The following is a 72,089-nucleotide window of genomic DNA, read 5'->3' as shown; positions in this document are numbered from 1 at the left end:
TGAAAATTCCTGGGACTGCGGTGACCGATATCTCTCATGTACATGACAGATTTTTGCAAACGACGAACGATATTGCATGACCTCTTTCAGGGAGTAGGTTTTTTTTATTGTTTCTATGAATTTTCATTAAAAATATCGTTCGTCGTTTACCGCTTATAAACTGCCAGATATTTCTAATATCTGGCAGCGATAAGCGATAATTGACCAACATGTTGGAAAGACGAAAGACCCAATTTATCATCGTTCAGGGCCTGTCCATTAGCAGATAAATTGAACAATATATCGTTCAGTCGTTCAATTTATCTGCTATTGGATAGGCCCCTTTAGAAGAGTTGCTGATTATGCTAAACATACCATATTCTATTGATTTTTCTCTTGGATTGAGAAGGGGGCATCTAATTTTTTTTTTTTTCTATCGGCTGCAAATTGGAATAGGTGGCATAGACAATATGTTGCATTAATATGTCTGTTTCGGGTATTCGACGGCAGGTCCTAGAGGAAGAAGAAAGTACTTTGGGTCTTCAGGGACAGGGATTTGGAGAGCAGTAGAGAATAAATCAATAATATCTCTGCATAGATTCAAGAGTTTAGGACAGTTCCACCAAATCTAGAGAAAAGTGCCCCCAGAAGCACAGCCTATCCAGTAACTACTGGATGAACTTTTGTAGGCAAGATGGCATATAGAACCCACCTACAATTCAAATTGTATACATTCTCCTTTACCTTTACACAATTGGAGCTGTAAGGTGGTATTCTCTCGAATTTCCCCGGGCAGCTTCCCATGCCCAGCTCATGAGAATCACAAGGGGTTGTGGGAGTAGAAATCAGCTCAGAATATAAAGATGGCATTTAATCCTTTTCAAAGTGGAGTGTCTAAAGGGGCTTATCCATTAGCAGATAAATTGAACGATATATCGTTCAATTTATCTGCTATGGACATGCCCTGAACGATGACAGATGTGCACTCCCGCGGCCGATAAATTGAATCTTTCATCTCTCCAACATGTTGCTCAATTATCACATATCGCTGTATGATATTAGAAATATCTGGCAGTTTATATGCGGTAAATGACGAACGATGAAAGAGCGCTGCAGAGAAAAAAATATCCACTCCCTGAATTATGTCATGCGATATAGTTTGTCTTTTGCCAAAATCTGTCATGTACATGACGGATATCTTTCAGCGCAGCCACTGGAATTTTCAATAGATATCTTTTTGTCTTTCATCTTTCAGAAAAACATCTGCTAATGGATAGGCCCCTTAAGACAGAGCATTTGTGTAGTTGTTAGGGGTCTACTAAAGATGCATCGTTTTACCATGACTTAAAAACGTCTAAGCTCGAGGAACTGAAATTTTTATTATGGATGTCAAACTTGGCTTGAATGTCAGAAAATATGGAAAGTAGTACCACGGGCAAGATCATTCAAACATCTTCTGCAACATGCTCTCCAAGGAATGAAATAGTCTGTAGACATACCTCGGAGGAAGTAAAGCTGGTTTAATATTGGGACAAGAGGAGAAGGTGGGGAGAGAACAAGTTATTTCGGGTAGGGTCGTACTCGGTTCTCAAAGAATGATTTACAGTCAGATGGCAAGAGACAAGACGAAACCGTATAACCCCAATCAACGTCCAAATTCTTCCAACACCAGGGCTACACCCTAATACATATTGAGCGAGCCGCATGGCAACATAATACCATTTGAAATCCAGGATGCCCAATCCCCCACACTGTAAGGACCTCCAACATACTTTTAATCCTCACACTCGGTCGTCTGCCTGTCCAGATAAAGCATGATGTGTGAAATTGTAGAAATTTAAATACATGGGGGGGACATGAGTTGGAAGAGTTTGGAAAACGTACAGGAGCCATTCCAGGAAATAAAATAAATGGACCAGGTGTCAAGGTCCATTTTGATTTGAGTGACAGTGCAGCGTATTCCCTTGATGGTGATGAGAATGGTTGATGTAGACACCAAGATATTTAATATTCTGAAGATTTCATTTGCAGGGTAACATTACTTCTTGTGAGGTATTGACTGTGCTGGAAGTGTAGAAGTCCAGGACCTCTGTTTTTGAGTATTAATGTTGTAGCCCGAGAATTGAACATAACAATCAATCTTGACTAATTATTGGTGGCAGGGAATGACAAGGGTCCACTATAGAGGATATCATCCACCTATAATGCTATTTTGACACCTGAAATAGCTCTATTAGCTTGTATCCTCGCTGCCAAGAGTTCTATGACCAGGGAAGACAGGGCAGCCTTGTTGTGTACCATTGGCGATCATGAAAGGGACAGAAGATGGTTCACCGGGACTGTTGGAGAAGTGGAGTAGTATAGAGCTGGTATGCCCTCTAGAACATTATCAGAAAAGCTTATCGCGCTGAGCACTGCAAATATGAATGACTAAAATATGCAGTCTAACACTTTGTCTGCGACAAGCACTAACATAAGTGAGGAGAGATTGTGGGCATGGATAGACTGGATCAAGTCAATGATTCATCAAACCTCTCTCCCATGGGATGAAACCTACATTGCTATGGTTGTATAAGGTGGGAAGGAGAGGGCTCAATCTGTTTGCTGGGATTTTGGCATACATTTTCAAAGTTGTATATCTATAATTAAAACAATGGACAGGATCTCTACCGGGTTTCGGTATCACCAAGATGTTTGCCAAGTTAGAGACCAAATCAAACGTGGCACCTCTAAGGTTCTGCTAAACAGGATTGTAATGTGAGAGCCAAATTCTTTTGTAATATTGAGCTGAGAAACCATCAGGACCAGCGACAGAAGAGGATTTTGTGCAATATAATGGCTGCTATTGTTTCTTCCTGAAATATGGCCTCTCTCCACTGACCGTTGGGACATATACAGGTTGAGTCTCCCATATCCAAATATTCCGAAATATGGTTTATTCCATAATACGGAATCATACGGGCATGACTGAGATAATGAAACGTTTTATTGTTGATGGTTCAATGTACACAAACTTTGTCTAAGGCACAAATTATTGAAAATATTGTATAAAATAACCCTCAGGCTGTGTGTATAAGGTGTATATAATGACCTGCTGGCTGTGTATAAGGTGTATATAATGACCTGCTGGCTGTGTATAAGGTGTATATAATGACCTGCTGGCTGTGTATAAGGTGTATATAACACATAGATGCATTCTGTGTGTATATTGGGGTCCCATTCCCAAGATATTTCATTATGAAATGCAAATATTCCAAAATACGGAATATTCCGTTATCCAAAATACCCCTGGTCCCAAGCATTTTGGATATGGGAGACTCAACCTGTACTGACATAACGTGCAATAGAATATGTTTCTGCTATATAAATATTAAACAATAAAATATCACTAGTGGACACTGCACCTCCTCTAAGTTCTGCAAACGTGCCATGAAATCATCTGTGCTGCTTTGAGCATCCTGATTGGCTGTGGGCAGGGCTGCAATTAGGGGCATCGGATTTGAGGGGGCACTGAGAGCACAGCCATAATTAGGGTGGCACGGCCGGCGGAACCAGCTGCCTCCACCTGTGTATGCACTGCTGGCCACCGTAATGTATAATAGTAGTGGTACGCCCGGCTCCTCTGCTGGATGCACCACTGCTGATACACATTACAGTGGGCAGTGCTGCGGCTGCCTCCCCCGTGCCCAGAGTCCCCCCCCCCCCCATTTCCTGCAGGGACTGGACTTTCTGCGGGCACAGGAGCCGTCCCGGGGCTGCTGCTGAGCTCAGCCGCACAACAACAAAGGTTACCAGTATATGTAATGTGTATAAGGGGCTGTACCATGGTATAATGTGTATAAGGGGCTGTACCATGGTATAATGTGTATAAGGGGCTGTACCATGGTATATGTGTATAAGGGGCTGTACCATGGTATATGTGTATAAGGGGCTGTACCATGGTATATGTGTATAAGGGGATGTACCATGGCATAATGTGTATAAGGGGCTGTACCATGGTATAATGTGTATAAGGGGCTGTACCATGGTATATGTGTATAAGGGGCTGTACCATGGTATAATGTGTATAAGGGGCTGTACCATGGCATAATGTGTATAAGGGGCTGTACCATGGCATAATGTGTATAAGAGGCTGTACCATGGTATAATGTGTATAAGGGGCTGTACCATAGCATAATGTGTATAAGGGGCTGTACCATGGTATATGTGTATAAGGGGCTGTACCATGGTATATGTGTATAAGGGGCTGTACCATGGTATAAGGGGCTGTACCATGGTATAATGTGTATAAGGGGCTGTACCATGGCATAATGTGTATAAGGGGCTGTACCATGGTATATGTGTATAAGGGGCTGTACCATGGTATAATGTGTATAAGGGGCTGTACCATGGCATAATGTGTATAAGGGGCTGTACCATGGCATAATGTGTATAAGAGGCTGTACCATGGTATAATGTGTATAAGGGGCTGTACCATAGCATAATGTGTATAAGGGGCTGTACCATGGTATATGTGTATAAGGGGCTGTACCATGGTATATGTGTATAAGGGGCTGTACACCATGGTATAAGGGGCTGTACCATGGTATAATGTGTATAAGGGGCTGTACCATGGCATAATGTGTATAAGGGGCTGTACCATGGTATATGTGTATAAGGGGCTGTACCATGGTATAATGTGTATAAGGGGCTGTACCATGGCATAATGTGTATAAGGGGCTGTACCATGGCATAATGTGTATAAGGGGCTGTACCATGGTATATGTGTATAAGGGGCTGTACCATGGCATAATGTGTATGAGGGGCTGTATCATGGCATAATGTGCATGAGGGGCTGTACCATGGTATATGTGCATGAGGGGCTGTACCATGGCATAATGTGTATAAGGGGCTGTACCATGGTATATGTGTATGAGGGGCTGTACCATGGTATAATGTGCATGAGGGGCTGTACCATGGTATATGTGCATGAGGGGCTGTACCATGGTATAATGTGTATAAGGGGCTCTACCATGGCATAATGTGCATGAGGGGCTGTATCATGGCATAATGTGCATGAGGGGCTGTACCATGGTATATGTGCATGAGGGGCTGTACCATGGCATAATGTGTATAAGGGGCTGTACCATGGTATAATGTGTATAAGGGGCTGTACCATTGTATATGTGCATAAGGGGCTGTACCATAGTATAATGTGCATAAGGGGCTGTACCATGGTATAATGTGCATAAGGGGCTGTACCATGGTATAATGTGTGTAAGGGGCTGTACCATGGTATAATGTGTATAAGGGGCTCTACCATGGCATAATGTGTATAAGGGGCTGTACCATGGTATATGTGTATAAGGGGCTGTACCATGGCATAATGTGTATAAGGGGCTCTACCATGATATAATGTGTAAATGTGGCTCAATTGTGGTGTAACATGTATAAGGGGCTGTACTGCGGTGTAACGTGTATAAGGGGTTGTACTGCGGTGTAACGTGTATAAGGGGCTGTACTGCGGTGTAACGTGTATAAGGGGCAGTACTGCGGTGTAACGTGTATAAGCGGCTGTACTGCGGTGTAACATGTATAAGGGGCTGTACTGCGGTGTAACGTGTATAAGGGGCAGTACTGCGGTGTAACATGTATAAGCGGCTGTACTGTGGTGTAACATGTATAAGCGGCTGTACTGTGGTGTAACATGTATAAGGGGCTGTACTGTGGTTTAACATGTATAAGGGGTATTACTGTGTGGTATAATTTGTTATAAGGGGCATTACTTAGTGTGGCATAATATGTAAGGAGCATTACTGTGTCATGAATCCACACACCCTTTTCAGAATAATTGCATTGTTTTGGGGCGGAGAGGGACGCCAAATTATTGCCTTGCCGTGGATGACATAATTCTAGTTTTGGTCCTGCTGTAGGTTGTTCTTTCCCTTCCAACTTGAAACTGGCTGTAACACTGTAAAATTAATACTTATAATTAGTTTTCTTTGTAAAAATAGTCATACATTACTAATTTGAGGTCAAGAAAAACTAAAATTATTTCAGAATGTTTTTACTAGCTCTATTTTTTTAGCTACACTACTGGCACTATACTGTATGTACATTAGTAATATAGTCATAGTGAAAAGCTATTTTAAAATAATCTGATATTTTCTTGATAGAAAATAAATAACAGTTGTTTTAATTCAATCAATCACAAATAACAACACAAAACGAAACAAACATACAGCATACGAAACAAACATACAGCATAGGAAACAAACATACAGCATAGGAAACAAACACACAGCATAGGAAATAAACATACAGCATAGGAAATAAACATACAGCATAGGAAACAAACATACAGCCTAGGAAACATACATACAGCCTAGGAAACACACATACAGCATAGGAAACATACATACAGCATAGGAAACATACATACAGCATAGGAAACAAACACACAGCATAGGAAACATACAGCATAGGAACATACAGCATAGGAAACACACATACAGCATAGGAAACAAACATACAGCATAGGAAACAATCATATAGCATAGGAAACAATCATACAGCCTAGGAAACACACATACAGCCTAGAAAACACACATACAGCATAGGAAACAAACATACAGCATAGGAAACAATCATACAGCCTAGGAAACACACAGCATAGGAAACACACATACAGCATAGGAAACAATCATATAGCATAGGAAACAATCATACAGCCTAGGAAAAAAACATACAGCCTAGGAAACAAACATACAGCCTAGGAAACACACACACAGCCTAGGAAACACACACACAGCCTAGGAAACACACACACAGCATAGGAAACACACACACAGCATAGGAAACACACACACAGCATAGGAAACACACACACAGCATAGGAAACAATCATACAGCATAGGAAACAATCATACAGCATAGGAAACAATCATACAGCATAGGAAACAATCATACAGCATAGGAAACAAACATACAGCATAGGAAACAAACATACAGCATAGGAAACACACATACAGCATAGGAAACAAACATACAGCATAGGAAACACACACACAGCATAGGAAACAAACATACAGCATAGGAAACAAACATACAGCATAGGAAACAATCATACAGCATAGGAAACAAACATACAGCATAGGAAACACACACACAGCATAGGAAACATACACACAGCATAGGAAACATACACACAGCATAGGAAACAAACACACAGCATAGGAAACACACATACAGCATAGGAAACACACATACAGCATAGGAAACATACAGCATAGGAAACATACATACAGCATAGGAAACACACACAGCATAGGAAACACACATACAGCATAGGAAACACACATACAGCATAGGAAACACACATACAGCATAGGAAACACACAGAGCATAGGAAACACACATACAGCATAGGAAACAAACACACAGCATAGGAAACACACACACAGCATAGGAAACACACACACAGCATAGGAAACACACACAGCATAGGAAACACACACACAGCATAGGAAACAAACATACAGCATAGGAAACAAACATACAGCATAGGAAACACACATACAGCATAGGAAACACACATACAGCATATGAAACAAACATACAGCATAGGAAACACACAGCATAGGAAACACACATACAGCATAGGAAACGCAAACACAGCATAGGAAACAAACATACAGCATAGGAAACACACATACAGCATAGGAAACATACATACTGCATAGGAAACATACACACAGCATAGGAAACAGACACACAACATAGGAAACACACATACAGCTTAGGAAACACACATACAGCATAGGAAACACACATACAGCATAGGAAACACACATACAGCATAGGAAACACACACACAGCATAGGAAACACACACACAGCATAGGAAACACACACACAGCATAGGAAACACACACACAGCATAGGAAACATACACACAGGATAGGAAACATATATACATACAGCATAGGAAACATACAGGATAGGAAACACACATACAGCATAGGAAACACACATACAGCATAGGAAACATACATACAGCATAGGAAACATACAGCATAGGAAACAAACATACAGCATAGGAAACATACATACAGCATAGGAAACACACACACACAACATAGGAAACGCACACACAGCATAGGAAGCGCACATACAGCATAGGAAACGCACAAACAGCTTAGGAAACGCACAAACAGCTTAGGAAACGCACAAACAGCTTAGGAAACGCACAAACAGCTTAGGAAACGCACATACAGCTTAGGAAACGCACACACAGCATAGGAAACGCACACACAGCATAGGAAACACAAACACAGCATAGGAAACAAACATACAGAATAGGAAACACACATACAGCATATGAAACATACAGCATAGGAAACATACATACAGCATAGGAAACACACATACAGCATAGGAAACAAACATACAGCATAGGAAACATACACACAACATAGGAAACATACATACAGCTTAGGAAACACACATACAGCATAGGAAACACACATACAGCATACGAAACATACAGCATAGGAAACACACATACAGCATAGGAAACACACATACATCATAGGAAACATACATACAGCATAGGAAACACACACACAGCATAGGAAACACACACACAGCATAGGAAACACACATACAGCATAGGAAACACACATACAGCATAGGAAACACACATACAGCATAGGAAACACACATACAGCATAGGAAACACACATACAGCATACGAAACATACAGCATAGGAAACACACATACAGCATAGGAAACACACATACATCATAGGAAACATACATACAGCATAGGAAACACACACACAGCATAGGAAACACACACACAGCATAGGAAACACACATAGAATAGGAAACACACATACAGCATTGGAAACACACACACAGCATAGGAAACAAACATACAGCATAGGAAACATACACACAGGATAGGAAACATATATACATACAGCATAGGAAACATACAGGATAGGAAACACACATACAGCATAGGAAACACACATACAGCATAGGAAACATACATACAGCATAGGAAACATACATACAGCATAGGAAACATACATACAGCATAGGAAACAAACATACAGCATAGGAAACATACATACAGCATAGGAAACATACAGCATAGGAAACACACATACAGCATAGGAAACACACATACAGCATAGGAAACACACATACAGCATAGGAAACACACATACAGTATAGGAAACATACATACAGCATAGGAAACAAACATACAGCATAGGAAACATACATACAGCTTAGGAAACACACATACAGCATAGGAAACAAACAGCATAGGAAACACACATACAGCATAGGAAACCCACATACAGCATAGGAAACATACAGCATAGGAAACACACATACAGCATAGGAAACACACATACAGCATAGGAAACATACATCCAGCATAGGAAACACACATACAGCATAGGAAACACACACACAGCATAGGAAACATACACACAGCATAGGAAACATACACACAGGATAGGAAACATATATACATACAGCATAAGAAACATACAGGATAGGAAACACACATACAGCATAGGAAACACACATACAGCATAGGAAACATACATACAGCATAGGAAACAAACATACAGCATAGAAAACATACATACAGCATAGGAAACACACACACAGCATAGGAAACATACAGCATAGGAAACATACAGCATAGGAAACACACACACAGCATAGGAAACACACATACAGCATAGGAAACATACATACAGCATAGGAAACATACATACTGCATAGGAAACATACATCCAGCATAGGAAACAAACATACAGCATAGGAAACAAACATACAGCATAGGAAACACACATACAGCATAGGAAACAAACATACAGCATAGGAAACACACATACAGCATAGGAAACACACATACAGCATAGGAAACACGCACACAGCATAGGAAACACACATACAGCATAGGAAACACACATACAGCATAGGAAACAAGCACACAGCATAGGAAACACACATACAGCATAGGAAACACACATACAGCATAGGAAACACACATACAGCATAGGAAACACACATACAGCATAGGAAACACACATACAGCATAGGAAACACACATACAGCATAGGAAACGCACAAACAGCATAGGAAACACACATACAGCATAGGAAACATACATACAGCATAGGAAACATACAGCATAGGAAACAAACATACAGCATACGATACAGACATACAGCATAGGAAAGTACTATGTAATATAGTGGCCTATACATGGGGGTGCTTTCTCTTTGCTTGTCGCTCGTCCTCCTCCTCTGGGGCATCTCTTGTCACTGTCACCTCCCCTGATATCTTTGTCCCATTGCTGAGTTGTCTTGGTGGAATCGCTCCCTATGCTGTCACTCAGTGCACCACAGTTATCATGTGTGGTTAATCCCGTGAATCGCATAGATTTGAATAGGGGAGGGGACAAATAACTGATGCATATAATTAGGTCATTAGACCCCGCCCCCTCTGCACGGAACGCAGATTGCTGGTAAGATTCTCTCCATTCTGCCCACTTCACTAGGAATACCCCAACATCGTCATAAATGGGCTATATCTCAGAACTCAGAGCTAACTGAGAGTGTTACATGTCACATTCATTCTTTGCATTCTGAAATCAATTAGAAGTTACTATTTTCACTTCGGAAACATTTTCATTGTTGTGCAGTGTTATCATACAAGCAGGAAATTAAAATGATAATGACTCTAAGCAAATGTATCCAACAACTTTTAGCTATTATTAAAAGTTATTCTTATAGCACCAACATGTTATGAATTTCTATACAGAGAAAGTTTAATCCTTCACATCAATCCCTGCCACAGTGGAATTACCATCTGTATTACCTATCAAGTGGATACACACATACACACATGGGTTAATTTCTTTTTAAGAAGCCAGTTAACCCACTAGTATGTTTTTGGATGGTTGGAGGAAACCAGAGTACCCGGCAGAACACATACAGATTTAACACAGTAGAGTCTCCTTGGAATTGAATCTCTGACCACAGCACTGGGAGTCAGCAATGCTAACCACTGTGCTTCCCAGACTTCCTGAATATCGTACTTACAGGAACTGTCCACTAAAACTCACAAAGACTTGTCCTATCGATGTTCAATGATTAATCCACAGTAATGTCAAATATTGTAACATTAACAAGTGAGCATGATAAAAAGGAAAGGACATTAATGGACAGTTAAGGCACGGCCTGCAGACACGATTCTCTATGCCTAGAAGCTAAGACAAGAACCCGTCTGCTTTTATTATTATCAGACTCGCAGCAAAATCCAAATCAAAACACTTTGTGACTTGTAACTTTATCAAAACCCACTAACCCACGCCGGTATGCCAACTAATAAAATAATATAAACATAAGAAATGCAGCAAACACATTAACCTTACATTGCGCAGAAAAACATAATATTCATAATATATTATTTTTATTCAAGTGTTCAATAACAATACGAGTATTTCCCGTTTTACTTTCTAAAGTACCTGTCCTTTTGAAATATAAATGAATATACCACCGCTGTGAGGGAATTTAGTCAGGCGTGGTGTGTATCCTGCAGCTAATTAATTACGCTGCCCAATTCAGTTAGCTGTGGGACCCCGCACACTATACCCCAGAGGGTGGATTTCTCCGGCTGAAAGGAAATGTAGACTCCTGCATTTAAAGCACAGGGAAACAGGGAAAACCTTACATTCCAGGGAAAATGCTGAATAATTGAAACACTCTGGGCGTGAAAGCCAGAGCTTATCCCACACCACAAATCCCGCACCTAATTTAATTTCCCCTATATATGTATCCAAGATATTGAGTTTTCACTCATTGTCTCTTCAAACCAGTCTCTCATTGCTGCTTTTAATTTGATACAGTATATATTTCTGTTATACAATAAAGTATTAGTTCACATTTCATCATCTGCATCCATCAATATAAATGTCCCTGCTATACTGATCACCATTGAATCTGTATTCCCATTTCTCTGTATTACACTCACTTACCCAGGTGTAACTAGAACCTAATTTGAAGGGACCAGCAATGTTTATAGAGACCTCTTTCCACAGCAGTTCTTCATTATCTCTCCATAATAGTGGCTTAGTTAATTTTATGGCTTGTGGTCATCACCTAGTTTACATTATGTCACAGTGCCAACCAGTGCATATCATGTTACACAGTTCACATTATCCTGCTGTGCCTCATTTCATATTATGCCATACTGTAGTGGCCCCAGTTCAGGTTATGCCACACAGTGCTCCAACATCTAATGATGCCATACAGTTCCCCCAATTCACAACAATGAAGTGCCTCCAGTTCACATCAGGCTACAGTGCCTCCAGTTCACATCAGGCTACAGTGCCTCCAGTTCACATCAGGCTACAGTGCCTCCAGTTCACATCAGGCTACAGTGCCTCCAGTTCACATCAGGCTACAGTGCCTCCAGTTCACATCAATCTACAGTGCCTCCAGTTCACATCAGGCTACAGTGCCTCCAGTTCACATCAGGCTACAGTGCCTCCAGTTCACATCAGGCTACAGTGCCTCCAGTTCACATCAGGCTACAGTGCCTCCAGTTCACATCAATCTACAGTGCCTCCAGTTCACATCAGGCTACAGTGCCTCCAGTTCACATCAGGCTACAGTGCCTCCAGTTCACATCAGGCTACAGTGCCTCCAGTTCACATCAGGCTACAGTGCCTCCAGTTCACATCAGGCTGCAGTGCCTCCAGTTCACATCAGGCTACAGTGCCTCCAGTTCACATTATATTACTGTGTCCCCACTTCTGATTGTTGGGCTCCTGCTTACCCATGCTCCTTCACCTCTGCCACGTTTTCTCCTTATGTTCTGCACGCACTTGATCCCCTGTGAGGTAGTGAGATGGCAGAAAGGGACAGTCTACAATCTACTCACCACAATATAGAGTATTCAATACAGTGTACTGAATTACTAGTATTGTGACAAGTCAATTACTGTATTCAAAACACTGTCATGTGTTCTTTAATCACTGTTCTATATTGATACAGATGTGATCATCAGAGGCAGGTCCCCTAACAACAACACCCACAATAGTTATGCCCCTGCTCACTTACCTTCTATAAAGTTCAGGCACAGCGACCATGCATACATATAGCTAACGTTACAGGAGAGAATAAAATCACCTCGATGCCGTCTTCCTTTGTGGCATGTTTATGAGAAGGGGCAGGGACCAAGAATGTTGCACCTTGTACATGATTATCAGGAGCCATGTTTTTAATCATTTACTTTAAAACAAAAAAACAGAAAGGTGACACAGAAGTCTTACATTTAGTAAATGATTAATACAGTGTAGAGTAGACTATTGTATAATTTCATTCAATATTTTCTTGGCGAATACTTTGCTGTATTTGATACAGTAGCCACAGCTGGGCTTCTGTGCTGTGAGCTACTAATACTATGTAACTTTCTTCTTCTAATGTTGCATATGTTGTTCCTGCCAGCCAGGTGGTTCCTGAACACATTTGAAGGAACTTTATCCAGTATCTGGATATTTGGTGTCTGCTATATAATAACATAGAGTCCAATTTTAGGTGGCTTATATTCAATGCAAAATCCGATGTCTTGTAGTTGATATGCAATGTAGAGCCTAATATCTGATGTATTGTAGTTAATATGCAATGTAGAGCCTAATATCTGATGTATTGTAGTTAATATGCAATGTAGAGCCTAATATCTGATGTCTTGTAGTTGATATGCAATGTAGAGCCTAATATCTGATGTCTTGTAGCTAATATGCAATGTAGAGCCTAATATCCGATGTCTTGTAGTTAATATGCAATGTAGAGCCTAATATCCGATGTCTTGTAGTTAATATGCAATGTAGAGCCTAATATCTGATGTCTTGTAGTTGATATGCAATGTAGAGCCTAATATCTGATGTCTTGTAGTTGATATGCAATGTAGAGCCTAATATCTGATGTCTTGTAGTTGATATGCAATGTAGAGCCTAATATCTGATGTCTTGTAGTTGATATGCAATGTAGAGCCTAATATCTGATGTCTTGTAGCTAATATGCAATGTAGAGCCTAATATCTGATGTCTTGTAGTTGATATGCAATGTAGAGCCTAATATCTGATGTCTTGTAGTTGATATGCAATGTAGAGCCTAATATCTGATGTCTTGTAGTTGATATGCAATGTAGAGCCTAATATCTGATGTCTTGTAGTTGATATGCAATGTAGAGCCTAATATCTGATGTCTTGTAGCTAATATGCAATGTAGAGCCTAATATCTGATGTCTTGTAGTTGATATGCAATGTAGAGCCTAATATCTGATGTCTTGTAGTTGATATGCAATGTAGAGCCTAATATCTGATGTCTTGTAGTTGATATGCAATGTAGAGCCTAATATCTGATGTCTTGTAGTTGATATGCAATGTAGAGCCTAATATCTGATGTCTTGTAGTTGATATGCAATGTAGAGCCTAATATCTGATGTCTTGTAGTTGATATGTAATGTAGAGCCTAATATCTGATGTCTTGTAGTTGATATGCAATGTAGAGCCTAATATCTGATGTCTTGTAGTTGATATGTAATGTAGAGCCTAATATCTGATGTCTTGTAGTTGATATGCAATGTAGAGCCTAATATCTGATGTCTTGTAGTTGATATGCAATGTAGAACCTAATATCTGATGTCTTGTAGTTGATATGCAATGTAGAGCCTAATATCTGATGTCTTGTAGTTGATATGCAATGCAGAGCCTAATATCTGATGACTACTATATAATAAAACTCTTTGGTTGGCAGCTGGTAAATAATATAGGGCGCAATTCAATTGTTTCTGCCGGCAGCTGACCCCTCCCCCCCCCTCATGTCCGATGAAGCTATTCAATTGTTGCTCCTGCCAGGCACGATCAGCTCCCGGCGCTGGCATGTCAGCTCGCACCCCCAGGGGTGGCAAGCTGAAATGCGCGAAAAGTGACCAGTTTAGGTGCCCAAATGGCACTTTTCATGATTGTGCCCAGCACTTTGGTCGGGTTTAGCTGTTTTACAGCGTTAAACCTGACCTCTATGGGCGCGATAATTGCCATCAATGGAATAGCGCCCTGCGATCTCCCGTCACTTTAGATGAATTGAATTCCGCCCATGGATTCCAATGTCTGATGAAGTCTAGTAGCTGATATACAATATAAAGCTCAATTTCTGGTAACTAATATACACTACAAAACTTAATGTCTTGTATATGGCATGCAATATAAAGCCAAAATGTCTAATGACTGTTATATAATGCAAAACCTGATGCTTTGTTGCGTGTATACAGTATAAAGCTTAATATATCTGGTGGCTAATATACAATACAAAACATGATGCCTTGTAGCTGGTATACAAAATAAAGTCAAAATGTCTAGTACTACTATATACAAAATATGATGCCTTGTAGCTGGTATACAGTATAGAGCCCAATATCTAGTGACTACGATACAAGATAAGCCCAATGTCTTGTAGCTTGAATAAAATACACAACTTAGGGCCTGATTCAGCATGGATCGATATTGCAATAGCATACGTAGAGCGTCGATGTTGCGTTTTGTGCATGTGTATATATCTCAGTGCGTGAGCCAGCAGTGCGATCGCTGTGCAATCATCTACACAGATAGCTAGACATTGCAGAGAGAGTGACGTCTGTGGGTGGTGACAGGGGTGGTCTGAGAAACGCAGGCGTACCAGGCCGTTTGAACGCCGTTTTATGGGCGTGCATAAATTAGATTATGCAATTGCCTACGCAACCTGAGCACTCACTGCGTGATACTAGGTGAGCAATTGCTGAGTGAGGTCAGGGCTGCTGTAAATGTGTGTGAGGGTCCGATGTTACTCAATGGTACCGATGCGAACGCAGAGCTACAAAAGCACTGGGGTGGACAGAGCATGAGAGGGGAACGATAGCAGGTGCTACCTATTACAGTGATTGTAAGCAGCGTGGACGACAGGTGCACAGATTACTGCCGAAAAAGCCGGTATACAGGTATGATCGTCTGCATTGCATACTTTTGCATATTTGTTAGAAATGAACGGTCTTGTGTAGTTTTCTTACTACACTTTTGTATTTTAGTGCAGTTGTTAGCACACGTCCTTTATCTTACATTTATATATTTCTCATTTTGCTGTTTTTTTTATTTTATTTTTTACTTTAGACATATTCCTTCATTTTAAATGTGTCATAGTATAATTACTTGGATTGCAGGCCTATTTTTTGGTTATATAATGCACTCTGTTATAATGTAGTGTGCCAGACATGTACTGCACATCAAAACCTTGATAAAAACATTGGAAAATGTGGGGGTCATTCAGACCCGGTCGTTAGCGCCGATGCGCTTGGACCGGGTCGATGGCCCCCCACAGAGCATGCGCACGACGGCACCGGCGCCGTCGCGCGCATGCGTGAGACCCGCTACGACCGACAGCGCCGGTCGTAGCAGGTCTCGATCCAAAGGGGGCGAGCTGTCGATATTGATGGGGGGGTGGAGCCCAAACGGGGGCGTTCCCATGGGAATGCCTACCGTTTGGGGGAGGCCCCACTGACATTACTAGTGATGTCAGTGGATAGGTTCCGGCTCAGACAGAGCCGAAAGCTCTCCGGGGCTTACGGCAAGGTAGACCCTACCCTAGGGTCTCGTCGTAAGCCCCGATGGTCGCGATGGTCTTGACCATCGCGACCATCACCTTAGGCGGTCGTAAGGCTGTGGGTGTTAACCCACAGCCTTACCACCGCAAAGGAGGACGTCTTGAAAATTCAAGACGTCCTCCCCTCATTCAGACTGACTGCACGCTCTGTGCGACCGGCTCTGAATGAGGTCCTGTGTCACTATTAAATGTCATGCATATATAATAGTACAAACAAGGTTGAATTTTTTTTTTTTAAATAAAAAGCAGAGACATATCTGAGTGTGTGCACCAAATTATTTTTTTATTTATGTTTTTACATTGTCACTTCAAAAAATAAGCTAATTTAAAAAAAAGAGAATAGAATAAAAAAATAACATAAACATGAACATAGTGCATTCTGCCATACAATAATATCTGTACTTTGCAGATGTGATTCTGCTGCTGCACCAAATGTTCCTACTCCACTTCCTCCAACACAACTTATCACCTCCAAATGTGTCTGCCAGTACTTCACCAGACCCAACATATGATGGCAACATGCCAGTGCCAGCTATTAGTAGGAGGGAGGCACATCTAACGGGCATTGTCCAGATTTCATAATAGGCCAAAGTTCAAATAGATCATGGAATGATCTGGATTGAAATTGCCCAAAAAGTTAATTCTGTGCAATAACGCTTCGCAGCAGACTTCAGACGTGACTTATCCCGGATCCAGGTGGATAGACGTGTACCCTACTCTACTCCGAGCTGGTTCCTGGGTGGGCAGGGCACAGGTCCACCTCTTGGGAGCCTGCACTTGGGCCAAGTAGTTTTTCTTTCATCTCCCTCAGATCTTGGTGAATTTCCCTTAGAACAGAGGTTCTCTCCCGCATGCTGGTCCGGATTGAGTCATGCATTGCCTCAATGGCTGCAGTCTGTCTCTCCACTGCCACCCTAAGCCCACTGATTGCTTCATCATGGGTGGTAGTGGTGAATGGAGGTGACACTGAGGTTGTGCCTCCCCCCCCACCATGCGTCTGCAGCCTTTGAGGGTGATCGTCTCCTAAGAAAGGAAGAAACATGTTTACAATTTTTTTGGTATAGATAGAATTTAAATCTACATAAGTACCAGACACGGCATGTGGGGCATCAGTGGCAGGCACCACTGGATGTTGTAAGTAGGCATCTGCCAACAACCCCCGTTCTAAGGTCCCCACAATTTTCAAATCTTGGGTCAATTCTAAGATCTGAGAGAGGGGACCACCTGGCCTTTATTGTGCTCCATCCGGGACTTCTGAGTCTGCTGTGAAGGTCGCTCCATCTAAAGAAAATATATTAGAAAAAAAATAATGGGTTGTCAATTTTTTATGATTTCTATGTCACTTTAAAACATTTTACACACATCTACTGTTTACACCAAAAGCAATATGCTTATTACACAATTATAAAGTACATACATCCTAAAATTATCAGCTCACACTGTTTAATTATTATTTTTTTAATTTTGGAGTATTTTGGTTATTCTTACCGTTTTTGAAAATATTTGGGGTATGATAACTGGAGTCCACAGAATTCACTTTTTTTTGGCAATCTCAATCCACATCCTTCCATGATCTTTAGTCCGAACTTTGGTCCCACTATGAAATCTGGCTATCGCCTCTTCTATAAGGACCTTGTTTTCCCTCTTACTAATACGTGGCGCTTGTATCTTGCCATCTGTTGAGTTTCCTTGAGTTCTGACAGACCCATGTGGAGGTGATGTGTGAGAAGAAGCAGGAGGAGGAACATTTTGGGAGGCAACAGCAACATAATCACCATCCACATCTGTAAGTGTGTCAAAGGACAGATCTTCATTTGATCTGGACCACATATAGGGAGCCTTGGAGGTGAGTCATGTACAGTTACTTACTTGGCATAATGGTTGGGAGAATCGCTGCTTGTCTTTAATGGCCCAGAGATGATGGGACCGAGGTGGACAGACTGTATTCTGGAGCTTGGAGTGATCTAAATTAGCCTGGTGGTCGCTGAAATGTGGATTTGCACAGTGATGAAATTTCAATGCCATAAATAATACCAATTGCTAAAAGATTGAAACTGTCTTTTTTTCTGGGTGCTGATGAAGATCGTTTTATGTGCTCTTTTGGAATATTTAAGGATTAAAAAAAAAAATGTTTTTAATGTTTGAAGAAAGAGTGCCCTCTTTTTGTGGACTTATTAAATTGCAGTGTAGAGATATGCTAGCTTTTTGAGTGAGCACCTTTAGTGTTGAGAAGATAATGGAGGAGTTCATATGTTTTATATATATATATATATATATATATATATAATGGTAACGCTAGCACTCCACCATAAAGGCTGTACTCGCCCGGGTGCCCTCAAATGGTTAATGAACCAAGTATATGCAGAGAAAAACAGCGGCACTCACAGGACTTGAAATAAATAAGACTCACGACTCCAAAGGATCTGCGTTCAAAATTTAAATCGGTGTGACTTTTATCAAGAACAACGTTGTTCTTGATAAAAGTCACACCGACTGAAACGTTGAACGCAGATCCTTTGGAGTCGTGAGTCTTATTTATTTCAAGTCCTGTGAGTGCCACTGTTTTTCTCTGTGTGTGTGTGTGTATATATATATATATATTCTCTGTGTGTGTGTATATAATATATATATATATATATATAATCAAGATGTCCTGAAAACAATGGGTTAAATGTGCGCTGGTGCCCTCCTTTGGTAAAAAACCCTATGTAGACCAAGCAATCAATGGCGGCACTCAGCGTCTAGATAAAGATAGAAACGTGTCCTTTATTCCTCCTCCTACATTTCGGGCTTGGAACCCTGATGACGGGTTCCAAGCCCGAAACGGAGGAGAAATAAAGGACACATTTCTACATTTATCTAGATGCTGAGTGCCGCCATTGATTGTTTGGTCTATATATATATATATATATATATATATATATATATATATAGACAGAAGAAACTGGCACACGGAGTTGACAAATAATGTCAAAAACGATGTAATGAATCTAACGTTTTCGGGGTCACAGCCCCACCCTCAGGACAATTACATACAGTTTGTATGTAATTGTCCTGAGGACAGGGCTGTGACCCCGAAAACGTTAGATTCATTACATCGTTTTAGACATTATTTGTCGACTCCATGTGCCAGTTTCTTCTGTCTATTGGTTTATTTCTCTGTGCACCGGAGCAGGTTGTTTATTTGAATTGAGTGCCGGCAAATTGGAGGAGAACTGTGTGTATATATGTGTATGTATATAAATATATATATATATATATATATATATATATATATATATAGTACAAAACTGGCCGGCACTCCACAAAAACTTCAATAATTGCCCGGGTGCCATCCAATGGAAAAAATACCAAACATGTATACAAAATAACAGCGGCACTCACAGGACTTTGATAAAGAAGACTCACGACACAGCAGGTCAAAGTTCAACGTTTCAGTCTGGCGACTTTTATCAAGAACTGAGAACAAAAGATACAGTGCATACCTTTATACCAAGTGACATCCCATAGTGATCCTGTGTAGCGCTGACCACGCCGATGATGACGTCATCAGGGCGGGACAAAGCGCTGACACACTGACGTAGCCGCACTGAGCGTGGTTGCCATGGTGAGTAACCAGGGCAACCCACTGAAACAATACAAACATAGATATACAGCCGCGGCATGCTGCACTCCCCACCGCTTAAACGCTGGTTGGAGAGAGAGCATGCGGCTCATGCTGACATGTTGCAGCGATGTTACACAGCCCAATAAAAACAGGCAGTAAAACAGTGCAATGGGCGGCATACATGTGAGAAACCAACAATAAACAATAAACAGAGTGGCAAAGTGATACATGTGTATAACTAGACCAAAAATACCCCACAGCATAGCAAGGTACAATAAATACATGAACTAAATACATATGACATTGTGTGACAAGATATATAGTAATCATACATATGGGCGCGATCATGGACAACATCTCAAGGTACTAAACCTTCGGCCCTCAATCAAGATGTATACATATATGTAGACAGTGAGCTCCTAAAGTGCGACAGATATATTAACCACTGCATGGCCATAACAATTCTAAATATCCACGACACAAAGTAAAAAAGGGGGTACTAGCTATATTCATGAATAATGAATCATGTAAGCAAGTAGAGACAATGAACCAATCAGATGAATTGAATAAATTGATGAAACACTGTATAACTATTACTGGTCATGGCAAACCAAAATGCATGGTGAAGAGTGGTTCTAGCTATAGCGAACAAGTTGTGACACATGACAATGAGATACGGAGTGACAGTAATCACAGCAGAATAGCCAATTAGACCTTTAACGGATCTATAGCTAGGTTGTAATCAGAGGTGAAATTGATCAAAAATCCCTCCATGATGCTCAAATAGACATGTCCAACAAACTGTTGAGATCCATCAACCGTGTAGATACATAGAAACTGTGGACAAGAAAAGCCGACAAACACGAAGGAACAAGACTCAGTTAGGATAATTCCATGATACAGCACCAGGTCTTCCTAGGTGGTCTCCCACTCAAGTACTGGACTGGCCTACACTGCTTAGCTTCAAAGATCAGACGGTATAAGGCGTATCCAGTGTAGTATGGCAGTAGCAAAGGAGAAAACGTATCCAAGTATGATAGGCCTGCGTATGCCGACAACCGAGACAACAATGTAACAATACACAGTAGATGGATCCAAAACAAATGTGGATCACAACATAGTAATGAGGACAACAATACCAGGATGATACAGCAATGCATACTGTTCAAGAACCCTAGTGAAAAAAAAGGGATGTGGGTAAACAGTACCCTGTAAGTATATTGCTGCGCTGTGTGGCAACAGCACGCGATCTAACATGTCCCTTAAAGGAAGCAAGAAAAAGAAAGTTGTTCATTGAGACCAAGTGGTGATATAGTATTCATTTTATGTATCCAGAAAGTTTCAAGTTGTAACAATTTCTTCTCCCTATCGCCACCCCGCTTGTTGATGGGGACATGATCAATTAATTTATACACTAAGGTGGATAGTGAATGTCGAAGATTCTTGAAATGGCGTGCTACGGGTTGGTCAATTTCTTTTCCCTCCAATGCTTGACGAATTGCAGTGCGGTGTTGAGCCATGCGAATCCTGGCAGTACAAGTGGTTTTCCCAATGTACATTAGTCCACAGGGACATCGGATCATGTATACCACATATTTAGATGTACATGTTAATATATGCTTAATTGGGAAACGTTTCCCCGAATGTGGATGTACAATGTCAGGGCCAGTTTCCATAAAACTGCATGTCGTACAACCAGTACAGCGGTAACAACCCGGTCTCTTGGATAAAAAGTGCTGTTCAGTGTTGATGGAACCAAAATTGATGTCATTGTGTACCAGCCAATCCTTTAGATTTTTACCACGTTTGTAGCCCAGCATGATCTTTGAGTTTTTTAATGACTTAATGGAATTGTCTGTGTTGATTATGGGCCAGAGGCGTTTGGCTGTAGAATTGATAAATTTGCTGGCTGCATTGTGTTGGTTAACAAATAACATTGTGTCCCTTTTATTGCTTCTTGTCTTGTCGGTTTCACTTGTAACTCCATGTGCTGTTATTGCTCTGGCTTTAGCCATGGCCAGATCCTTGTGTCTGTATCCACGTTGTGCAAATTTAGATATCATGCAATCGATTTCTTGTTCGGCTTGTGAGGGATCACTGGTGATCCTAAGTGCGCGTAAAAATTGGGAGTATGGTAGACTCTTTTTGAGTGACGTTGGATGATGGCTCTGTGCATGCAGTAAAGTGTTGCTGTCAGTAGGTTTATGATAAATGGAAGTGTCAAAATCCGCTCCAGTCCACCGGATGTTTAGATCCAAGAAATGCACGTTACTGTGACTTTGCTCATAAGTGAAGGTGATGTATTGATGCATGGTATTAATCTTGGACATGACATTGATGAACTCCACTTCGGTGCCCGACCACAATACCAATATATCGTCGATATATCGAACAAAAAAAATTAAAGACTTGTTGAAATCCAGGTTGTTCAAAAACAGTTCTTTTTCTACAAAAAACATGTATATGTTGGCAAAGGAAGGGGCTACATGAGACCCCATGGCACAGCCTTTTTTCTGAAGAAAAAACTTATTATCAAAAAGAAAATAATTATTATTCAAAGTCTGTTTCAAAAGACACAAGAAAAAATCAATGTTGGGGCCCTGGTACTCTGGGTGTGACCTCAAAAAAGTTCCCATATAATCGCAACCCTCCAGCTGTGGTATGCTGGTGTAGAGTGAATTAACATCAATGGTACACAAAAGTAAATCATGTGGAAGGTTATTCAAGCTGTGTAATTTGTCCAAAAGGGTGTTTGAATCTTTCAAAAATGTTGGTTCAAGTGAGATGAGGGGTTGTAAGTAATGATCTAAATATTTGGATGTATTACTGTAAAGACTGTCTCTGGCTGAGATTATGGGACGACCTGGAGGTGTGGAAATTGATTTATGGATCTTGGGCAGTGTATACAGTAATGGGACCACCGGTTTGTCTATGGTCAGATAATCTTTGATGTCTTTGGTTATATAATTCTGTTCGTAAGCCTGTATTAACACACCATCCAGTTGTTTTTTGAAGGAAACAGTGGGGTCATGACTGAACAGACAATATGTGTTGACATCATTAAGCTGTCGATAAATTTCATCACAATACTGGGTTCTATCCTGGATAACGATGGCACCCCCTTTGTCCGCTGATCGAATCACTATAGAGTTATCTTTGCTCAGAGAGATCAACGCATGATATTCTTCCTTAGATAGATTGTGTCGCATCGGGGTCATGCCCTTAAACTGTGTGCATACCTCCTGGTCCAACATTCTAACAAAACTCTTGATAGAAGCATTGTTTGAAGAGGGATCAAAAGAAGAGGTTTTTTTGAAATGTGAAATGAGTGTCGTTGTGGGAATGGCCTCTGAATTGCTAAAGAACTCTTTGAGTTTAAGACTCCTGTGTAATCTCCATAAATCCTTCTTCCAATGGAAGCTGTTAAATGTGCATGTGGGAATAAATGTTAGACCCTTTTGCAATAATGAGGATTCTGCCATGGTAAGTATTGTGGAGGATAGATTCAAAATTACGTTTTCTTTTTGTACACCCTTCTGCCTCGACCCCTGTCTGCCACGTCTAGAGCGGGATCGTTTCCTTTTTGTGCTCGTGTGGCTACCCCTAAAGGGGGACGTTGTGTGATTGGAAATGGAATGGAGGGGAGATCTTGGTCACTTTGTGACGAATTAGCCCCACTGGATCCTTCTGTGTCAAAAGGTCGTCGAGGGTTCCTAAAGCGGTTTCTTTGTCCTGTATTTTCCGTGACATTTGTCACTAAGAAAGTGATGTCTCAAAGCAACTTGGGTGCTACTAATATACCAACAGATGGGAGTGGGTTTCTCAATATACAGCTACCGCTGGGTGACATTCTTAGCTTCAGCGAATCAGAAGCCGAAAACTTATACTTCAAAGAAACACTTTTAGACACTGCAGCGACAACATCAGCCGAGGAATTGTATATTCAGATTCTCAAATTAAAGAAAAAAGAAATCGATTATCATTTGCACGGGGTCACATTATCGGACTACCACAAGGAAAGAAAAATTCCTAGAGGTTTTAGGATTAAGAATGTTCCGACCATTGGTCGGAATAATGTCGACTTTTGTAGGAGATGGGTGGCGGTTTTAAACAAGTGCTCACTTGATCTCATTCTTTTAGTTATAGAGGAATCTAGCAGAGAACTTAGCATTATCCGCGATAAGATCAAATCCTTTGATACCACACATAAGTCCTACCTTGTCAATGATAGCTCTAACAATTGGCTCGAGAAGCTGAGTACCCAAATAGATGAATATAAAAGGGACCTAATTAAATATAAAAAGGATAAACTAGCCAAAGTCAACACTGACTATCAGGAACAACGTGTTTATTCTTGGGCAACAGGGAGAACTCTCAATCCCAAATTCCAAAGAAACCGCTTTAGGAACCCTCGACGACCTTTTGACACAGAAGGATCCAGTGGGGCTAATTCGTCACAAAGTGACCAAGATCTCCCCTCCATTCCATTTCCAATCACACAACGTCCCCCTTTAGGGGTAGCCACACGAGCACAAAAAGGAAACGATCCCGCTCTAGACGTGGCAGACAGGGGTCGAGGCAGAAGGGTGTACAAAAAGAAAACGTAATTTTGAATCTATCCTCCACAATACTTACCATGGCAGAATCCTCATTATTGCAAAAGGGTCTAACATTTATTCCCACATGCACATTTAACAGCTTCCATTGGAAGAAGGATTTATGGAGATTACACAGGAGTCTTAAACTCAAAGAGTTCTTTAGCAATTCAGAGGCCATTCCCACAACGACACCCATTTCACATTTCAAAAAAAACTCTTCTTTTGATCCCTCTTCAAACAATGCTTCTATCAAGAGTTTTGTTAGAATGTTGGACCAGGAGGTATGCACACAGTTTAAGGGCATGACCCCGATGCGACACAATCTATCTAAGGAAGAATATCATGCGTTGATCTCTCTGAGCAAAGATAACTCTATAGTGATTCGATCAGCGGACAAAGGGGGTGCCATCGTTATCCAGGATAGAACCCAGTATTGTGATGAAATTTATCGACAGCTTAATGATGTCAACACATATTGTCTGTTCAGTCATGACCCCACTGTTTCCTTCAAAAAACAACTGGATGGTGTGTTAATACAGGCTTACGAACAGAATTATATAACCAAAGACATCAAAGATTATCTGACCATAGACAAACCGGTGGTCCCATTACTGTATACACTGCCCAAGATCCATAAATCAATTTCCACACCTCCAGGTCGTCCCATAATCTCAGCCAGAGACAGTCTTTACAGTAATACATCCAAATATTTAGATCATTACTTACAACCCCTCATCTCACTTGAACCAACATTTTTGAAAGATTCAAACACCCTTTTGGACAAATTACACAGCTTGAATAACCTTCCACATGATTTACTTTTGTGTACCATTGATGTTAATTCACTCTACACCAGCATACCACAGCTGGAGGGTTGCGATTATATGGGAACTTTTTTGAGGTCACACCCAGAGTACCAGGGCCCCAACATTGATTTTTTCTTGTGTCTTTTGAAACAGACTTTGAATAATAATTATTTTCTTTTTGATAATAAGTTTTTTCTTCAGAAAAAAGGCTGTGCCATGGGGTCTCATGTAGCCCCTTCCTTTGCCAACATATACATGTTTTTTGTAGAAAAAGAACTGTTTTTGAACAACCTGGATTTCAACAAGTCTTTAATTTTTTTTGTTCGATATATCGACGATATATTGGTATTGTGGTCGGGCACCGAAGTGGAGTTCATCAATGTCATGTCCAAGATTAATACCATGCATCAATACATCACCTTCACTTATGAGCAAAGTCACAGTAACGTGCATTTCTTGGATCTAAACATCCGGTGGACTGGAGCGGATTTTGACACTTCCATTTATCATAAACCTACTGACAGCAACACTTTACTGCATGCACAGAGCCATCATCCAACGTCACTCAAAAAGAGTCTACCATACTCCCAATTTTTACGTGCACTTAGGATCACCAGTGATCCCTCACAAGCCGAACAAGAAATCGATTGCATGATATCTAAATTTGCACAACGTGGATACAGACACAAGGATCTGGCCATGGCTAAAGCCAGAGCAATAACAGCACATGGAGTTACAAGTGAAACCGACAAGACAAGAAGCAATAAAAGGGACACAATGTTATTTGTTAACCAACACAATGCAGCCAGCAAATTTATCAATTCTACAGCCAAACGCCTCTGGCCCATAATCAACACAGACAATTCCATTAAGTCATTAAAAAACTCAAAGATCATGCTGGGCTACAAACGTGGTAAAAATCTAAAGGATTGGCTGGTACACAATGACATCAATTTTGGTTCCATCAACACTGAACAGCACTTTTTATCCAAGAGACCGGGTTGTTACCGCTGTACTGGTTGTACGACATGCAGTTTTATGGAAACTGGCCCTGACATTGTACATCCACATTCGGGAAAACGTTTCCCAATTAAGCATATATTAACATGTACATCTAAATATGTGGTATACATGATCCGATGTCCCTGTGGACTAATGTACATTGGGAAAACCACTTGTACTGCCAGGATTCGCATGGCTCAACACCGCACTGCAATTCGTCAAGCATTGGAGGGAAAAGAAATTGACCAACCCGTAGCACGCCATTTCAAGAATCTTCGACATTCACTATCCACCTTAGTGTATAAATTAATTGATCATGTCCCCATCAACAAGCGGGGTGGCGATAGGGAGAAGAAATTGTTACAACTTGAAACTTTCTGGATACATAAAATGAATACTATATCACCACTTGGTCTCAATGAACAACTTTCTTTTTCTTGCTTCCTTTAAGGGACATGTTAGATCGCGTGCTGTTGCCACACAGCGCAGCAATATACTTACAGGGTACTGTTTACCCACATCCCTTTTTTTTCACTAGGGTTCTTGAACAGTATGCATTGCTGTATCATCCTGGTATTGTTGTCCTCATTACTATGTTGTGATCCACATTTGTTTTGGATCCATCTACTGTGTATTGTTACATTGTTGTCTCGGTTGTCGGCATACGCAGGCCTATCATACTTGGATACGTTTTCTCCTTTGCTACTGCCATACTACACTGGATACGCCTTATACCGTCTGATCTTTGAAGCTAAGCAGTGTAGGCCAGTCCAGTACTTGAGTGGGAGACCACCTAGGAAGACCTGGTGCTGTATCATGGAATTATCCTAACTGAGTCTTGTTCCTTCGTGTTTGTCGGCTTTTCTTGTCCACAGTTTCTATGTATCTACACGGTTGATGGATCTCAACAGTTTGTTGGACATGTCTATTTGAGCATCATGGAGGGATTTTTGATCAATTTCACCTCTGATTACAACCTAGCTATAGATCCGTTAAAGGTCTAATTGGCTATTCTGCTGTGATTACTGTCACTCCGTATCTCATTGTCATGTGTCACAACTTGTTCGCTATAGCTAGAACCACTCTTCACCATGCATTTTGGTTTGCCATGACCAGTAATAGTTATACAGTGTTTCATCAATTTATTCAATTCATCTGATTGGTTCATTGTCTCTACTTGCTTACATGATTCATTATTCATGAATATAGCTAGTACCCCCTTTTTTACTTTGTGTCGTGGACATTTAGAATTGTTATGGCCATGCAGTGGTTAATATATCTGTCGCACTTTAGGAGCTCACTGTCTACATATATGTATACATCTTGATTGAGGGCCGAAGGTTTAGTACCTTGAGATGTTGTCCATGATCGCGCCCATATGTATGATTACTATATATCTTGTCACACAATGTCATATGTATTTAGTTCATGTATTTATTGTACCTTGCTATGCTGTGGGGTATTTTTGGTCTAGTTATACACATGTATCACTTTGCCACTCTGTTTATTGTTTATTGTTGGTTTCTCACATGTATGCCGCCCATTGCACTGTTTTACTGCCTGTTTTTATTGGGCTGTGTAACATCGCTGCAACATGTCAGCATGAGCCGCATGCTCTCTCTCCAACCAGCGTTTAAGCGGTGGGGAGTGCAGCATGCCGCGGCTGTATATCTATGTTTGTATTGTTTCAGTGGGTTGCCCTGGTTACTCACCATGGCAACCACGCTCAGTGCGGCTACGTCAGTGTGTCAGCGCTTTGTCCCGCCCTGATGACGTCATCATCGGCGTGGTCAGCGCTACACAGGATCACTATGGGATGTCACTTGGTATAAAGGTATGCACTGTATCTTTTGTTCTCAGTTCTTGATAAAAGTCGCCAGACTGAAACGTTGAACTTTGACCTGCTGTGTCGTGAGTCTTCTTTATCAAAGTCCTGTGAGTGCCGCTGTTATTTTGTATATATATATATATATATATATACACAAACAGACCGGCGGCACTCGTCCAAAAAAACACACAAACGGCAGGTCAAATGCGTATCAACGTTTCGATGTTAATACATCGTCATCAGGATAACAAGAAGACAAACAAATACACCTACTTATACCCACACCATTCCCACGTGTACGGCTGCTGCTTCCGGGTCCGACCCAGCGGCGTCCACCAATGACGTCACCCGCGCGACCCGTTGCCGCAGCAACCAAATGCAGAAGTGAAATAAACAAATAAACAAATAAGTGGCATTTGACTAAACTATCTATAATATCACATTACAAAAACGTACATACATACATTTAAGATCAATATCATGCATTAAATCAGGGCATGTATATTATCACACTAATGTTCAATAAATACATATATGAACCACGTAATAAGAGCTAATGCTGGTATAAAAATACAAAGACATAAGGAATAAGTCCAAATACCTGATCAAACACTTTCCAATCGCTTATAGAAGATTGATGATATTAATAATATTAATTGCTCACCCAATATTTTAGCCATTGATCCTATGTAGAGCTAATGTCATAATGCACATTAATGCTGCATAAATACAGTGCAGTTAATACTCAATCACTTCACACATACAAAATGTATTGGAATCAACTATTTCTATTCCAACGATAGCAATGTACATTGCCACTACAAGAAGCAATGTAGACCCAAGTTCTCATTAAGTCCCCTGGGAGATAAGGTGCCCAAACAAAATATCCAATAGGACTCTCGTTGTAATAACTTACGTGAACGGTCACCTCCCCTACTTGGCGGTGGGACATGATCAATTAGAATATATCGGAGCGTGGAAATATTGTGGCCCGCCTGTAAAAAATGCCTTGCCACAGGCTGGTCACTCGTCCCTGAATTAATAGCAGCACGTATGGCAGATCGATGTAATGCCATACGATCCCTCAAAGTCCTGTCTGTCTTCCCCACATAACCAAGGCCACAGGGGCATGTAATGAGATAAATCACAAATTTTGTGGTACAGCTTAATCTAAATCTTATATTATACCGTTTACCACTGAGGGGATTCACAAAGGAATCACCTGTTAACATATACCTGCAGGTTAAACAATTGAGACATTTGAAGCACCCGTTCTTCTGCCTCAAAAAGTGTCCACCCCTATTTTTATCTATGTCTCTGGCAGTGTCAGTCTTCACAACCCAATCATAAATATTTTTACCACGGGTGTAACATGACATAATGGTTGTATCCACAAGATTTAATTCAGTGTCATTCTGTATGATGGGCCAGTATTTCTTTGTTATTGCACCAATAGTTGGACTACAGGTATTATAGTGATTTACCCAGGGCATACGTTTATGTTGTACTGAGATTGACTTGGGACCCAATAAATTATCACGGGACACCATCAGTGCTTTATATTTAGCCAGTAACAAGGAATTTCTATCATAACCACGTTGCAAAAACCTATTGATCATCACATCTATTTTTACCCCTGCTACCACAATATCATTACAAATGCGTATGGCACGTAGAAATTGTGAGTATGGCAAGCCATACTTGAGAGATTTGGGGTGAAAGCTATCAGCATGAAGCAAGGAGTTTCTATCCGTCGGTTTATTGTAAAGAGCTGTACCGATGGTCCCATTAAAATTACGAATTTCAACATCAAGAAAGGTCACACAATCACATTTGATGTCATATGTAAATTTAATAGGACTAGTAGTCCTATTATGGCACTCCATGAACTCACTAAATGCCTGTTGTGTACCCGTCCAGATGATGAATATATCATCTATATATCTAGCATACATATAAATGCAGCCAGATATAGATGGAGATGAAAAGAAAATTTTCCGTTCTTCCAAAAACATATACGCATTGGCGTACGATGGGGCCACATTTGACCCCATCGCACACCCCATGCGTTGCAAATACAATTTACCCTCAAAAGTAAAGAAGTTATGCGTAAGAATCATATTCAATAGATGGGTAATCAAATCAACATTGGGACCAATATACAAAGGATTCCCATCAATCAATTGACGCACTGCCTCAATACCTACATCATTCGGTATAATCGTATACAAATTCGAAACATCTATACTACATAATAGACTATCTGGTGGAATATCGCCCAATGCTATTAATTTGTTCAAAAACGATGTAGTGTCCATCAAAAAATCAGGATGTCCAGTAACACAAGGTTGTAATAAAGTATCTAAGTAGATGGAAACAAGTTGAAATAAAGAACCCCGGGCCGATATAATCGGACGTCCGGGGGGGTTGTGCAAGTTTTTATGCACTTTTGATTTATCTCATTACATGCCCCTGTGGCCTTGGTTATGTGGGGAAGACAGACAGGACTTTGAGGGATCGTATGGCATTACATCGATCTGCCATACGTGCTGCTATTAATTCAGGGACGAGAGACCAGCCTGTGGCAAGGCATTTTTTACAGGTGGGCCACAATATTTCCACGCTCCGATATATTCTAATTGATCATGTCCCACCGCCAAGTAGGGGAGGTGACCGTTCACGTAAGTTATTACAACGAGAGTCCTATTGGATATTTTGTTTGGGCACCTTATCTCCCAGGGGACTTAATGAGAACTTGGGTCTACATTGCTTCTTGTAGTGGCAATGTACATTGCTATCGTTGGAATAGAAATAGTTGATTCCAATACATTTTGTATGTGTGAAGTGATTGAGTATTAACTGCACTGTATTTATGCAGCATTAATGTGCATTATGACATTAGCTCTACATAGGATCAATGGCTAAAATATTGGGTGAGCAATTAATATTATTAATATCATCAATCTTCTATAAGCGATTGGAAAGTGTTTGATCAGGCATTTGGACTTATTCCTTATGTCTTTGTATTTTTATACCAGCATTAGCTCTTATTACGTGGTTCATATATGTATTTATTGAACATTAGTGTGATAATATACATGCCCTGATTTAATGCATGATATTGATCTTAAATGTATGTATGTACGTTTTTGTAATGTGATATTATAGATAGTTTAGTCAAATGCCACTTATTTGTTTATTTGTTTATTTCACTTCTGCATTTGGTTGCTGCGGCAACGGGTCGCGCGGGTGACGTCATTGGTGGACGCCGCTGGGTCGGACCCGGAAGCAGCAGCCGTACACGTGGGAATGGTGTGGGTATAAGTAGGTGTATTTGTTTCTCTTCTTGTTATCCTGATGACGATGTATTAACATCGAAACGTTGATACGCATTTGACCTGCCGTTTGTGTGTTTTTTTGGACAAGTGCCGCCGGTCTGTTTGTATATTGAAGCCTACTGGAGTGGAGCTTCTCCGGAAGGCACCCTTACGTTTGCCATATTACATGGGAGTGCCACCCGTACTGGTGTATACATTGGAGTCTGCCCGTTTAGCAGGAACTGACGGACTCTGGGAATAGGCACCCATACTTTGGAATTACTGTGTCTGCATCATTCCATCAGTGTTTTTATTTCATTTTTATGTTTGCTTTTTTCACTTTTTTTTGGTGTTTCGTTCAGCGCATGGTGTTTTGGTGCTGTGGTCAGTACCTTGCATTATGGCATTGACCTAGATATGGATGATGAACTATGTGAAGCACTGAATTTGGCTATGCTGACACAAGGTCAGGTTCTCTCGTTTACTGATTCTGAAGCTGAATCTATATTGTTCAAAGAACCTTTTGAGGAAACAGGCAATAAATCTCCTGATCAGCTATATCGTGACTTATTAAAGTTAAAACAAAGAGAAATAGATTATTTTTATAATGGTGTTACCCTAAGCGAGTATTACAAGGAAAAACATATACCTCGCGGGTTTCGCGTAAAGAACTGCCCTACCATTGGCCGACACAACGTAGCTTTTTGTAAGCGATGGATTGCTATCCTAAACAAGTGTAGCTACGATTTAATATTACTCGTTATAGAGGAGGCATCTCGCGAGCTTAACCTGGCAAGGGATAGAATCTCTACATTTGAATTAGCACATAAGAATACTCTGGAGTCAGATACTAATGCTAACTGGTTTGAAAAATTATCTATCCAACTTAGCACATATAAAAATGAGTTGATCCATTTTAAGAGGTTGAAAAAAGCGAAGGTCATTAATGATTATGAACAGAATCGGGTTTATTTATGGACTAATGGGGGACCACGGCAGTTTGAAAGGTCTAGGAGACGGGGTCAACGACGTTTTATACCGGAATCAGATTTATCTCATGATATAGTAACCACCAGTGACTCTGATAATGGTCCTAATGCACGTGGTATTTCTTCCCATATCCCTTTAGGGGTTCATATATACGCAGGCCACCACAGGGTCGCATAGATGCTTTACAAGACGTGGACATCAGTGGTCGAGGCAGAAGGCGACCAGGGAGACCACCCCTACACAGGAAACGATAATTTTCAACCTATCGGATCATTTATTGACTGAGACTGAAACTAAGGTACTCTCCAAGGGTCTGTCTTTTGTGCCAACGGTCAGGTTTGATGCTTTTTCATGGGAAATTGAGAAATACAAATTAAACCGAAAATTAAAACTACATGAGAAATACAGCAGATTAAAACTTTTGGATGGAATCAACCAAGTGTCCGATATTCCACCATCGGTTAGAAAATTAACACATAGATCAACTTATGACCCGATCTCTACAAATGCATCAATTAGGACTTACCTTAATATGGTGGATAAAGAGGTTAATAAGGAACTATCTACTATTAAACCTCTTTTCCAACATAATCTTAGCCAGAATGAATTTAAGGCTTTAAAATCACTTTCAACCTATGATGACATTGTAATACGGCCCGCCGATAAAGGCGGGTCGATTGTGATTCAAAATGTTTCAGAATACCGGGCAGAAGTGTTTCGACAACTGGGCAATACGGATGTGTACCTATTACTTGAGTGTGATCCAACTGTACGTTATAAAGGAGAGCTACAACAATGTCTACAAGATGCTATGGAGTATGGGATTATTTCACAGACTTTATGTGACTCTCTTATACCTAAGTTCCCGGTCATCCCGATAATGTACACACTCCCAAAAGTGCATAAAAACTTGCACAACCCCCCCGGACGTCCGATTATATCGGCCCGGGGTTCTTTATTTCAACTTGTTTCCATCTACTTAGATACTTTATTACAACCTTGTGTTACTGGACATCCTGATTTTTTGATGGACACTACATCGTTTTTGAACAAATTAATAGCATTGGGCGATATTCCACCAGATAGTCTATTATGTAGTATAGATGTTTCGAATTTGTATACGATTATACCGAATGATGTAGGTATTGAGGCAGTGCGTCAATTGATTGATGGGAATCCTTTGTATATTGGTCCCAATGTTGATTTGATTACCCATCTATTGATTATGATTCTTACGCATAACTTCTTTACTTTTGAGGGTAAATTGTATTTGCAACGCATGGGGTGTGCGATGGGGTCAAATGTGGCCCCATCGTACGCCAATGCGTATATGTTTTTGGAAGAACGGAAAATTTTCTTTTCATCTCCATCTATATCTGGCTGCATTTATATGTATGCTAGATATATAGATGATATATTCATCATCTGGACGGGTACACAACAGGCATTTAGTGAGTTCATGGAGTGCCATAATAGGACTACTAGTCCTATTAAATTTACATATGACATCAAATGTGATTGTGTGACCTTTCTTGATGTTGAAATTCGTAATTTTAATGGGACCATCGGTACAGCTCTTTACAATAAACCGACGGATAGAAACTCCTTGCTTCATGCTGATAGCTTTCACCCCAAATCTCTCAAGTATGGCTTGCCATACTCACAATTTCTACGTGCCATACGCATTTGTAATAATATTGTGGTAGCAGGGGTAAAAATAGATGAGATGATCAATAGGTTTTTGCAACGTGGTTATGATAGAAATTCCTTGTTACAGGCTAAGTATAAAGCACTGATGGTGTCCCGTGATAATTTATTGGGTCCCAAGTCAATCTCAGTACAACATAAACGTATGCCCTGGGTAAATCACTATAATACCTGTAGTCCAACTATTGGTGCAATAACAAAGAAATACTGGCCCATCATACAGAATGACACTGAATTAAATCTTGTGGATACAACCATTATGTCATGTTACACCCGTGGTAAAAATATTTATGATTGGGTTGTGAAGACTGACACTGCCAGAGACATAGATAAAAATAGGGGTGGACACTTTTTGAGGCAGAAGAACGGGTGCTTCAAATGTCTCAATTGTTTAACCTGCAGGTATATGTTAACAGGTGATTCCTTTGTGAATCCCCTCAGTGGTAAACGGTATAATATAAGATTTAGATTAAGCTGTACCACAAAATTTGTGATTTATCTCATTACATGCCCCTGTGGCCTTGGTTATGTGGGGAAGACAGACAGGACTTTGAGGGATCGTATGGCATTACATCGATCTGCCATACGTGCTGCTATTAATTCAGGGACGAGAGACCAGCCTGTGGCAAGGCATTTTTTACAGGCGGGCCACAATATTTCCACGCTCCGATATATTCTAATTGATCATGTCCCACCGCCAAGTAGGGGAGGTGACCGTTCACGTAAGTTATTACAACGAGAGTCCTATTGGATATTTTGTTTGGGCACCTTATCTCCCAGGGGACTTAATGAGAACTTGGGTCTACATTGCTTCTTGTAGTGGCAATGTACATTGCTATCGTTGGAATAGAAATAGTTGATTCCAATACATTTTGTATGTGTGAAGTGATTGAGTATTAACTGCACTGTATTTATGCAGCATTAATGTGCATTATGACATTAGCTCTACATAGGATCAATGGCTAAAATATTGGGTGAGCAATTAATATTATTAATATCATCAATCTTCTATAAGCAATTGGAAAGTGTTTGATCACGTATTTGGACTTATTCCTTATGTCTTTGTATTTTTATACCAGCATTAGCTCTTATTACGTGGTTCATATATGTATTTATTGAACATTAGTGTGATAATATACATGCCCTGATTTAATGCATGATATTGATCTTAAATGTATGTATGTACGTTTTTGTAATGTGATATTATAGATAGTTTAGTTAAATGCCACTTATTTGTTTATTTGTTTATTTCACTTCTGCATTTGGTTGCTGCGGCAACGGGTCGCGCGGGTGACGTCATTGGTGGACGCCGCTGGGTCGGACCCGGAAGCAGCAGCCGTACACGTGGGAATGGTGTGGGTATAAGTAGGTGTATTTGTTTGTCTTCTTGTTATCCTGATGACGATGTATTAACATCGAAACGTTGATACGCATTTGACCTGCCGTTTGTGTGTTTTTTTGGACGAGTGCCGCCGGTCTCTTTGTATATTGAAGCCTACTGGAGTGGAGCTTCTCCGGAAGGCACCCTTACGTTTGCCATATTACATGGGAGTGCCACCCGTACTGGTGTATATATATATATATATATATATATATATATATATATATATACACAGAGTCAGGTCCATAAATATTGGGACATTGACAGAATTTTCAGATTTTGGGCTCTATTCACCACCACAATGGTTTTGAAATGAAACAAACAAGATGTGATTTACCTGCAGACTTTCAGATTTAGTTTGAGGGTAATTACATCCAAATCAGGTGAACGGTGTAGGAATTACAACGGTTTCTATATGTGCCTCCCACTTTTTAAGGGGCCAAAAGTAATGGAACTATCAACTCAAAAGCTATTTCATGGACAGGTGTGGGCTATTCCCTCGTTATTTCATTATCAATTAAGCAGGTAAAAGGTCTGGAGTTGATTCTAGGTGTGACATTTGCATTTGGAATCAGTTGCTGTCAACTCTCAATATGAGATCCAAAGAGCTGTCACTATCAGTGAAGCAAGCCATCATTAGGCTGAAAAATCAAAACAAACCCATCAGAGAGATAGCAAAAACATTAGGTGTGGCCAAATCAACTGTTTGGAACATTCTTAAAAAGAAAGAACGCATCGGAGAGCTCAGCAACACCAAAAGACCCGGAAGACCACGGAAAACAACTGTGGTGGATGACAAAAGAATTATTTCCCTGGTGAAGAAAAACCCCTTCACAACAGTTGACCAAATCAAGAACACTCTCCAGGAGGTAGATGTATATGTGTCAAAGTCAACAATCAAGAGAAGACTTCACAAGAGTGAATATAGAGGGTTCACCACAAGATGCAAACCATTGGTGAGCTACAAAAACAGGAAGACCAGATTAGAGTTTGCCAAACAATATCTAAAAAAGCCATTACAGTTCTGGAACAACATCCTATGGACAGATGAGACAAAGATCAACTTCTACCAGAGTGATGGGAAGAGAAGAGTATGGAGAAGGAAAGGAACTGCTCATGATCCAAAACATACCACCTCATCATTGAAGCATGGTGGTGGTAGTGTCATGGCGTGGGCATGTATGGCTGCCAATGGAACTGGTTCCCTTGTATTTATTGATGATGTGACTGCTGACAAAAGCAGCAGAATGAATTCTGAAGTGTTTCGGGCAATATTATATGCTCATATTCAGTCAAATGCTTCACAAATCATTGGACGGCGCTTCACAGTGCAGATGGACAATGACCCGAAGTATACTGCAAAAGCAACCAAAGAGTTTTTTAAGGCTAAAAAGTGGAATGTTATGCAATGGCCAAGTCAATCCCCTGACCTGAATCCGACTGAGCATGCATTTCACTTGATGAAGACAAAACTGAAGGGAAAATGCCCCAAGAACAAGCAGGAACTGAAGACATTTGCAGTAGAGGCCTGGCAGAGCATCACCAGGGATGAAACACAGCATCTGGTGATGTCTATGCGTTCAGGACTTCAGGCTGTAATTGCCTGCAAAGGATTTGCAACAAAGTATTAAACAGTGAAAGTTAGGTTTAGGATTGTTTAGTTTGTCCCATTACTTTTGGCCCCTTAAAAAGTGGGAGGCACATATAGAAACCGTTGTAATTCCTACACCGTTCACCTGATTTTGATGTAATTACCCTCAAATTAAATCTGAAAGTCTGCAGGTAAATCACATCTTGTTTGTTTCATTTCAAAGCCATTGTGGTGGTGACTAGAGGCCAAAAATATGAAAATTCTGTCAATGTCCCAATATTTATGGACCTGACTGTATATATATATATATATTAGGGATGAGCGGGTTCGGTTCCCTGAGAACCGAACCCACCCGAACTTCGGGGATCCGGGGCGATCCGAGCCCAAGCTCGGATCTCCCTGTCTGCCCCGGATCCCTCTCCCGAGGCAAAACCTCGAGATCTGCTGTCGGATCTCGAGGTTTTGCCTCGAGCGGCCATTTAAAAAAAAATGCCTTTGCCTTTAATGGGCAAAGTGCTGATTGGCTGACAGAGCCGTCTGTCACGGCTCTCAGCCAATCAGCATTATGGTGCTCATTTGCATGTAGCACGGACTCGTGAGATCCGTGCTACATGCATCTGTGTGATTGACAGTGACACAGAGCACAGATGGGTCAGTGAGACCCGTCTGTGCTGCTGTGTATTTCAATGACACAGATGCACGCACGGACCAGGAGATCCGTGCTACTTGCATCTGTGTCATTGACACAGAGCACTAACGGGTCCGTGAGACCCGTCTGTGCTGCTGTGGTAAATAAAAAAAAAAAAACCTGTGTAAAAAGAGAAAAAAATGGCGTCCTCCCCCCCCAAAAAAGAGCAACCAGCCCCGGGCATTAGTGACCCAGTGCTGGGTGTGCTTAAATACAGGGGACAAACGACATAGGGGTCCCCTGTACTTAAACACAACCAGCACCGGGCTAGTCAGAACCAGAGCTGGTTGCCAAAATACGGGGGACAAACGACGTAGGGGTCCCCCGTATTCTGCGCAACCAGCTCTGGGCTCTGATCCGGTCCTGGTTCTGGAAATACAGGGGAAAAAAATGAGTAGCGTTCCCCTGTATGTTCCAGAACCAGCACTGGACTTTTTCTAGCGGGGGGCTGATGCCACAGCCAGGGGAGCCCTTTCACCGGGCCCCCCAGCCGCAGCATCAGCCCTGACCGCTAGTCAGCCCAGGCCGGGGATCCCTGGAGAGCTGGGGACCCCCCCAATAAAGGGGTCACCCTCTCCAGGGCACCCCAGGCCCAGGCTGATAGCCCGGGGCTATCCCCGCCACCCCTGGTGGCGGTGGGTGGCGGGTTGATTGTGTGGTGTGGTGTAAATAAAGAATATCAAACATTGTCTTTACAAGTAGAACTGCAAGTCCCAGCAAGCCTGCCCCGCATGCTGGTACTTGGAGAACCACAAGTACCAGCATGCAGGGCATTAAGGGCCCACTAGTACCTGTAGTTCACCTGTAAAAAAATGTTTAAAAAAAACACAGGACACACACACCGTGACAGTATAAGTTTATTAAACATACATACACACACACACACACACACACATGTACACATACTCACCTATGTAACCCTGTAGCATCGGTCCACTTGTCCGGTAAAGTATCCATAGGGGACCTGTGAAAAAAAACATACTCACCATCTCCTATGCGAGGTTCTGTCCTCTTCGTTCCAAAGTAGGCATCCCCGGACTTGGCAAAAAAAAAAAAAAACGAAAACGCGATCCACGAACTTAGTACCGTTCTATAGAACGGTACTTCCCGAATGAGAGCTTAGCGGCGGGGTATCACCATGGAAACCCCGCTGCTAAGCGTTCATTGGCTGAGAGAGGCCATCTCCCGTCTCTCTCAGCCAATGAACGGCTCCCTCCATTGTAGTCAATGCTGGGAGCCGCAAGGTTATTAAAGTTTACCCTGCGGTTCCCACCATTGACTACAATGGAGGGAGCCGTTCATTGGCTGAGAGACGGGAGATGACCTCTCTCAGCCAATGAACGCTTAGCAGCGGGGTTTCCATGGTGATACCCCGCCGCTAAGCTCTCATTCGGGAAGTACCGTTCTATAGAACGGTACTAAGTTCGTGGATCGCGTTTTCGTTTTTTTTTTTTGCCAAGTCCGGGGATGCCTACTTTGGAACGAAGAGGACAGAACCTCGCATAGGAGATGGTGAGTATGTTTTTTTTCACAGGTCCCCTAGGGATACTTTACCGGACAAGTGGACCGATGCTACAGGTTACATAGGTGAGTATGTGTACATGTGTGTGTGTGTATGTATGTTTAATAAACTTATACTGTCACGGTGTGTGTGTCCTGTGTTTTTTTAAACATTTTTTTTACAGGTGAACTACAGGTACTAGTGGGCCCTTAATGCCCTGCATGCTGGTACTTGTGGTTCTCCAAGTACCAGCATGCGGGGCAGGCTAGCTGGGACTTGCAGTTCTACTTGTAAAGACAATGTTTGATATTCTTTATTTACACCACACCACACAATCAACCCGCCACCCACCGCCACCAGGGGTGGCGGGGATAGCCCCGGGCTATCAGCCTGGGCCTGGGGTGCCCTGGAGAGGGTGACCCCTTTATTGGGGGGGTCCCCAGCTCTCCAGGGATCCCCGGCCTGGGCTGACTAGCGGTCAGGGTTGATGCTGCGGCTGGGGGGCCCGGTGAAAGGGCTCCCCTGGCTGTGGCATCAGCCCCCCGCTAGAAAAAGTCCAGTGCTGGTTCTGGAACATACAGGGGAACCCTACTCATTTTTTGTCCCCTATATTTCCAGAACCAGGACCGGATCAGAGCCCAGAGCTGGTTGCGCAGAATACAGGGGACCCCTACGTCGTTTGTCCCCCGTATTTTGGCAACCAGCGCTGGTTCTGACTAGCCCGGTGCTGGTTGTGCTTAAGTACAGGGGACCCCTACGTCGTTTGTCCCCTGTATTTAAGCACACCCAGCACTGGGTTACTAATGCCCGGGGCTGGTTGCTCTTTTTTGGGGGGGTGCACGCCATTTTTTTCTTTTTTTACACAGGTTTTTTTTTTTTTTTTTACCACAGCAGCACAGACGGGTCTCACGGACCTGTCATTGCTCTGTGCCAATCACACAGATGCATGTAGCACGGATCTCCCGGGTTCGTGCTACATGCAAATGGGCACCATAACGCTGATTGGCTTCCTGTCTGCCACTGCAGTGCCACTCCTAGATGGGCCACGTGTTTGTGCCGCCCCCTTGTGTCGCTTAGCATAGTCATCCAGCTTCCTCGGTACAACCTTTTGGCCTAAAAACAATATTGTGAGGTGTGAGGTGTTCAGAATAGAGTGGAAATGAGTGGAAATTAATGTTATTGGGGTTATTAATAGCGTAGGAACAAAAAAAGGCCCATTTATGTGATTTTAGCGGGTTTTTTTTATTTTTTAAGAAAAAATCCAGATCCAAAACACAAAACCCAGAACCCAAAACACGGAAGGGTGGTTTTGGCAAAACCAATCCAGATCCAAAACACGAAGAAAGATCCAGATCCAAAACCAAAACACAAAACACGAAAAGTGTCCGGTGCACACCCCTAATATATATATATATATATATATAAATACAGTAAATTCAGTGCGCAAATCAATCAATCAATACATAAACACATATAATACTGTGAAAAGTTTTTTAGAATCCAATAAATAGATGGATTTTTGGAACAAAGTAAATCTGTGTCACAGACGCCAGATATAGCACAGGCCACAGGTACCACACAGGCCGGCGTCTTCCCCACGTTAAAACCCGGATCCAAGCGGGTATTGGTTTATCTGGAATTGAGAGCAAGAAAGAAGGGGCGCCACATAGTGCATGAAACTATAAAACAGATTTTATTGCAGACAGCGGACATAAAACTCGTTCAATGAATATGCGTACCACAATCAGCGGTCAGATACCATCGCAAGTAATAAAAATGAAGAAGCCTGAATATCACCCGAACGTCTCCGGGGACTCCGTCGGCTATTCGACCAGTAATGGAAAGCAACGCCAAACCACGCCCCAACGCGTTTCGTCATCGACTTCGTCAGGAGGCTGGTTTGGCGTGAATAACAGGCATGCTCTTATACTAGTCATCCCATCTACTTCCACAAGTGTTTTATAATTAGATACTTAAACTAATCAGTATTGGAAACACTATAGGGAAATAGTAGCAGATGTTACAATGTGGGTACTTTAAATCCTAATGCATACATTGCATATTGCATAACATTTATAATTAAACATAATAAATTAAAAAGTCAGCATTTAAATAAATGTAAAAAATACAAAAAATAAATTGTAAACATAATGAAATGCTTTGGCGTTGCTTTCCATTACTGGTCGAATAGCCGACGGAGTCCACGGAGACGTTCGGGTGATATTCAGGCTTCTTCATTTTTATTACTTGCGATGGTATCTGACCGCTGATTGTGGTACGCATATTCATTGAACGAGTTTTATGTCCGCTGTCTGCAATAAAATCTGTTTTATAGTTTCATGCACTATGTGGCGCCCCTTCTTTCTTGCTCTCAATTCCAGATATATATTAGGGGTGTGCACCGGCCACTTTTCGTGTTTTGTGTTTTGGTTTTGGATCTGGATCTTTCTTCGTGTTTTGGATCTGGATTGGTTTTGCCAAAACCACCCTTCCGTGTTTTGGGTTCTGGGTTTTGTGTTTTGGATCTGTATTTTTTTTTAAAAAAGCATAAAAACAGCTAAAATCACAGAATTTGTTGGTTTCTCTGCTCCTATGCTATTATTAACCTCAATAACCTTAATTTCCACTCATTTCCAGTCTATTCTGAACACCTCACACCTCACAATAGTGTTTTCATGTCCAAAAGGTTGCACCGAGGTAGCTGGATGACTATGCTAAGCGACACGAGTGGGCGGCACAAACACGTGACCCATCTAGGAGTGACACTGCAGTGGCAGACAGGATGGCAGTTAGAAAAACTAGGCCCCAAACTGTACATAATGCAAAGAAAAAAAAGAAGTGCAAGATGGAATTGTCCTTGGGCCCTCCCACCCACCCTTATGTTGTATAAACAGGACATGCACACTTTAACAAATCAATCATTTCAGCGCCAGGGTCTGCCACACAACTGTGGCTGAAATGATTGGTTCGTTTGGGCCCCCACAAAACAAGCTGGCAATTAATGTGTCCCTGCACAAACTGGCTCTACGGAGGCAAGATGTCATCCTCATCCTCCTCATCCACCGATTCCTCACCCTCTTCAGTGTGTACATCCTCATCCTCACAAAGTATTAACTCGTCCCCACTTGAATCCACCACCACAGGTCCCTCTGTACCTTCTGGAGGCTGGTCTCCCTGGAAGAGCTGATAATTCATTTTGATGAACATCATCTTCTCCACATTCTGTGGAAGCAACCTCCTACGCCTTTCGCTGACAAGGTTCCCGGCTGCACTAAACACTCTTTCGGAGTACACACTGGAGGGGGGGCAACTCAGGTAAAATAGAGCCAGCTTGTACAGGGGCCTCCAAATTGCCTCTTTTTCCTGCCAGTACAGGTATGGACTGTCTGCCATGCCTACTTGGATGCTGTCACCGATGTAATCCTCCACCATTCTGTCAATGGTGACAGTATCATATGCAGTGACAGTAGACATGTCAGAAATTGTTGCCAGGTCCTTCAGTCCGGACCAGATGTCCAAACTTGGTCCTGCCTGCCCTGCATCACCGCCAGCGGGTTGCTTAGGATACCTAAGTTTTTTCCTGGCAGCCCCAGTTGCGGGAGAAAATGAAGAAGGAGCCGTTGACGTGTCACGTTCCGCTTCAGCTGACAGTGTGTTCACCAGCAGGTCTTTGCACCTCTGCAGGCTTGTGTCGGCCGGAAAGAGAGACACCACATAGGCTTTAAACCTAGGATCAAGCACGGTGGCCAAAATGTAGTGGTCTGATTTCAACAGATTGACCACCCTGGAATCCTGGCAAAGCGAATGAAGGGCTTCATCCACAAGTCCCACATGCCGAGCGGAATCGCTCCGTCTTAGCTCCTCCTTCACTTTCTCCAGCTGCTTCTGCAAAAGCCTGATGAGGGGAATGACCTGACTCAAGCTGGCTGTGTCTGAACTGACTTCACGTGTGGCAAGTTCGAAGGGCTGGAGAACCTTGCACAACACGGAAATCATTCTCCACTGCGCTTGAGTCAGGTGCATACCCCCTCCTTTGCCTATGTCATAGGTGGATGTATAGGCTTGTATGGCCTTTTGCTGCTCCTCCATCCTCTGAAGCATATAGAGGGTTGAGTTCCACTGCGTCACAACCTCTTGCTTCAGGTGATGGCGGGGTAGGTTCAAGAGTGTTTGCTGGCGCTCCAGTCTTCGGCACGCAGTCGCTGAATGGCGAAAGTGGCCAGAAATTTTTCGGGCCACCCAAAGCGTCTCCTGCACGCCCCTGTCGCTTTTCAGAAAATTCTGCACCACCAAGTTTATTGTGTGAGCAAAACATGGGACGTGCTGGAATTTGCCCAGATGTAATGCCCGCACAATATTGGTGGCGTTGTCAGATATCACAAATCCCCAGGAGAGTCTAAGTGGGGTAAGCCACTGGGCGATGATTTCCCTCAGTTTCTCTAAGAGGTTGTCGGCGGTGTGCCTCTTACTGAAACCGGTGATACACAGCGTAGCCTGCCTTGTAACGAGCTGGCGTTTCTGAGATGCTGCTACTGGTGACGCTGCTGCTGTTGCTGCGTAAGGTGATACATCTACCCAGTGGGCTGTCACAGTCATATAGTCCTTAGTCTGCCCTGTTCCACTTGTCCACATGTCCGTGGTTAAGTGGACATTGTGTACAACGGCATTTTTCAGGACACTGAGGACACTTTTTCTGACGTTTCTGTACAGTCTCGGTATCGCCTGCCTAGTGAAGTGGAATCTAGACGGGATTTGGAACCGGGGACACACTACCTCCATCAATTGTCTAAATCCCACTGCACTAATGGCGGATACCGGACGCACGTCTAACACCAACATAGCAGTCAAGGCCTCAGTTATACGTTTTGCTTCAGGATGACTGCTGTCGTACTTCATCCTCCTCGCTAAGGACTGTTGGAGGGTCAATTGTTTAGTAAAAGTAGTGGTGTTCCTACTTCCTCTCTGGGATGATGAACGACTCCCAGCAGCAGCAACAGCAGCAGCGGCAGCAGTAGGCGTAGCAATGCAGGATCCTCCAGAGGAATCCCGGATAGGAGAGTCAGTCATGCCAGTGATATGGCCTGCAGGACTACTTCCGATCCTGACTAAGGAGGAAATTGACGAGGAGGGAGTTGACGGTGTGGTTTGCAGGCGCTTGGATACAACAGGACAACGGGATTTAGGTGTCCCTGGACTGCTTACGGTCTTAGCCAAAGTTTCTGAACTTGACAGTAACTTTTTATGAACGCGCTGCAGGTGCCGTATAAGGGAGGATGTTCCTAGGTGGTTGACGTCCCTACCCCTACTTATTTCACCTTTACATATGGTACATATGGCAAGACAGTTGTTGTCCGGATTTGGATAGAAATATTGCCAGACCAAAGAGGTGGAATGTTTGGTCTTCTGCCCAGGCATGACCGTGATGGGCTTTTTCATCCCACGGACAACAACTGTCTCCCCCGGAGCCTGATTTAAACAAACCACATCACCATCAGAATCCTCCTCGCCAACTTCCTCCTCAGCGCCAGCTACACCAGTATCCTCATCCTGTTGTACTTCAACAGTGACATCTTCAATTTGCATATCAGCAAGTGGACTGTGGGTGCTCCTTTCAGCACTTGCAGGGGGTGTGCAAATGGTGGAAAGAGCCACCTCTTCCCGTCCAGTGCTGGGAAGGTCAGGCATCGCAACCACCACCACACTTGGACTCTCCTTGGGGATTTGTGATATCTTCTTAGAAAGCACAGTTCTTCGCTGTGCTTTTGCCAGCTTAACTCTTTTGATTTTTTTAGTGGGAGGAGGGCTTCCATCGTCATGTGAAGCTGAACCACTAGTCATGAACATACTAGGGATCGACCTTAACCGTTCCTTGCCACTCCGTGTCGTAAATGGCATATTGGCAAGTTTACGTTTCTCTTCAGCTGATTTAAATGTCTTTTTCAAGGTCATTTTCCTGAACTTTGCCATTTGGGATTGTATGTGCCCTCTACTATGACATTGGGCATCGGCCTTGGCAGACGACGTTGATGGCATGTTATCGTCTATGTCATGACTAGTGGCAGCAGCTTCAGCACTAGGAGGAAGTGGTTCTTGATCTTTCTCTATTTTATTTTTATCGGAGAAAGTTTGGTCCTCCATTTATGTTATATCGATTTGATATATACATGCGGCTAAACACAGAAAATTATTTTTTTTTTGGTTTGGACTGGAGTGTACTTTCAGGGGTTACAGCACCCTTTAACGGTCAAGCCAGCCGGCCCTTTACTTATGACACAGGCGCACGCTTGGCACTACTTTGTTGATGCACGTGCGGCTACTGCGCACACAATTCACAAACACAGAAAATAATTTTTTTTTTGGTTTGGACTGGAGTGTACTTTCGGGGGTTACAGCACCCTTAACGGTCAAGCCAGCCGGCCCTTTACTTATGACACAGGCGCACGCTTGGCACTACTTTGTTGATGCACGTGCGGCTACTGCGCACACAATTCACAAACACAGAAAATAATTTTTTTTTTGGTTTGGACTGGAGTGTACTTTGGGGGTTACAGCACCCTTTAACGGTCAAGCCAGCCGGCCCTTTACTTATGACACAGGCGCACTCTTGGCACTACTTTGTTGATGCACGTGCGGCTACTGCGCACACAATTCACAAACACAGAAAATAATTTTTTTTTTGGTTTGGACTGGAGTGTACTTTCGGGGGTTACAGCACCCTTTAACGGTCAAGCCAGCCGGCCCTTTACTTATGACACAGGCGCACGCTTGGCACTACTTTGTTGATGCACGTGCGGCTACTGCGCACACAATTCACAAACACAGAAAATAATTTTTTTTTTGGTTTGGACTGGAGTGTACTTTGGGGGTTACAGCACCCTTTAACGGTCAAGCCAGCCGGCCCTTTACTTATGACACAGGCGCACGCTTGGCACTACTTTGTTGATGCACGTGCGGCTACTGCGCACACAATTCACAAACACAGAAAATAATTTTTTTTTTGGTTTGGACTGGAGTGTACTTTCGGGGGTTACAGCACCCTTAACGGTCAAGCCAGCCGGCCCTTTACTTATGACACAGGCGCACGCTTGGCACTACTTTGTTGATGCACGTGCGGCTACTGCGCACACAATTCACAAACACAGAAAATAATTTTTTTTTTGGTTTGGACTGGAGTGTACTTTCGGGGGTTACAGCACCCTTAACGGTCAAGCCAGCCGGCCCTTTACTTATGACACAGGCGCACGCTTGGCACTACTTTGTTGATGCACGTGCGGCTACTGCGCACACAATTCACAAACACAGAAAATAATTTTTTTTTTGGTTTGGACTGGAGTGTACTTTGGGGGTTACAGCACCCTTTAACGGTCAAGCCAGCCGGCCCTTTACTTATGACACAGGCGCACTCTTGGCACTACTTTGTTGATGCACGTGCGGCTACTGCGCACACAATTCACAAACACAGAAAATAATTTTTTTTTTGGTTTGGACTGGAGTGTACTTTCGGGGGTTACAGCACCCTTTAACGGTCAAGCCAGCCGGCCCTTTACTTATGACACAGGCGCACTCTTGGCACTACTTTGTTGATGCACGTGCGGCTACTGCGCACACAATTCACAAACACAGAAAATATTTTTTTTTTTGGTTTGGACTGGAGTGTACTTTGGGGGTTACAGCACCCTTTAACGGTCAAGCCAGCCGGCCCTTTACTTATGACACAGGCGCACGCTTGGCACTACTTTGTTGATGCACGTGCGGCTACTGCGCACACAATTCACAAACACAGAAAATAATTTTTTTTTTGGTTTGGACTGGAGTGTACTTTCGGGGGTTACAGCACCCTTAACGGTCAAGCCAGCCGGCCCTTTACTTATGACACAGGCGCACGCTTGGCACTACTTTGTTGATGCACGTGCGGCTACGGCGCACACAATTCACAAACACAGAAAATAATTTTTTTTTTGGTTTGGACTGGAGTGTACTTTCGGGGGTTACAGCACCCTTAACGGTCAAGCCAGCCGGCCCTTTACTTATGACACAGGCGCACGCTTGGCACTACTTTGTTGATGCACGTGCGGCTACTGCGCACACAATTCACAAACACAGAAAATAATTTTTTTTTGGTTTGGACTGGAGTGTACTTTCGGGGGTTACAGCACCCTTTAACGGTCAAGCCAGCCGGCCCTTTACTTATGACACAGGCGCACGCTTGGCACTACTTTGTTGATGCACGTGCGGCTACTGCGCACACAATTCACAAACACAGAAAATAATTTTTTTTTTGGTTTGGACTGGAGTGTACTTTGGGGGTTACAGCACCCTTTAACGGTCAAGCCAGCCGGCCCTTTACTTATGACACAGGCGCACGCTTGGCACTACTTTGTTGATGCACGTGCGGCTACTGCGCACACAATTCACAAACACAGAAAATATTTTTTTTTTTGGTTTGGACTGGAGTGTACTTTGGGGGTTACAGCACCCTTTAACGGTCAAGCCAGCCGGCCCTTTACTTATGACACAGGCGCACGCTTGGCACTACTTTGTTGATGCACGTGCGGCTACGGCGCACACAATTCACAAACACAGAAAATAATTTTTTTTTGGTTTGGACTGGAGTGTACTTTCGGGGGTTACAGCACCCTTTAACGGTCAAGCCAGCCGGCCCTTTACTTATGACACAGGCGCACGCTTGGCACTACTTTGTTGATGCACGTGCGGCTACTGCGCACACAATTCACAAACACAGAAAATAATTTTTTTTTTGGTTTGGACTGGAGTGTACTTTGGGGGTTACAGCACCCTTTAACGGTCAAGCCAGCCGGCCCTTTACTTATGACACAGGCGCACGCTTGGCACTACTTTGTTGATGCACGTGCGGCTACTGCGCACACAATTCACAAACACAGAAAATAATTTTTTTTTTGGTTTGGACTGGAGTGTACTTTCGGGGGTTACAGCACCCTTAACGGTCAAGCCAGCCGGCCCTTTACTTATGACACAGGCGCACGCTTGGCACTACTTTGTTGATGCACGTGCGGCTACTGCGCACACAATTCACAAACACAGAAAATAATTTTTTTTTTGGTTTGGACTGGAGTGTACTTTCGGGGGTTACAGCACCCTTAACGGTCAAGCCAGCCCGCCCTTTACTTATGACACAGGCGCACGCTTGGCACTACTTTGTTGATGCACGTGCGGCTACTGCGCACACAATTCACAAACACAGAAAATAATTTTTTTTTTGGTTTGGACTGGAGTGTACTTTGGGGGTTACAGCACCCTTTAACGGTCAAGCCAGCCGGCCCTTTACTTATGACACAGGCGCACGCTTGGCACTACTTTGTTGATGCACGTGCGGCTACTGCGCACACAATTCACAAACACAGAAAATAATTTTTTTTTTGGTTTGGACTGGAGTGTACTTTCGGGGGTTACAGCACCCTTAACGGTCAAGCCAGCCGGCCCTTTACTTATGACACAGGCGCACGCTTGGCACTACTTTGTTGATGCACGTGCGGCTACGGCGCACACAATTCACAAACACAGAAAATAATTTTTTTTTTGGTTTGGACTGGAGTGTACTTTCGGGGGTTACAGCACCCTTAACGGTCAAGCCAGCCGGCCCTTTACTTATGACACAGGCGCACGCTTGGCACTACTTTGTTGATGCACGTGCGGCTACTGCGCACACAATTCACAAACACAGAAAATAATTTTTTTTTGGTTTGGACTGGAGTGTACTTTCGGGGGTTACAGCACCCTTTAACGGTCAAGCCAGCCGGCCCTTTACTTATGACACAGGCGCACGCTTGGCACTACTTTGTTGATGCACGTGCGGCTACTGCGCACACAATTCACAAACACAGAAAATAATTTTTTTTTTGGTTTGGACTGGAGTGTACTTTGGGGGTTACAGCACCCTTTAACGGTCAAGCCAGCCGGCCCTTTACTTATGACACAGGCGCACGCTTGGCACTACTTTGTTGATGCACGTGCGGCTACTGCGCACACAATTCACAAACACAGAAAATAATTTTTTTTTTGGTTTGGACTGGAGTGTACTTTCGGGGGTTACAGCACCCTTAACGGTCAAGCCAGCCGGCCCTTTACTTATGACACAGGCGCACGCTTGGCACTACTTTGTTGATGCACGTGCGGCTACTGCGCACACAATTCACAAACACAGAAAATAATTTTTTTTTTGGTTTGGACTGGAGTGTACTTTCGGGGGTTACAGCACCCTTAACGGTCAAGCCAGCCGGCCCTTTACTTATGACACAGGCGCACGCTTGGCACTACTTTGTTGATGCACGTGCGGCTACTGCGCACACAATTCACAAACACAGAAAATAATTTTTTTTTTGGTTTGGACTGGAGTGTACTTTCGGGGGTTACAGCACCATTAACGGTCAAGCCAGCCGGCCCTTTACTTATGACACAGGCGCACGCTTGGCACTACTTTGTTGATGCACGTGCGGCTACTGCGCACACAATTCACAAACACAGAAAATAATTTTTTTTTTGGTTTGGACTGGAGTGTACTTTCGGGGGTTACAGCACCCTTAACGGTCAAGCCAGCCGGCCCTTTACTTATGACACAGGCGCACGCTTGGCACTACTTTGTTGATGCACGTGCGGCTACTGCGCACACAATTCACAAACACAGAAAATAATTTTTTTTTGGTTTGGACTGGAGTGTACTTTCGGGGGTTACAGCACCCTTTAACGGTCAAGCCAGCCGGCCCTTTACTTATGACACAGGCGCACGCTTGGCACTACTTTGTTGATGCACGTGCGGCTACTGCGCACACAATTCACAAACACAGAAAATATATAATTTTTTAGCACTTGGGGGGAGCACCCCTGATGGACAGAGCACCCCCTGGACAACACTACAGCACTCCTTTAGGACTGGGACACTGCACAGGACTTTGGAGTGGACACAGCCCCTATGGAGAACTGACTGCACAACACAGTCCAGCCAGCCCCTATGGACTTTGAAGTAGTGGACACAGCCCCTATTAACAACAGCAGCACAGCACAACACAGCCAGCCCCTATGGACTTTGAAGTAGTGGACAACAGCAGCACTACACTACACTACACTACACAGCCCTAACTCCCACCCTCCCTCTTCACTGTCCACAGCCGAGTGAGAAAATGGCGCCGACGCGGGTACCTTATATAGGATCCAAAACCCGCGAGACTCGGAAGGCGGGATGATGACGTTTTGCCTCGATTTCAGATCCGAGTCAGGCGGGAAAAGTCGAGCCTGACTCGGATCAGACTCGGATCGGGGGGGTTCGGATTTCAGAAATCCGAACCCGCTCACCCCTAATATATATATATATATATATATATATATATATATAATAACACAATCAAATTGCTGGCACTCGCACTGTCCATAGGTGGTAATGCGCTGGTGCCCTCCATTGTCCTGGCTTGCTCGCGTCAGGAAGTAATGTACAGTAGATAGTTGCGGGGGTGACGGCACGCATAGCGACTTGTTACAGATGGACACTTAACTCTCTGTTGTATCAATGTTTCATGAAGTTTACTTCATTTCATCAGGATATTACAAAACATAAACAATGACATACCTTTATAGAACTCACCTCGTGAGAACGCCGTCTGTCCACCCGCCTGGAAGCAGGAAATGACATTAGCAAATTCATTAGTGCACCCATCACCAAGGTTACAACAACTATAAACAAAACAATAAGTTTGAGTTTAATAACCACAAAACTGAGCAAAATAGAACTTTATAGGACTAGAGTAAAGTGATCAAGAATACAAAAAATTAGAACTGTTCTGTAAAAGTACCTATGGATCGTTAACTAATAACGCCGGGGATACATGAAATAAGCCCCGCGGTAATATAAATGAATCAAGACATTCATGGACTAACAATTAGAACAATGAGAACACTACAATAAGTAATAATGTTGAATGAAAAGTGTCACTCTAACTTACTATCTATTAAATAATAAATCATATGCTGATTATAGATGTATTACAAATGATGGGAATTACAGATAATATATTAAAAAATACTCTAGAATAGGGCATATTTTTATATGAAAAGGTTACGTTTAATGAAAAATTTATAGAAAGCATTGTAGGCCGAGATGTTCATTTAACCCCTTCGAGGCTAATGTATTAAGTCGGAAAATCCACTGGGATTCTAGCCTCAGCAAAGCTTACGGTCTATCGCCTCCTTTGTGCAGGGGGGGGGACATGGTCGATAATCTTATATCTGAGCGAGGCCAAATTATGTTTGGCCTCAACAGTGTCGGGCTACAGGCTGATCGCTAGAGCCCTTTGCCAATGCACTACGAATGGCACTTCTATGTAGTGCCATTCTTTCCTTAAACATACGTTCAGTTTTTCCCACATAGTCTTTACTACAGGAACAGCTGATCAGGTAAATGACAAACTTGGTGGTACAAGTCAAATAATAGTTAATTATATACAGTTTGCCCGTTAATGGATGGTTAAATGAATTGCCAGCAATTAAATACCGACAAGTGAGGCAATCTAAACATTTAAAGCAGCCTTTTTTGGAGATCTTGGACTGTGTTGGTGTACGAGCTTTTACATCAGAAATATCTGTTCGGACTAATAATTCGTACTGTAAATTTCTTCCTCTATTAAAGCTCTGCATGATTGTCATGTCATGCAGGCTTTTAACTCAGGGTCTGCAGTTACTATGGACCAATATTTTTTTATTTCTTTATTAACCATAGAGCTCGTAGGATTAAAGTGATTCACCCAAGGGATCCTGGGCTTAGCATCTTTTTTTGTCCCAAGATGGTTTAATAATTTTTTTCGGGGGATGGCTAAAGCTTTAGACTTTTGGGCTGTTAACAGGTCCAATGGGTAACCTCTAGACAGAATTTTTTTTACCATATCGTCCAAATGTATCTCCAAATGGGCCCTCTCATTGACCGTCCTGCATGCCCTAAGGAATTGGGAAAAAGGCAACCCCTGTTTTGTACCTGGAGGATGAAAGCTGTGAAAATGCAAAACATTTCTGTTAGTTGGTTTAGAAAATAAGTCAGTGACAAACCTATTATTATCAATGCTAATCGTTCTATCTAAATAATTAATGGTTTTAGTACTATGAATGTACGTGAATTTGATAGGATGTAAGAAAGCATTGTGTTGAATAAAAATATTCTCCAAGCTTTGTAAAGGGCCGGACCAAAAGATAATGAGATCATCAATGTACCGTTTATATAGAAAAATATGTCTCGAGACATCTGGATCCGTGAAAAATATTTGATTTTCAACTTCAAACATGTTGCAGTTGGCCAGGGAAGGAGCCACAGACGATCCCATGGCACAACCTGCTACCTGTAGATAGAACTATCAAACAAAAAATAATTTTTTGTTAAGGTTAACTCGAGCAATTGAATAAAAAAATCAATATCCGGTCCATTGTAAGCAGAATGGTTGGTAAGTAAATGTCTAACCGCAGGTAACCCAGCATGGTGTGGAATGCTGGTATATAGGTTTTTAACGTCTGCTGTACATAAAATTAAACCTGTGGGTAAATCTGTGAATTCTTCCAATAAATTTAATAAGGAGGTTGAGTCTTTTAAAAAAGAACTATGACTTTGTACTACAGGTTGAAGATAATTGTCCAGGTATACCGTGACCGGATGAAAAAGAGAGCTTCGGGCAGAAATTATAGGTCTTCCTGGGGGCTTAACCAAGGATTTATGGACTTTGGGAACGGTATATAAGGTTGGTAACTTAGGATGTTGAGATGACAACGCCTCCCTTAATGCAGGTGATATGATGCCCATGTCTGTGGCAACCTGTAGTATTACATTCAGTTCCTTTGTCAATGGTCCTGTTGGGTTTACTTTCAATTTAATATACATTGTTGAATCTGCCAATTGGGAATAGATCTCATTTTTATAGTCCTCCAAAATTTGTATAGTTCTAGACCCACCCTTATCAGATGAGCTGATAATAATCATTGGGTCCTGTCGTAAGATCACAACCTTATCACCTGCACACTCTCCTCCATTACATCAACCTCAATGTCATTCAAATCAACCAAACCTCTTCATAACCGCAGAGATATTAATGCTATTAATTTTCAACTACTATCCACCGCTCTACAACAATTACTCTCACCAATTTCTACATTCACTTCTCCTGAGACTGCTGCATCACACCTAAATCAAATTTTAGAACTAGCCCTTGATGAAGTGGCTGCAGCTAGCCATCACACTCCACGTAGACTTAGACATCAACCGTGGCATTCTAATTTAACAAGGCATCTGCAAAAACTCTCACGTAAAGTAGAACGTCAGTGGCGAAAGTCTCGTACTCCAAGTGACTTCCTCACATATAAGACTATCTACAACTCTTATCGTACTGCTCTGGACATTGCCAAACAAAAATATTTCCAATCCCTAATCTCTGCTCAAGCTTTTAACCCCAACCGACTTTTTAATACATTTAAACTGCTTCTTACCCCTCCCTCACCCAAACCACCTGCTACTATCTGTGCACAAGATCTTGCCTCCTATTTCAAGGACAAGATTGATAAGATCCGAAATGAAATGGTATGCTCTTCCTCAGCTAGTGACCTGCTCAATTCCCTACCTGAATCATCTGGTACATTCTCTTCATTTGACCCCACAAATGAAGATGAAGTATCTACACTCTTCTCATCATCCTACTCTATCACCTCTCCTCTAGATCCTATACCCTCACAAATCAGTAAAGGTCTGTCTCATGTGCTCATCCCAACCCTAACTAAAATCTGTAATCTCTCTCTCTCTACTGGCATCTTTCCATCACTGTTCAAGCACGCAGTGATTACTACCATTCTGAAAAAACAAAATTCTGACCCTAACACTCTCTCAAATTACCATCCTATCTCCCAGCTGCCATGCCTCTCCAAGCTGCTTGGAGAGGACTGGTCTACACCCGCCTCACACACTTTCTTAACTGACAACTTATTGTACCCACTTCAGTCTGGCTTTCGTTCCTAACACTCCACGGAGACAGATCAGACTAAGGTAGTAACTGATCTGGTCACTGCCAAGGCTAAAGGCCATTACTCACTACTAATTCTTGTAGATCTCTCTGCTGCTTTTGACACTATTGACCACTCTCTTCTCATACAAACACTACAATCCCTAGGTCTTAAGGACAAAGCTCTTTCTTGGTTCTCTTCCTACCTATCTGATCGCTCTTGTACTGTTCGTTTTTCTGATTCTGCCTCCTCTTCGCTACCTCTATCAGTTGGAGTACCGCAAGGCTCTGTCTTAGGTCCTCTGCTATTCTCAATCTATACCACCTCTCTTGGCAAACTAATCCGCTCTTTTGGATTTCAGAACCATCTGTATGCGGATGATACTCAAATCTACCTATCCTCCCCAGATTTATCACCATCTGTATTGGTCCATGTCACTGAATGTCTTTCTGCTATTTCATCTTGGATGTCATTTCGCCACCTGAAACTTAATATTTGTAAAACAGAATTAATTATATTTCCACCAGCCAATAACCGTTACCAACCTGATCTCTTGATCTCTGTTGATAACTCGACAATGCTCGCTGCCTAGGTGTCATACTTGACTCTCAACTGTCCTTTGTTTCCCACAAGCAAACTGTCTCAAAATCATGTTACATACTTCTAAAAAACATATCCAAAATTCGACCATATCTCACACAAGACACTGCAAAAACTCTAATCCATGCACTCATTATTTCCCGCATTGACTATTGCAATAGTCTCCTTACTGGCCTTCCAAAAACAGGCTCTCACCATTACAATCCATTATGAATACAGCTGCGCCAAACGTTCATCGTCTGCTGCACCGCTCTGTCAGTCCCTCCATTGGCTGCTGGTTTTCTACTGTATTCAATAGAAAATACTTTTACTTACACATAAGGCTATTAACCAAACCACACCAACACACATCTCTTCACTCATTTCAAAATATCTCCGAACCCGACCTTTCTGCTCAGCACAAGATCTGCGTCTCTCATCCCCATGCATTACTTGCTCCCATTCACGGTTACAGGACTTTCTTCATGCTGCACCCACTCTATGGAATGCCTTTCCATGCACAATAAGACTTTCCTCTAGTCTCCAATCCTTCAAGCGTTCCCTGAAAACTCACCTCTTTTATTTATTTATTAACAGTTTCTTATATAACGCAGTATATTCCGTTGCGCTTTACAATTGGAAACATAAATAGAACAAAACTGGGTAATAACACAGCTATATAGGTAGGAAGGCCCTGCTTGTAAACTTACAATCTATAGGGAAAAAGGCATTGATACACAAGGATAGGTGCTATATATTGCAATTTTGGTCCAGCCAGAATGGAGAGTTTCTTGGTGGCTGCATGATCCAGTCACACAGGAATGTTGGCCAAATATCCGGAGGATGTGAAAGAAAGACGATGTGTGAAGTTATGTGTGGACTGTAAAATGGGATGTAATTAGATATGGAAGCTATGAAGGTTATGTGGGTGGTTCTGGAATCTGATAAGCTTGCATAAAGAGTTGAGTTTTCAGGGAACGCCTGAAGGATAGTCTCAGTCACTTCTGGCTACTAGATGATATACACCTTATGCTCGGGTGACTATTACCCAATACAAAGCCCAATGGATTTTGATTATAATACAATACAGAGCTCAGACTTTGTAATATACAACCCATTCTCTGGTGGCTACTATTCAATACAGAGCTACAAGTCTGGTGTTTGCTATACAATACAGAGCCCAATGTTTGGTGACTAGTGTACAATACAAAGCCCACTGCCGGATAGCTATTGTAAAATATAGAGCCCACTGCTGGATAGCTATTGTACAATATAGAGCCCGTTGCTGGATAGCTATTGTACAATATAGAGCCCACTGCTTGGTGGCTACTGTACAATACAAAGCCCACTGCTGGATAGTTATTGTACAATATAGAGCCCACTGCTGGATAGATATTGTTCAATATAGAGCCCACTGCTTGGTGGCTACTGTACAATACAAAGCCCACTGCTGGATAGCTATTGTACAATATAGAGCCCGCTGCTGGATAGATATTGTACACTAGAGCCCACTGCTGGATAGATATTGTTCAATATAGAGCCCACTGCTTGGTGGCTACTGTACAATACAAAGCCCACTGCTGGATAGCTATTGTACAATATAGAGCCCACTGCTGGATAGATATTGTACACTAGAGCCCACTGCTGGATAGCTATTGTACAATATAGAGCCCACTGCTTGGTGGATATGTTGTATAATCAAACATGGCTCTCTACCGAAAGTTGCGGGAGCTTCCTGATTTGTCAGGTAACCCCCCGCACCCCCGGAAGAGTAGGCTATATCCCGCATCTTGCACACTTCCTAGTGTAATGGGCAGGATGGGGAGATTTTATGCCCTGCAAATTGTGGACTTTTCCCTTAATGGGCAGGGGCCTAATGATATATACAGTCCGGCCCCCAAACCCCCCCCCCCCCCCCCGAAAATGTCAACAGAATCTCCTCCACGGGCTTCTCCAGGTGAGGAGATTTATAAATTCTGCAAGTCTGGTGGCTACTGTACAATTTATTTATTAACAGTTTCTTATATAGCGCAGCATATTCCGTTGCGCTTTACAATTGGAAATATTTATAGAACAAAACAGGGTAATAACAGACAGACACAGAGGTCAGTGGGCCCTGCTCGCAAGCTGACAATCTATAGGGAAATAGGCATTTATACTGCTAATTTGAGTGACAGAATGAGGCGTTTGTGGGTGGTAACAGGGGAAGGTGCTTGAAAACGGGGAGTGGAGATCCGAACGCAGGCGTGCCTAATGGTCAAAACGGGCGTTTTAAGGGTGTGCATAATTAACAAAGCAGCGTCATCGACCACGTCACTTGGTTGTTTCTTAGCTTGAACTGTTCGCATGATTGCGGTAGGAAAATCCAACCACAAGCACTGCGAGCAGTTCAGACGCCTTTCGATGTACTCAATTAATCAAATAAATAGCGGAGATGACGTAGGATGTGAGCGGCCAGGGGGCGTCTTTACAAAATAGCGAGCGCATGTTTCGTTCGCTCGCTCAGACATAGAGGCGTCAACAGACCGCAAAGATCGAACGCTCAATTTAAATAGCCGGCCCATTTTTCTGAACGAGCGAGTACAAATAGCGTCCAGCTCTGAATCAGGACCAGAATGCAGAGTTTCTTGATGGGCTATAAACATAGGGAAGGGAAAAAAGGGAAAACTACCTGCACTCTGTCATTTGAATTGATATTAGACCCCTATATGATTATGATTCAATATTCCATATATTCACGGGGGTGCAGCCCTAATCAACTACGTTGAATCATATAATGAGAAATGAAAAAAGGAGTTGTGGGTAATGGGCGCACAGAAAAAAATATATATTAACAAATTAAAATGTAACTTTTATTGGTTACTACCTAAAATTAATTTATGCCCATTTGGGGGGAAAAAAGATATACAGTGAAATATAAGGTTTAAAAGATTGATATCAAACAAGACATACACAAATATTAAAATGGCAGATCCACTAATGTGTTGCTGTGTAGAGTCTATTAATATCTGAATATCTATCTTGATAAGATTATCAGTGATATTGATTAAATCCTACCCCTCTTAGATGCTAAGATACCTAAACGGCCAGACACCCTCTTGTAATTATAGGGATGTCAAATACAGACTAATATACCATGAATTTATTATATCATGGATAGTTTTCTTGGTATTACTTTGTTGATAAATTATAGCTTTTATGGTGTTAATCCTACTCACAAGATAAATATTTCCATCCAATGTTTGTATTACTGCTTACACATCACGACTGGAAAATCAAGATGTCAATATATAATTGGTATGTTATCAAAGGGAGAAATTGATATCCAAAATTCTCCTCCTAGTTGTATATGATAAAAATAGCAGCTTTAGTATGAAGCTGGATTATCAATTTATATATCTAATTGTTGATGTATCTTGCATACAGAGTAATTATCAAATGAGTGATAATAATATCATTAATAAAGAGTTAATTACATCCGTAATTGCACAAATAATGATATATCACATAAATAGGAAATCTTTATTAAATTAATATAACATCACTTTAATCAAGATAATAACTTGAATTATTATATAAGGCTGGTTATTTCCCAGTCCGCTATGATTTTCGTAATTCACTACTGCTAATTATACTATATATAAATGAAGGACATAGTCAGCGCTATGAGTCATACATTCACTTAATATATTTTCCAGTACAACAGTATCAATTGATACACTCTCAAAATTGGTAGGAGGATAATAAGCTATCTTGCAACATTCTGACTTATTCATATGCTAGCTTGTTAAATTGTAACACAGTGCCTCTTGTATGTATTTCAATATTGTACTGAATAAAGTTTAAAAGTCCAGGGCACATAATGGATTTACCTATAATATTGTTAATAGGTTGACTTTTAATATATCCACAGCTGACCAACTAATAATTAGTAACAATGTATATATCGTCAGTTACGATCTATTAGTATGGATTAAGTCCCATTGGCCCAAGGACATAATCACTGACACCGTGCATGTCGTTTACATCTGAACATAGTATCACTACACACAACAAATGCATAACATGGAGCTGCCAGTGACGCCGACGCGCGCGTTTCACTGTGAACAGCTTTCTCAAGGCTGAACCCGATTGTTCGGCTCGGCAGCTATTTGTTCTAAAGAAACCTCCAATCAAATTGCTGGCCTAAGTCACATGCAATCCCCGTCCAATAGGGGATGATTTTCAAATTCGCTTACGTGTAACATTATGTAGTGAGTCACATCCCTAGGTGCCGATCACGTGATCGGGAAATTACCCAATAGATGAGGGGTATGTCTGTTTACCCATTCTGTAATCAAAACGCCAGATGTTACATAGTAAATCACCCTCGATGCCGATCACGTGACCGGGTTTGTCCTATGGTTGAGGGGGTGTGTCCATTTATCCATTATGTAGAAAAAAAGGGGGAAGGAAGAGACTACAGTGGATTATACGTGGTAAATGAATGCTGTCAGTACTGCACAATGTGAGATAAATTACAAGTCAATTAATAAATAACAGTTAAAGTGATATATGATTGGTATTTTAATCAATAAAACAGGGAGTAGGGTTATTGTGATGTTATAAGGTTAGTTGGATACTAGATGAGCATATAATCTGAATAGATTATACTAGTTAGTAAACAGTCACTATGCCATATTATTAATAGTAAAATAGTCAATTCACAACCAAGAGCTATCAGTCAGGAACTGTTAATACAGATATAATGATTAAATTAATAAATGGTGTATCATAAACATAGCCTTATAAAACAAACTTACCTAAATATATTCTGAATGATTAAAATAAAATAATGATCTAAAAGATACTTAATATCTGGACTAAAGATATCAATTGAACATGTGAATATCAACTAAAACAAGTGAATATCACTTATCAGGTGATCTGTGTATTTGTGTTGATAAAAAAAACCTTATATGAAACAGATAGCTAAAAAGTGAATAAGTAATGTTAGTGTAATTTGATGTGATATTATCATCAAAAAAAGAAAAAAAAATTATTATATAAAAGTGAATATGATTCCCTCCTAAACATATCGAAGAAAGGAAAATTATAGAATAACTTAAATCAATAATAAATGTTATAAGCCTAAATAAATGAATAAATTAAAGCGTATGTACCATCAACTGAGTGAAAAAATGTGACGTGATAAAGATAACAAAAAAAGCAAAAAGAAAAAGAATAGTCTAACAAGTGCCAGTCTAATTAATCTATTGTTGTTAGTTGAGATACAAATTGGTATGAAATTATGTTCTGCATACATATTTCAGGCTATACCTCTAACTGCTTGTCAATTATATTATAATTATACTATCGTTGGTCACAAAAATTAATCCTATAAGGAGATCCTCACCCTCTGGTTTGAATCTCATTAGACCCACTTATTGATGTGTATAATATCATATATAAATCACATCTGATATTAGCCCTGTCATGAATCTACTATATATGTATAAAATTAATAATACTAAGAGTTTCGTTTCCTATTACTGACAAAGCATAATAATTGGTGAGATATGATAAACAGTTATAATAAAGTTGTAATAAAGACCACAATACCACCATGTGTATAATACCAGCAAATCTCTTATGAAATAGAGAAAAGGGACATAACTATTTGCTTCATTTAAGCCTCCCGGGGCTAGGCTATTCATGAGGAAAATAATTTTCGTTTCACATTTCAGCAATTCTCGGTCCAAATCACCTCCTCTAATTCCGAGTTTAATATGTCTCATACCATAAACCTGTGGGGTCACTGTTATGAAATTTTTGAAAATGTCTCGCTACTGATGTTAAAGTTCTGAACTTAGTTTGATCGTTATTGGCATTACGAATGTTGCCAACATGTTCTAATACTCTGACCTTTAAAGGTCTAGATGTTTTGCCGATATAAATCATATGGCATGGGCATTCCATACAATATACAGTGCCTACGGTGGTACATGTTATGTAGGAGGATATAAACCATTTGTGTTTATATTTATCACAGAACCACATTTTTGGAATCATGTATTTACACGCTTTGCAGCAACAACAGCGATATGATCCTTTCTTGCTGCGGTTGTTATGGAATACTGGGGGGAGGTGACTATGTACAAGATGATCTTTAATATTGCGAGATCTCCTCCAGCTCGTTTGAACCTTGTCAGGCAAAATTCTATTAAGATCATGATCTGTTTTAAGTATTGGCCAGTGTTTCTGGAGAATATTATAGATAGTCCTCCAATGGGTATTGAAAGTCCCTACAAATCTTACAGGTTCCTCTTTGTTATATCTCGGTTTTGGTTTGAGAAGTGAATCCCTAGGGTACGTCTCTACTTCCCTAATTCATCTCTTAATTAGATTATGACTGTAACCCCTATCCAAGAATCTTTTACTGAGTTATTTTTGTCTGAGATTAAAAGTTTCTACATCTGAGCGATTTCTCTTAACACGTAAAAGTTCGCCTTTTGGTATGGCTTTAATAGTAGCTGGAAAATGTGAACTAGATGAATGAAGAATGCTATTTGTCGATGTTGGTTTTCTGTATATGTCTGTTGTTATATTACCCTCTTCATTTGTTATTAATCGTTAAGTCAAGAAAATTAATTGCTACTTGACTAATCTCATAGGTCAATCGTAAATTGAGATCATTGGTGTTAAGAATAGACATAAATTTGTTTATGTCTTCTGAGGGTCCTTCCCATAACATCAGAATATCATCAATATACCGGAAATATATTAAAATATTATCCGTGTATTTCTCCATTGACTCGTGAAAAACAATATCCTTCTCTCACCACCCCAGGTAGAGGTTAGCATATGGGGGTGCACACGCTGTCCCCATAGCTGTCCCTCTGACCTGGAGGTAGTGGGATTCATTGCACGTAAAATGATTCTTGGTTAGAACGAATTCCAACAGTTCAATCAGGAAGTTGTTATGCTCACTATATGCTTCCATATTCAAAAAATATCTTGTTGCCTCTACACCCTTGTCATGATTAATACTGGTGTATAAGCTCTCAACATCACATGAAATGAGCCATAGACCAGGGTTCACATTTAAATTATGAAGTTTAGTCAGGACGTCCATGGTGTCACGAGTATATGAGGGTAATGCAACATGTTTTCGTAAATGTTGGTCCATGTATATACTGGCTTTCTCTGTTAAACTTCCTGTGCCCGAAACAACAGGTATAATGGGTGGTTGTCTGTCATTTCTATGAACCTTAGGTAGAAGGTATAGAGTTGGAGTCTTTGGTTTTTCAGTTCTCAGAAATTCAAAATCTCGTTTGTTAATTATACCATTATTCAATGCTGTTTGAATCATCATATTGTATTGTTTAAGATAGTTATGTACGGGGTTGAATATTAATTTTCTATAACACGAGGTATCATTGAGTTGTTTCTCAATCTCATCGAGATACATTTTTCTGGGCCACAATACTATATTTCCACCTTTATCAGATGGCTTAATTATTACATCTTGCCACTTAGAATCAGTTGTTGATCTTTTGTCAAGGTTTTGTCTGTTAAATTGATTATTCTCAGAGAATCCATAGGGGTGGACCCCCCATGTGGATCTACTGAAAATACTTTCTGTTCCTCCTTTCTCTCGGTTCTTCTTGCCAATCCAGACTCTCTCTTTTTCTCCTTCCTCCCCTTCCCTCTTCTGATCTTCCACCACTTGGTCCTGGGCCGTCCCTCATATTCCTTCGGGATTTGCCTAAAAAATCCCTTCTAAAGGTTTTATTGAGGGTTGGATTGGTGATAGTTTCTCCATCTGAAGAATCTATTTCAGAAGTGGAGTAATTAAAGGAGTGTGTGTTTCTCATTTTTTGTGATACAGTATTCCATTTAAATACCTTGTTCTGGGAATAGTCTATCCTGTCCCTTTGAAATTTGCGTCGTTTCCTTTCTGTAACCTCATTCTCATATTCCTCTATCTCTTTTTTATATTTTTCATATCGCTGCTGAAATTGATCCAAAGATTCAAAACTTTTCAGTTTGTCACCCAGGGTATTGATCTCTCTTGTAAGTTGTGTCAATATTATTTCATCATGTTTGATCAATATTTTGATTAAATCTCTCGAACATTGAGATAGTGTCGCTTCCCACTCCTTTCTCAAATCCTCACTGGCCAGTTCATACGCTGGAAACAACTTTGGTCTAAGACCTCTAGGAATAAGATTGTTTTTAAGATAATTGTCAAATGTTATTTTATTCCAACTGGTCTTACTTTGCACTAATGAAACAAAGTTAAATTTTAATTTGTTAATATATATTTTTTCTGTGCGCCCATTACCCACAACTCCTTTTTTCTTTCTTGATGGGCTGCATGATCCAGTCACACAGGAATGTCGGACAAATGTCAGGAGTATGTTTAAGAAAGACAATATGTGAGGTTATGTGAGGACTGTGAGAGGGGATGTAATAAGACGTGGAAGCTATGAAGGTTATGTGGTCGGTTCTGGAATCTGATAAGTTTCTCTGAAGAGGTGAGTTTTCAGGAACACTTGAAGGATTGGAGACTAGAGGGAAGTCTTATTTTATTGGTAAGGCATTCCATAGAGTGGGGGAAGCCCGAAAAAAGTCCTGTAACCGTGAATGGGAGCAAGTAATGCGTGGGGATGAGAGACGCAGATCTTGTGCTGAGCGGAGAGGTCGGGTTGGGAGATATTTTGATATGAGTACAATACAGAGCCGACTTCCTGGTAGCTATTGTACAATACAGAGTCCAATATATGGTGACAGCTGTAAATATTAAACCCCAATATCTGGTAGATACTGTACAATACATATTTCAAACTTTAATGGGTAGTGTATAACAGGCCTTTCCATATATCCCCAATTTGGTTACTTACTGTAAGTTAAGGTCCCACTCTCTGAACGCTTGTCTAGGTGTTAGGCAGCCTCTGCACTTCCCCTCCCAGTGAATGCTGGACATTGCTGTAGAAGGCAGTAGCTTGGTGGTATCAGTGTTCTCTGTTGTATGACTCTATACTTCCTCTTCTTAGTGCCACTGAACTAGTGAGGAGAGAAATTAACCACGTTTTCCAGTCTCATCATGGAGAGAGACATCACTACCTAGAATCTCTCTGAAAGACGTGGTTATGGCTCGCAAGTGAATTGAAAAAAATGAATATACTCTTAATCTTTAATAGTTTTATTTGGAATTGATACTATCATAGCAAAGATCAATAATCTGTGAGTGTTCTTCAAGTGCCTGCAGGGCCGGCCCTAGCCAATTTGGTGCCCTAGGCAAGATTTTGGCTGGTGCCCCCTAGCAGATAATCCCACCACCAATCTTAAAGTAGGTACACACCTGACAGATATATCCGCAGATTATGGTTGTTCATACAGACTAAACAATCATCATATGTGGTCCCGCTGGCCAGTGGTCACATAGTGACCCCCTCCCTACTGGCCTCTGCAGCAAGTGTAAGAGCACTCGGCTGATCGTCCGTACACACAGCATGATGAGCAGACATACCCGACATCAGTATCCCAACCGCCAGGATATCAAAGGTAAGTAGCGGGGTTGGGGGGAGGGTTAGGCACTAATGGGGGAGGATTAGGTTTAGGGCGCAGGAAGGTGGAGGTTAGGTTCAGGCACTAGGGGGGGGGGTTAGGGTTAGGCACCAAAAAGGGTTAGGGGAGGGAGAGGGGGGGTTAGGATACCGACCAACAAGTGTTGGTATGATAACCCTGTAGGGATGCCAGGGTCTGGATTCTGACTGCCAGCATCCCAAACCCTAACTGTGTGTACACACTGGCCGACGGGCACACAATATATCTGCCGATTCATTGAACGGCCGATATGACAGCTAGTTTGTACCCAGTATTAGTGTATTTATATGCGGATGTCAAAAGATATATATATATATATATATATATATATATATATTTGTGTTAAATACCAGCCACAAGGAAATATATATATATATATATATATATATATATATATATTACTCACACACACATAAATATATATTATATATATATATATATATATTAATATATATATAAATGTATGTATATATACATACATACATACATGTACACATGCACTTGTATATGCACATGGTGGGGGACACTGGGCTGGATGGGGGGAGGGGCACTGCGAATGGGGAGGTCCTGGGATGGATCAGAATGGAGCAGTAAGATTGAGGTGGGAGGGAGGAACACTAGGCTGGAGAAGAGGGTACACTGGGCTGAATGAGTGGAGGACACTGGGACTGGACTGGCTGTGGGGCTCTTACTGGGGGAAGTCAGATGGGAGCACTGGGCTCATTGAATAGGGTAGGGGGAGGCACTGTGATGCGAGGTCAGTGAGATGGTGGAGGACACTGGGCTGGATGGGGGGGACACCTTGTGAATGGGGGGCAGTGGGCAGGATACATTGAGATGGAGTGGAAGGGTGAACACTGGGCTGAATAACTGTGACAGACTGGCTGGGGGGTGCTAGGTGGGGGCACTGAGATGGTTGCAATGAACTGGTTGGGGAGAGATGGGAGACACTGGGGTGGGGGGTCAGTAATGGTGCTAGACACTAGTCTGGAGAAGGGGCAGACACTGGGATGGGAGCACTTACCCGCTGCTGTACCATTTCAGAACACTCACTGCAGCACATAATACTCACACAGCAGCTTCCTGATAAGTCCTCCTTGCTGCTGGATATCATCAGCGTTAGAAGCGGCTGCCTTTCCCTGGGGGTGCAGCCCGATTAGGTAGGAGAAGGCGCTAGGTTTGTGCACAGCCAAGGAGTCAGTCTGCAGCAGCTGATTTGTTAATGTGATGCTGAGTTGTGAGGAAAGGAGGCTTTACAGTTGGGAGGAGGAACCTAGCCGGAGACAGCCAGCGCCGGGCATTACATAGCAGAATGCAGCATGAGGAGGCCGGTGCAGCGGAGCGCAGGGACGCAGCGTCTCCAGTCCAGCGTCAGCCTCTCGCAATTTAACTTCCCCCACGGGTGGGCTGCTGTCAGTCTCCAGTGGGATGCCTATCATAGGGCGATGCACTACTGGGGGTGGGGCCAAATACGACAGGCGTCCCATGTCCCCTCAGCCCACCTGATGAATTAAACAGGCAATACTCCCCTGACTACTGCGCTGCCGCTGCTTGATCGGAGCTGAGCTCCAATCGTGGTAGCGGCAGGGGGGGGAGCTACAGAGCCCTGGAATGCCCCTAGGCATTTGCTTAGAATGGCTATGCCTAGGGCCGGCTCTGAGTGCCTGAGCATAGTTTACAGTGATAAAACAGCAAAGCTCACTGTGACTGCACGTCCATAACTCAGCTATCAAATATTGATTTATGGCGTTTCAGTGGAGTCACTATTTTATTATTTATTTATTACCAGTTATTTATATAGCGCACACACATTCCGCAGTCCCTGCCCCAGTGGAGCTTACACTCTATATTCCCTATCACATACACTCACACACATACACACTAGGGTTCATTTTTTGGGGGAGCAAAGTAACCTACCAGTATATTTTTGGAGTGTGGGAGGAAACCGGAGTACCCGGAGGAAACCCACGTAAGCACAGGGAGAATATACAAACTCCACACAGGTAGGGCCGTAGTGGGAATTGAACCCATGACCTCAGTGCTGTGAGGCAGTAACGCTAACCATTACACCGTCTGTGCTGCCCAATGCTAACCATCACACCGTCTGTGCTGCCCAATGCTAACCATTACACCGTCTGTGCTGCCCAATGCTAACCATTGCACCGTCTGTGCTGCCTAATGCTAACCATTACACCATCTGTGCTGCCTAATGCTAACCATTACACCGTCTGTGCTGCCCAATGCTAACCATTACACAGTCTGTGCTGCTCAATGCTAACCATCACACCATCTGTGCTGCCCAATGCTAACCATTACACAGTCTGTGCTGCCCAATGCTAACCATCACACCGCCTGTGCTGCCCAATGCTAACCATTGCACCCTCTGTGCTGCCCAATGCTAACCATTGCACCCTCTGTGCTGCCCAATGCTAACCATTGCACCCTCTGTGCTGCCCAATGCTAACCATTACACAGTCTGTGCTGCCCAATGCTAACCATCACACCGCCTGTGCTGCCCAATGCTAACCATTACACCCTCTGTGCTGCCCAATGCTAACCATTGCACCCTCTGTGCTGCCCAATGCTAACCATTGCACCCTCTGTGCTGCCCAATGCTAACCATTACACCGTCTGTGCTGCCCAATGCTAACCATTACACCCTCTGTGCTGCCCAATGCTAACCATTACACCCTCTGTGCTGCCCAATGCTAACCATTACACCCTCTGTGCTGCCCAATGCTAACCATTGCACCGTCTGTGCTGCCTAATGCTAACCATTACACCATCTGTGCTGCCTAATGCTAACCATTACACCGTCTGTGCTGCCCAATGCTAACCATTACACAGTCTGTGCTGCTCAATGCTAACCATCACACCGTCTGTGCTGCCCAATGCTAACCATTACACCCTCTGTGCTGCCCAATGCTAACCATTACACCGCCTGTGCTGCCCAATGCTAACCATTACACCGCCTGTGCTGCCCAATGCTAACCATCACACCCTCTGTGCTGCCCAATGATAACCATTACACCCTCTGTGCTGTCCAATGCTAACCATTACACCCTCCGTGCTGTCCAATGCTAACCATTACACTGCCTGTGCTGCCCAATGCTAACCATTACACCGCCTGTGCTGCCCAATGCTAACCATTACACAGTCTGTGCTGCCCAATGCTAACCATCACACCGCCTGTGCTGCCCAATGCTAACCATTACACCCTCTGTGCTGCCCAATGCTAACCATTGCACCCTCTGTGCTGCCCAATGCTAACCATTGCACCCTCTGTGCTGCCCAATGCTAACCATTACACCGTCTGTGCTGCCCAATGCTAACCATTACACCCTCTGTGCTGCCCAATGCTAACCATTACACCCTCTGTGCTGCCCAATGCTAACCATTACACCCTCTGTGCTGCCCAATGCTAACCATTGCACCCTCTGTGCTGCCCAACGCTAACCATTGCACCCTCTGTGCTGCCCAATGCTAACCAGTGCACCCTCTGTGCTGCCCAATGCTAACCATTACACCATCTGTGCTGCCGCTATAGGCGATGATGATGATACCCAGTGCGGCACTTAGTTAAACCTTGTGTGCAAAATGGGTGTTCTACTGTTTTGGGGGCTTGACCATGTGTCACACCAAGTGGCGTAACGTGGGTGGGTCGAGCAGGACACCCTGGGCGCTGGCGGACCGGCAGCACGGGGGGAGGCGCCACCATCCGCGGTCCAGAACACTGATTTCAAGTCAGTGTAGTCTGTGCGGTCCGCACTACACAGTAACAAACACTGGTTCCAGCTAATACACTCGTACTACCTGCCGGCGGTGTGTTTGTTTTGGCAGCCAATGAGAGTCAGACAGACTCTCATTGGCTTCTGCGCCCATTACAGGAGCCGAGCTGGAGCTCACTCATGAGCTCCGCCTTCCGGGTGATGGGAAAGACGTCATGACGCTCTCCCATAGGGCAGATCGGGCCGGGAGGAGCGGACAGCGGCGGGCGTGGCAGGAGCGGGGAGTCAAGTAAGTGTTGTGGGTTTTTGTGTGTGTTTTTATATAAGGGGTACTACTGGGGGCACTGCATAGGGGGGGACTACTACTAGGGGCACTACTGAGGGCACTGCATAGGAGGGACTACTAAGGGCACTGCATAGGGAGGAATACTACTGGGGACACTATATGAGGGGCACTACTGGGAGCACTGCATAGGGGACCACTAATAGCATCACTGTATAAGGGGCATTACTGGGGGCACTTATAAGTGGCACTACTGTGGTCACTGCATAAGGGGCACTGTATAAGGGTGCATTACAGGGGGCACTGAATATGGGCACAGCTACAGGGAACACTGCATATGGGCACTACTACAGAGGGCCCTGCATAAGGGGCACTACAACAGGGAGCATTGCAAAAGGGGCACTGCTACAGGGGGCATTGCATTAGGGGCACTGCTACAGGGGACCCTGTATAATGGGCACTTCTACAGGGGGCATTGCATAAGGGGCACTAACGTGATACATGCAGTTTACAGGTTGTGAGCTATGTTCCCAATAATCTGGTTGTACACGGACACAGAAACTATGCAACCTGTCTTGAGCTGAGGTGACAGACTGGCAGGAGAGGAAAGGAGGGTTGGTGAAGTAGATCTGTCAGGGTGGGAAGTAATGGGCATTGCTGTGTGGCATAATGTGTAATGGGCATTACTGTGTGGCACAATGTGCTATTAGGGATATTACTTAATGCCACACAGTAATGCCCTTTATAACACATTATGCCACACTATGTGTTATAAGGAGCATTACTGTGTGGCATTGTGTGTTATAAGGGGCATAATGTGTAAGGGGCATTACTGTGTGGCATAATGTGTTATAGGGGCATTACAGCATGGCATAATTTGTAATAAGGGCATTACTGTGTGTCATTATGTGTTATACGTGGCATTGTGTGGCATATGTGTAAGGGGCATTACGGTGTGGCTTAATGTGTTATGGGGCATTAAAGTGTGGCATAATTTGTTATAGGGGATTACGGCATGGCATAATTTGTTATAAAAGCATTTCTGTGTGTTATACATGGCATTATTGTGTGGCATCTGTGTTGTAAGGGGCATTAAGGTGTGTCATAATTTGTTATAAGGGCATTATGGTGTGGCATAATGTGCTATAAGGGGCATTACTTAATGTAGCAAAATGTGTTATAGGGACATTAAGGTGTGGCATAATTTGATATAAGGGCATTATGGTGTGGCATAATGTGTTATAAGGGGCATTAGTGTGGCATAATGTGTTATAGGGGTATTACGTTGTGGCATCATGTGTTATAAGGGGCATTACTTAGTGTGTCATAATGTGTTAGGGACATTACTGTATCATGAAACCACACACTTTTTAAATGTCGTCTTTGGGTGAGTTTGTTTTATGGCAGGGGGGAGCAAAATGTATAGTTACGCCACTGAGCACAGCAGCCGTTAAGTGTAAACATGCAGTGCTGTGAAAGAGGGGGAGAGGGAGGACCTGGCTGGGCACAAACAGAAGAGGGGCTGGTTGGACACACACATAAGGGGGCTGTCTGGATGCACATAAGAGGGGCCTGGCTGAATGCACATAAGGGGGGCCTGGCTGAATGCACATAATAAGGGGGGGCCTGGCTGGATGCACATAAGGGGAGTCTGGATGCACATAAGGGGGGCTGGCTGGGCACACACAAGGGGGGCCTGGCTAGAAACACATAAGGGTGGCCTGGCTGGATGCACATAAGGGGGGCAGGCTGGATACACATAAGAGGGGCCTGGCTAGATACACATAGGGGGGCTGGCTGGGCACACACAAGGGGGGCTGGCTGGGCACACACAAGGGGGGCAGGCTGGATACACATAAGAGGGGCCTGGCTAGATACACATAAGGTGGGGCTGGCTGGATGCACAGAAAGTGGGGCTGGCTGGATGCACAGAATGGGGGCTGGCTGGGCACACACAAGGGGGGCTGGCTAGATACACATGAGAGGGGCCTGGCTGGACGCACAGAAAGGGGGGCTGGCTGGACGCACAGAAAGGGGGGCTGGCTGGATGCACAGAAAGGGGGGCTGGCTGGATGCACAGAAAGGGGGGCTGGCTGGATGCACAGAAAGGGGGGCTGGCTGGATGCACAGAATGGGGGCTGGCTGGACACACAGAAAGGGGGGCTGGCTGGACGCACAGAAAGGGGGGCTGGCTGGACGCACAGAAAGGGGGGCTGGCTGGATGCACAGAATGGGGGCTGGCTGGATGCACATAAGGTGGAGTTAGCTGGACGCACATAAGAGGACAGACTTGATATTTTTGGGGCAATTTTTTTGTTGTATGAATAAGGTAGCGGGGGATGGGGGGCCCTACCGATTTTGTCAGTCCCGGGCCCCACAATATCTGATGGGAGCCCTGGACCAGGGGAATACCTATGCACAGAGTTGGTCCATCTTACGGGCGTGTTATGGGAGTGTCGCGGGCGTGTTATTTGGCATGTTATGGGAGTGTTATGAGCGTGTTGTGGGCATGTCGCGGGCATGTTATGGGAGTACCGCTGGCGCAACGCTTCATCTTCTTGTATTCTCACAATGTGATTGTCTGGCAGAACAATTGACATTTGCAGCATAATGTGTCTATTTTGGAAGCGATCTGGTTTATATAGAGCGTGTATAATGGAGGCTGTCGCTCAGCTACTGTCAGTATCGCTCCGTTTCCCCTTCTGTATTTCTCACACCTTAGGGTAGACTCACTACATTTGTCTTCATATTTTTTGTGTAGTTTTTGTTGGGTCTTTATAGCCAAATAGCTTTATCCTACATACTAATAAAAGGGAAGTGTTATTATCTATCTTCCCAGAGAGACTGCCCTGACATGAACCTGCTTTTGTTCCTTTTCTTGTTTTGTAAACACATTTTATTAAGCAAATCACAGTTAAGTGCAACCGACATAACTCAAAAATACATAAAACATATAATATGCATAGTATATGAGGTCGAAAGTGCACCAAACAGCAATTTAGTGATCCATTTTTAAAGAAGATATAAGAGCAAGATGATTATCTCGCGGCGACGATGTGGCAAGCCGTCAAGGAGAGAAAGAGTTGAAGAGAGAAAAGAAAAAAAGAAAAATAATAGGGGGAAAGTAAAAAATAAACGGGGGGGTGGTCTCTATTCACAAAGCCCAAAAAAAGAAATTAAAACAAGTAAGTACTAAATGGAGACAATGTAT

This window comes from Taudactylus pleione, unplaced genomic scaffold (genome assembly GCF_031769625.1).
Source record: "Taudactylus pleione unplaced genomic scaffold, aTauple2 ptg000875l, whole genome shotgun sequence".
NCBI lineage: Eukaryota > Metazoa > Chordata > Amphibia > Anura > Myobatrachidae > Taudactylus > Taudactylus pleione.
This window is presented reverse-complemented; position numbering follows the sequence as displayed.